At 39.3% G+C, this 72089-nt stretch overlaps 1 long non-coding RNA gene across 1 annotated transcript; it reads left to right on the top strand.

Moving 5' to 3' along the window:
* Window positions 1-17410: 17410 nt before the first annotated feature.
* On the top strand, window positions 17411-43837 carry LOC114561167 (uncharacterized). Its single transcript, XR_003693319.1, has 3 exons — window positions 17411-18168; window positions 42668-42926; window positions 43080-43837. It is a non-coding gene; the product is annotated as an uncharacterized LOC114561167 (long non-coding RNA).
* Window positions 43838-72089: the final 28252 nt, after the last annotated feature.

The following is a 72089-nucleotide window of genomic DNA, read 5'->3' as shown; positions in this document are numbered from 1 at the left end:
GGTTGAGACAATTTTGTATTAATTAATACATGTATATGTAGGCATTGTTACATTTAACTGATGAAGCGTATATAGGACTTCTAGCCGTATAATTTGCAGACCATGCCCCTGTTTAGGCTTTTAAGAAATATGACACAGCAGGCATAGAAAACTAACAATAAAAAAGGCAAACAACCACTACAAACTGTAATTGAAACTGATGAAATTAAATTAACATTAAGCACTTTTGCACAAGTTCAGTTTGACAACAAGTTAAACTGCCAGTAATTAACGGCTTCAGATGATGTGGTTTGCGGTTGCAAAAACCATATGACATGTGGACTTTTATATAGGTTCCCAGGACTGGCTCCATTTAATGTGAAAAGTGTGTCCCAGAGACAGAGACAGAGAAGCTACAGCCCATTATAGTCGTCTTATTAATCCATTACATCACTCAACCCCTGTGGGAAGTCCGCTTTTAAGGTTAATAATTTCAGAAATATGGGCAAAACAGACCCGGATGGAAGGATCCTTGAAACACAACACAAAGAGGAGAGAAAAAGTCCTAGGTTTAGTTTCATCTTTAATAAACTAATAAATTAAGGGCCCCCTCGTTTTATTACTTCAGAAATGGAATTAAAGTATAAATTCCTCCCTTTTACCTTTTGATATGTTCTCTCATTAAGAAGGGGCTGAAATTGCACCTCCTGCAGCTTGTTGCTCTCTGAGCAATTGTTCTTTTACAGTGTTGTGCTTTCAAGGCAAGAGTGTAATCAAAATCCTGAGCATTGCAATTAGATACAATGGCTTTCCCTATCCCTGTGTGGGCATCTGCCGAACAGAGCACAAAGGGAAAAGGCAGAGTGAATATATTGTGTCTGCACTGAAGGAGGGTGAGTAATCTGGTATGTATTGTGAGTGCACACTCCACAGACCATTGGCTGTGAATAGCCTTTGTTTTGTGAACTGGCTTTAAAGTTCTCAAAGTAATTTGCAATAGTGCTTGAATATTAATATATTGCTGGATTTCTAGCCTTCAAAGAAAGAGAAGAGCGCGAGAAAAAAGTACTTTGATTGACACGTGAAGCCAATGAATATCAGATAAGAGACAAAACAATAACACCAGCCTCAATTTAGAAGATTGTATCTATAGGCTTTGGGAAATATCTCACATGGTTTAAATCTAATGCCCACATTCACTGACAGACACCCATTGTATTATCTTACAGTTTATTACATAATACTGTACATTATATTAGGCCTTGTATGCATCCTTTGTATGCTATGTTGTGTATTGATTGGATTTTTTCTTTATGTGGTGCAATACTGATGAATACAGAATGTCTTAGCAAACTGGTAAGTGATAGAAATGAAGCAAAGAAAGATTTCACTGTAGTACTTTCATTGTCAGGAAAGAAATCAAGCTCCAGTAGTTGTTTTGCTTTTTTTTCGTTCCTGACCTTTGACTGCTCCTTATTTCCTGTGGTTGAGGTCTGTTATGAGATGAGACATTTTTGGAAAGGGACACGTAGTTGGACTTGACTTTTCCTTTCCACTTGTCTTACCAAGCGAGAGGGATAATCAAACACACATGTGAACAACGTGGAGAGAGAGAGAGAGGACGGAGGTGGGTGTTGGATTTCAACACAGTAGACCCCACTTAAAGGAGAATATTCAGCAGGCACAAAATATTTGAAACTGACATAATTAACCCAGGGAGCAGACGGGAAACCACAGCAGTTTGTGAGCTAAACAACCTGGGATTTTGTCCGCCACTGTTGGGTCTTGAGATGTTACGTTAGTAACGCAGACAATAGCCTGGTTTTTTTTATATAATTTTAAAGGTTTTACTGCATTTTAAAAGTGTGGGGGAATAGAGTAGTTTTATTAGTTTAAAGAATAAAAGGCACTTTAAAATATTCCACCATAATCACAATATATTAAACAATATTTTACAGTTATGCTTAGGAGGTAATTAAGTTGGGTCATTATTAATGTATTGATTTAAAAATATTTAATTAAAATCAGGTTTATTCATTAATATACATGTTAATGTAGCAAAATGTGTGTGGTTTCTTTCAGTGCTTGTTCTTAACTTTTAGCGTACACACAAATGTGGCTACACATTGAGTTTGAAAGACTTAATGGGCAGGCTACTGATGTCTGATGCATGAAGTCATGCAGAGCGAGGCTAACCGAGTCTATGTTGTGTTACCAATTATTGTCAGAAGAGGACTGATGTAGTAACGAATCGGTCCTATAAAGTCAGGAAGTCACTAATGAACCAATAATGAACATTCAAATTAAGAGAACTAGTGCACACAGGAGACTGACTTTACACAAATCCAGATCAAATTGTTCTGGCTGGCCTGGCTTATACACTGGAAATAATTTGAAATCAATTCAGCAGTATTTAGGCTAATGCCTAAGCTTTCACTGTGATCTCTCTTTCCCTTTTCTTTTTTCTTTTTTTTTTTTTTTTTTACAGTTTTATGTGATCCTTTTATGCACCAAAAAGCTTGAGAAAATAAGCATCTCTTTGAGTGTTAAGAATCGGTCGTGTAGAAGTAGAAGTGTTGTGCCGGTGTTAAGAATTCTGTTTCAACAATGATGGTGAACACAAATATTTTTTATCTTATTCTCACACTGGTATTTCTGCATCTAGAATTGGTGGTGGGGGGGCTAACACTACCTTGGCCAGGGCTCTCTTTGTCAGCTTATTACAGAGAGAGTAAAGTTTGTAGTTTTTTTTCTTCATATTGCGAAAACAGGTCCCACATGCGCAGTGACACACACCATGGTAACAAAGACAGAGAGAGTTGCCCTTTGTTTTCATTTTTGAGTCTTTTACAAGAAGCATGCTTTCAGTCTATTTTTCTCCAATATTCAAGGCCCCAGCATATTATGTGTTAGACGCTGGGAGTGCATCTCATCTTGGAGAAAAACGCCTCTTTTGAATCTCACTTTAGAAGATCCTTTTTTTTATCTGCAGCTTTCTTGTTTCTCAGGCTGCCACACATTTCATTTTCAACAAATGTATGCCAAATGTGAAAAGCACCAATCAAGCATTGCCGTCACTGTGAAGGTAAAATGTGGCACCTATAGAATGTGAGGCTTTTCATGAGCGTGATCCAATGAAGGTAAACACGGAATTGACTGGTTTGTTATAAACCTTTTTGTTAACTGTTGTACAAATTAGTTAATGTGTTTCATTGACCAACAAAGGCATTCAACCACACATTTTAAGATTCAATCTAAGCTAAGCACCTATTCTTATTTTTTTAATCTTTAGATTTTTTTGTGTGCATAAATAATGCATTATCAGCAGGTGACATATGGCCAAGTGGTTGTCTAATATGGAATAATATGCTTTATCAGATGACATTAGATTTTGCAGTCAGTCCTGATTTGCCATCTGCATCCCTGCACAAACACCATGTACAGGATTTCCAAGGTTTGTAATACAAGAGGGATGTGGAACCAATTCCACCAGACAGTGCCAGTTACTGTGAGCAGGGACACACTGAGGTGGTCAGATCAGGCCGATGTGAATCAGAAAGAATTAAGCTACGATGAGGTGAACCGTGATTGAGTGTTGATCTAAAGCAGCTGGGCGCCTTGGACTGAGTCCACACTTAACCAAGAAAGACAGATTGTAGAACAGTCGCAGACACATATACCCATGAACAGGCCACACACACTGGATCACACAAATACACACCTCACTTGCAAGCATACAAGTAATGAAAATATAAACACAGATGCACATACAAACACACACATTCAATTTTGTGCATGCAGACATACACATTTAATTACACACTCAAACAAAAGTATATGACACCCTTGTACACATTCTGAAATGGACACGTGTGCATGTGTACCTGCATGTGTGAAAGTACAATCATTGAGACGCTTCAGATTTGTTGTCGGGGGTCTGACGCTGCGGACAGAATTGGTTGCAGATGCTGTATCTCTTCCATGAATGCTGTGCGGCATGTTGTTTGGCCTCCCACAGAAACCCCTTTTTCCATTCATGCTCTCAGTAACATCACTTCTCTTTAGGATACAGAGCATAATAGGAGGACATCATGCTCCGAAATGTTTTCCACATCCCTGTCGCATCTTCATTCAGGTGTGTGAATGGAGTCGGGGGAGCGACTGAGCACGGGGGCCTTCTGTGCATTTTGTCTTTTGAAGAACTCTCAGTATCTGAAAGGCATCTTGACTCAAAAAAAAGAGGAGCGCATGGAGACAGCTTCTCAGCCCAGCTGAAAAATGTAAAACAACAAGGCAAAGAAATGACAATTACAAACACTGATAAGGTTAATTAAACACTGTGTCTAAGACCAGTGCAATGTCCCGGCTACTGAAGTCCTTTCAGTTAATGAGAAGTACAACATGATTATGGAGAAGGAGTCTTCTGATCACTTGTCAGTGGCAGTGGTATTTACGCACACACTCCAGCGTTGTCATCAGCATTTTATATCCCCGTGGTGGTTGTTAACACTGATGCCAGTATTGAGATTTATGGGAGCCAGGAGTGTCTACGGTTTCCCTTTTAGCTTATCGACATGATCAGATTATTATTAGAGAATGATGCAGTAGTTGTGCAACTGCTGCAGCTTTACACCGCTGGCGCCTCTGCAGAACACAAAAGTCATTGTTTAGGCTTTTATGCGAACTGTAAATTCCCGTGACTTTCTACATCTTAACTGGTTGGACAAATGGAAGATGGTAATCAGCTGTGCCTTTTTTCCTACAGCCCAAAATAGTATTTTGTAGAAATTATTTATAGGGGTCTTATTAATGTCAAGGGTCTGACAAGGATCAGAGGTTATTGAGAGTTGTTAAAACATCATCTGACCAATTACCTTCTAAAAATAATAGAAACAAATTGCCATTCCAAGTAAGTAATGGTAAACAAATAACAAAAGGGGACTAAATCATTTAATACTTGCACATCTCAAAGGGCCACATTATATTGTAGCCAGACAATGTCCTGAACCCATCGCTGGGTCCTGAAAATGTTATATTAACAAATGAGAGCAATTTTTTATGGTTCCATAATGAGCGTATGTTTCAGCAGAGTACTTCAAGCTGAGGAGGGGAAGTCAGCTGTCATCCTTTGTGGACTCTAACTATGGAGGTAAGCAATACAAATGGGCTTTCTCTTATAATGAGATGTTAGCCCAAGTATCACATAGAGCTTTTAATCGTCCGTAACATGCTCTGTGGGAAGATAAAGTGAGATAACAAGCTAAGTGTTGGAGTTCAAAGGAAGTCTTGCCGAGACAATCACACTATGATGTCGGGTGTATATGCGTTGGCCCCTGTAGAATTAATCTGTAATGTTTATGATGTAAACAGGCAGAGACTAAGCTCTTTAAAATATCAGGATGATGGATACATTTTCACTAACTTTCTTTTAGAAATTACATTTTCAGTTCATGTAGCCATAAATATAATTTTTTTGCAGTTAAATACATTTTTTAATGTGTACTCAGTTGTCACTCTTTCAACACCAGCAGCAATTTCCCCTGTGACAAAAAAAAAGACCTGCTCCTTCACTATCTCTACAGAAAAAATCTGCTGTTTTCTCACTCGGAAACACGACACATGGGCTTCATAAACATACAAGTTCGCTTCACTTCAAAATAGGCTGCCAGTCTTGGAACAAAATCAAATATTGATATTCTTCGAGGTATTGTATCAAAGTTAGAAATGCCAGTACCGTGACAACATTTTGAGTACACCTTAAGGGGAGTTCCGCTTCCTACGCTGTTTCCGCCCCATGTATCGACAATAAATTAATGGACTTCTGTAGCACTCAGCACTCAGCCAGTGAGTGGCATCCCATTGATTTCAAGGTGTACTCTTGCCCATATATGGCTTTCTGAATAACCCTTTAAGGTGCAGGAAGAGTGCTCAGACAGTCCACCGCAAGGATGAAGCTCTGTCTGGATAAATATTTCAACACTTGGACTTTGCTTATTGATTGGGGCAGTAATTTCCACACATGCCACCCCGGGGAGACAGGCACTAATGATGCTGGTTCCACCATGTCCAGCCAAGGCTTTCCCACAAAGACATACTCCCAAGTCCCAGGCCTGTGAATTATGGGATAAAACATTAACAGCTTTAGAAAGTGTTGCATATGTTTCTTTTTTCCCAGCCACGAACAAAGTCTGGTGTCTCTCATCAGCGGGCCTCAAAGAGGGTAATGGCATCCTTGGTTTGAAGCCAAACTGAAAGATGTACGAAGAAAAAAAGTTTTCAACACTTTCTGACTTTGAAAATAATTTCACCACACTTCCTGATGTGTAAATTTGTGATTTGTTAGATTCAAAAACTACAACTGTTACAATGATGGTCATTTAAAGCATTAAAGACCACAGCAGGTCTAATAAACATTGTAGTGGAATATATCGCTCTTCCTCTGTCTGCTATGGCCAACTTCAACCATGCACCATCTCACATTGGGTAAATTCCTTCATTTCCTATTGTCTATGAGCCCCTAGCACTGCCAGTGCTGATGCATTTGCCCAGAGCGCTCCAATGGCATGTCACTTTACCTGCCTCTGGCAGAGGAACCACTCTAAATCCCAGTTGTTTGTATGCATGTCTTCGCCTGTGCCCCTCTAAAAGGGAGCTGTATTGGATTTGTGTGTCCCCCAAGGGCTCCATAAAGAGTAAAATATCTCATGAAGACACTAGCCGCATGCTGCGAGGATAGCGGTTTAATATATGATTGCTGTGTCTCACATCCTCTGGGGTGATGAGGTGATGAGAGCTAGTTTCCCACCTGTGGGGCGACAGTAACAATTTGTGCTAACGCTAAGGCAAGTCAGCCCAGCCTCAGCAGCAGGAGAGCAGAGAGGGGGAGCATTGCTGTTACTCAGACGTGCTAATTACCTCTCCGGTAAAGTGTACAGTGACTTCCCCCCCTCTCCCCTTGGCCTGGCGCCTCACGCCATCAACATAATGAGAACATAACTTTTTATTCTGAATACCTAAATATCTCCTTAAGTGATCGATAATGTGCATCATCATAAATCACGTCTGGGATTGCCTGAAATTATTCCAGAAGTCAATACTGTGCGCCGCAGAAGACTTTTGAGAGCAACTAATGGTGAGATATAGCTGCCTTTGGGGAGATATGAGAGATATTCATGCATATGTATAGCGCAAAGTTTCTCACCCTGGAGCAGGAGTTAGACCGGGGTTGGCACTCGAAAGGCACTTCTGGGCCCGCTGTGTGGCATTGGGCCCAGCAGGAAGAGCAGTGTAACTGGTGTCTGGTGGTGAGCTTGGCCGTGAAAATGCACCATTAATTCTTAACGCAATTAAGCCGGCGTCGAGAAGAGAAATTAAGAGAGCTCCTTATTTAGCAGACAGAGAAGTCTTTTTAAAAAGGGCACTAATACTGTGATTACTCAAATTTGAGGGAGATTATTCACAAAGGGGCCACATGGGAAGAAAGGGAACTATGTTCATGCTTAGCTTGCATTTCCGAAAAGTTTGTTAACCCTTGTTTTGTTTTTATCTCACTTTGATAAGTTCCAGATAGTGAAGGTTGAATACACTTTTTTGTTGTTGCTATTATCTCCAGCATCCTGCGTGAATGGGCAAGAGAGTTTTGTGTGGCTAATCAAGTAATAAATAGCCCCTACTCTGTGATGGTTTTTAAAGGCTCCTGGAGCATAGAGCTTCTGCTCTCCAGTGGCTCCACATGCGATCAGCTGCAATCATTACTTGTTCCTTGGAGTTGAACAGGGATTACCCCAAAGCAACTCCTGGGCTGTGGGTTTGAATTATAAAAAGATTCTAAACAGCAACAGCTTGCTGTAGATGTGATTACCCAAATGAGGGTAAATGTTGACACTTTGAAAAGTGTGTGTGTGTGTGTGTGTGTGTGTGTGTGTGTGTGTGTGTGTGTGTGTGTGTGTGTGTGTGTGTGTGTGTGTGTGTGTGTGTGCGTGTGTGTGCGCGTGTGTGTGTGTATGCTCGTACAGTACACTGAGTGTGAGAGATGAAAATCACAAAAATGTGAAATGAAGTGTGATTTTTTTTCAAGGGGGACAAAAAAATCAGTTACACAGAATGATCTCAACCAAAATGAATCTAGACCTTTCAGTAAATTCATTTTTAAAGATTTCCTATGATAATTATAATAGTTTTCCTACTTAATAATAACAATAGAAATTCATTATCATTTGTTGTTTTTTTAATCCTCGAAAATAATCATTTACATTGTGGTAAGAGAATGTGAAACATAGGTTTTAAATAGACCTGCGAGAGTGAAGAGTGACCTTTAAATACTACTATATTTGTGTGACTTTGGCTTGCTATCATGCCATTTGTTACAATTATGAAACAGCACTCTTTCTGACAAATGTTTTTTTTTATTACACATCTTAAATGTTCCCAATTAATCAGCATTTAACTACAGCGCCTATCCTTTCATAAAGCTTAAATGAATGCAGTCTAATCTTTTGGACCTTTTATTGAATTTATATTATTGTTTTGTGAGTACAGTTTACTTTAGGTTGTTTTATTCATGATCGTATTCATATACATTTCATATTTCTGCTGTTCAAATCTGAAAAATCCCCCAAATTGTCAGGACAAGACAGCAGGCTGAGCAATCTCTGCTCCTTAGTATGCACATAGTATTGTGATGGACTTGGGAATACAGCTGTGGAGGCACCTGCAGGTTCATTTGCAAGCTAGCATTCAAAATCTCTAAGGAATCATTTCAAACTCCTGATTGGACACCTGTCAGCTCTTCCTATTCACCAGACATTATTAAATTGTAACTAATGATTGGTAAATTTCAGCCAATCACATGGATTGACAAGAGGACTCCATAAAGAGAGGAATTTGTGTCAGCGCTGCTGCAGAAAAGGCGAAAGCTCAGTAAATTAGTGTCTGCATGGATAATACATTTGATCCTGATTAGTGCATGCAAAATGTCAGCATATTTTTGAAAAATGCTGACAACAAGCAGTTGGCTCTAAAAGCAGTCAAAAGTTTTTGTATGTGCAAGTATTTTGTGGGCATAGGAAAAAATATTTGTGTGTCAGAGAGAGAGACAAAGTGTGTGGGTGTGTGTTGTGCACGGCCTTTGTGAAAGCATGTTCTGTGAGTGTGCACGTCTGAGTGTGTGTGTGTGTGTGTGTGTGTGTGTGTTTTTTCTCCTGTCCCAGAGGGAGGGTGCTGAATAACAGGCCCTTTTTGACAGGCTGGGACGCTGAGAGCTGTCAGCCCCCTCGCCAGGACCGGGATGAGTAGTGAGAGAGAGAGGGAGAGGAAGTGATAGAGAGAGAGAGGAATAGGAAGAGAGAAAGAGGGAGAGAGAGAGACAGGGGATTGGGGGGCTCCATGTGTTTAGACTAATAGGAGGCCAGCGTTCAGCTTCTCCTCCAGCAAGAACAGACAGTTGAAATCTCTGGGCAGTTAGCACAGCGCTGCCTCTCAAAGATTTCCTGTCAGATCATGTCTATAAGAGGGGAAGAAGTTCTCAATAGCAAAGGGAGGAAAAAAGGGATGAAGGAGAAAAAAAAACAGCACCTGGAAAAATTGTCTGCCTTCATGAGAATTGAGCAGCCTGAATGGAGTTCTAAAGTTCGGCTTGACAAGGCGCATGTGCAATCCCTCAATTTTTGACAAATTTAAATCAAAAAAGGCAGATAGAAGCTGAGGATGCCAAAGCAAATAATAACAAGAGCATTAGGATATTTGGGATTAACGAGATACGATGCAACTGTTGGTGTGTTTAACCTTGTGGCCATTGGCACAAGTTGAATGAAATGTAACTGAATGGAATAATTTCCACAGCTCTCACATCTTGATCATGCACAAAATCTGATGGAAATTATAAACAGAATTACTGAAGGCAGAAATGTTGTCAACCAGAGTTAAAGTGATATGTAAAATATGCCGCCACTGTATGCATTTTCATTCCTTTACAGAAGGCCAAGTGATTAACCTAATTTTGTAATATAATATTTCCAACTATTAAGTTCCACGAAATGGTGCATGTCAGTGTATGAAGTTTGAGTGGTAAATGCACATACACAGGTGGTTTGGGTTGGTTAAAATATTATCACAATGTTAGATTATCAGCTAGAGTGATTTCTTTATTATATAAAGTGACATACACAACATGTTTGCAGTTTCAAAATGAAAGACGCTGTTAGTCATCTGGAAGATGTGGCAATGCATTCTAAGAGAGATTTTACTGCTGTCTAAAAATATCAACACAATGAGAGGGTGCTTTTAACTGATGCACACACGGGGAGTAGCAATTGAGGCTGACTGTTTTGTAGGCCAATAAAGTGTCTACCCCCTGCTTATAACCAAGCTTCACTTCTCCACATACAGAGTCTGTTTATTTGCACATATCGAAACAAATATTATCTTCAGTTTGATTATTTTTCCTACTACACTGGTCCCTGCAATAAAACATGTTTACAAAATGCTCTCATTTGGTTGCTTTGAGATGCTGAACACTGACCCTAAGCCCACTATGATGCGCTTTTCTGATTTCTAAATATTTAATTGCATTCTGTTGTGTAAATGATGCAAGACACAAATATCAATTATGGCACACATTGTGTACAACAGTGTTGACGTTCTGTGGTAAGTATCAGTTTTTATCTTTGGATAATTTAGGTATTATGAAGCCAAGAAAGAGTTTAGAAAGCTAACACATCACAGAATAACATTACTTAATGCAAGAGTAAAATGTCAACATTACCATACATTGCTAATTGGATGCTTTATCTCCAGTTTTTAAATCTGTTTTTTTTTTTTATATAATGAATGGTTTGCAAGCAATTGCTGTCCAGAGGCATGATATTAAATGCAAGGGATATTGAATGCAATATCAACAAAAAAAGTTTTTGTAGATGTCAGAATTGGAAAAGGAGTGTGGCGGTGACATCAGGCTGAATGACTTTTAAATAGATGCAGTCTACTTAATTTGTAGTCGTTCAGCCTAGGCTACACAGACAAATGCATTTCATCTAATTAGCTATGCCTTCTACAGAACATGTCACTCGGTATGTGAATAGACAGGAAGACAACGTGTACACTGCATCAGATAGCTTAAACATACGTACTGCTGGCAGGAGACGTGACTTGCAGATCATAAAATACTTAAGATTAATTTGAGCCGAAGTTAATCTGATCTGGAGATTATAGTAAGCCAAAAATAATGGCGTCCGCATCCTGACAGTGTCCTTCACTCCTGACCCATCAGATTTCTTCCTAAAGTATGAGTCATGCAGTTAGACTTCACTGAGCAACAGTATACTTCAGATTATGTAGACTTTGATTTAAAAGGTTTCATCTGACAAGCTGGCTTCTAATTACTTTTTGGAATAATAAAGGTTGACAGTAGAAACAGGATTTTTAATTGGAATTTTGAGCGGATATTAACAGTTATAAAATAGAAAATTAGATTAATAAAATAAAAATAAAGTTTACGTTAGTTCTAACAAATAAGTTGTGTTAGTTTTGTGGAAACTGTGTGGCTTAATGCCTGAAACATACTCTTAATACAGATGGAAACCATCATTCCAGGTTCATCATTATTCCAAGGGGAAGAACTCCTATACAGTATTGGCACATTGTCAAAATAATGTGACTTATAATGACCAGTGACAATCATTTACTTCAATTTTTTTCTCTTTAAAAAAATGCTGCATGATGACTGCAGCAGAAGACGCCATGAAAGATAAACGTCCTAAAACAGAAAACAATTAACACACTGACCCATAACATTGACAGCCTTCCCAGCTTGGCACCGGCATGCTCTGTGGGCTGTCAAATCCTTAGCTTTCTGTTAGGATGTGTAGGAATGCGTTTCTGCTTATTGAATTGTTGAGGGGGGACCCTTGCCTGGGGGTTAATACAACAATTTACTCTGGACTGCCTGTGGATGTGTTGCCATGATTTGTTTGGTGAGCGTTGTCAGCCTGCAGGGTTTGGCGTGCTCTTGCCTCCCTGTTAAGTGGGAAGATGTAGTGAGTTCCAGGGGAGCTCCATCATTTTCCTACCACCGTAACTCTGTTTAATAAGTCAATGGAAATGAAAGATGACTCAATGCATCATGAATTTGTTTCTACACATCACCCATACTCAGTTTTAATTTAAGTCAGGTTTTTTTTTCATGCATGGCCAAATCCAATTTCTGGAGCTTCCTAAATATCCAATGTCAAGTCCACTTAGTCCTAAATAAGCAGAGTAAAGTGCTGCATCAGAGGAGTCATCTTTTTACCCTCCAAAAACGTAATTTTACTTTGTTAAATATATTCTATATTATTGTATACATTGTAATAACTATTAAAATGAACAATTACAATCCTAACAATGCCTATAAAAACTTTAATATTTCAGTGTAAAAACAGTAAATTGACTATGGCCGTAATACAATTAAATATTTCTGTAAATATACTGCATTATGTTTTGCAAGAGAAAAAAAAGCTGTCAGGCTCAGACTGTCATCTTGTGGGAATACAGCGTGTAGTTTGATTTACAGCGTGCTGTTGATACTATCACATTCATTCATGACACGTTTTTGTTCCGTTGCAACCTCCGTCTCTGCACCTCTGCCATTTCTTTATGCCTCAAGTGTCAATGAAACTACGATGGCATGGACTATAATGAGGTCTATATTTAGCTGTTTTCTGTGTACTATCTTGCCTAAAGTTTGAGTGCAAGCTACAATCTGTCAAAACAAAGAAAGTCCTATTTTTCAAATACACCCGCTCAATACAAATTATTCTCTCCTGTAGGATTTTGGGTTTTGGCAGTGTCAGGGAGATCATCAACATTCAGCAGTTTTTGGCCGGCCTATCCCCGTGCAATAATGACCAATCACAGAGCCAGGAGACTTCTATTGCGGATTGTGTTTTACTGAAAAAAATATCAGCAGCTTACATTCAAAATAGACCAAATCAATGCCGCATTTCTTTATTTTGGAATTCAAAATAATGTCTGGATGTCCAAAATCTACTGGAGTTGTATCAAGTGTCCTTATCCTCAGTGACGGCATCAGAAAAAGATCAGGTTGGAGAAACACAATATGCCACTGATCCTAAAAAGCCATGAAGCAACTTTTTGCCAAATAGAGGTGGAATCATCTTCTAGGTGGGTAGCTTCCCCTTCAATTTAAGCTTTCCCTTTCATCAGGATAACCACAGTTTCACCATTGTCCCCTTGAACAGAAGCTGAAAAAGACCTGGGAAAGGAATGTCTGCTGGAAGGTATGATCGTACTGAAACAATGTTATCATCCGGACACAGTTTTGTCGAACATTTGGAGAAAATCATTTTGCTCGATCTCTGACTGTCTGCTGGGCTGTGAGGCAGCTGTTGGGAGACTCACCACCTGGTGAGCAGCTTTGAAGTACACTTTGAGGATTAAATTATTCATTCAGGATGGCGACATGTATCCAGCTTGCCTGAGACTGTGGAAAAGATTTTACCTCCTGCAGCTCAGCTTTACCGGACAGCCTTTCAGCACACCGAGCTTCATGAAAATTCAGAGTTTTCACAAAAGTTCAAATTCTTTGTCGACAAGACTTAGTAATAAAATGGAACACAGTCTCCCATAGTCAAAATGGAGATTATGGTTATTAGCATAATAAAATAATATTGGACATGAAATGTTTTATGATCTGTGTCCTTTTCAGCATGTCTGCAGGATGTCTCAGATTTGAAAATGATTGTGTCCACCAGGAGGCTTTGACTTTAAAAGAAATCCTGCTTCAATGAAAATGAAGCAGGGTATCCAAATCTAAAACATATTCCAACTATTATTTTGCAGCTACAGCACTTTGGAGATAAATCCTTGTGTATTCACAAAGGTTTTAGGCTACAAATAGAAAAAGCAATTTAGATGTATTAATAATGTGGGTGATTGATAGGAAATTAAAATACTGGACTGGGCCTGGACCGTGACAAGGAGACCCCGGAAAAAAAAAAGAATATGTTTGCTTATTTGATGGTCTGACTATTACTGAATGTTAATTTCTTTTTCAGAAATACTTTGTATGTCTGGTTTGCTTCTACTTATCACTATCCACTATCACAGAAAAGGTATAGCTTACTGTTGTCATTCAAAATAACTGTTTGTCCAAACAGTGCATCCCAGGGGACACAGCTTCAACTCAATCAGCAAATGACAAACTATTTTTTACTCTGGCTTGGTTTGATTGCAGAAATCTGAAATATATTTTAATGGTATATTATATTCTATCAGATGGAGGGATATCAGGCAATAAACATCTACAACAAGTGCACGAGCGCAGACCTTTCAGGCATAGGAATAGTATTATATTCAGTGACTTAAAATATTGTATTTTATCCTATGACTTGTTTCTATGAGAGTATGCAAAACTGAAAAGAAATATTAAAATCATATAAATGAATAATATAAAATATAAAAAAATCCACTAAAAATTGGAAGAAAAGTTCTGCTGGTGAAATGCCTTTTTTCTAATACAATAATGAATGCTGCAAACACCTTATTAACTAATTATGACAGCATGGTGCATGCTCCTTTGATGAAGTGAATCAAATAAGGATAAACAGAAGGCACAGAATTGAATGTAAATAAGCCCTAATTGTTTCTCAGTGATGGAGCAGCTCTACATCTAACCAGGAAGAAGAGAGAGTTGTTTGAGGAAGATATGCATAGTTTCACAATTCTGTCCTACACACTATGATGTCTCTGAAAATGAGCAGCCTTCCCTCATTCTGTCAAGATATACAATGTAACCTGTCAGCAGATTTGCCACGGTTGATGTGCTGTACGATTTACATCATGATTTTTTGTGAGGAATTCCTGTGTTGCAGAGACAGTTTCCCTCTGTAATGTTAACTGGTAGACACTACCAGGAAGAATGCAATGAGCATGCAGTGAGATACTGTATGATTTTATCTTTACTGACACAGGGGAGCAAATTATGAGAAGGCCCTCCAGGCCTGCATGCAACAGAGAAGTGAACCCTGTGGTTATGTAATAATTTTCTAGCCTGACTCAATACACCACATTCTTTAACATTATGTGATAATATTACTTGACCAGCAGAACAAAGCATCTCCACCTTGTCGGCCATGGCCGTTTCTGAAACTGGGTTTAGTGCCTGCTGACTTCCTCATGGGATATATTAGGCTGTGTATGGTAACGTCTATTATGTAATTTTCCTTTTTGCCCAACTTCTGATACTGCCTCCTGAAACAAAGACACAAGACTTACTTTGATTAATGTTTGAAGCTAGACTGAGATGGTGTCAACTTGTTCTTCCATATGTCTCGTCACATTAATAATCATACTGTGCATCGCAGATGTAAGACTAAAACAGGCCCAGTGTAACATGATACCTGACAATGTTACTGCTTTTAAAATTGCACTGAGACTGACCAATATTACTGCCATCATATTCACAATGTCCTAGTTCTCTCGTAGATGCTATACTCTCTCAGGTATACGTAGCTTGAGGGGTACTTCCATGTGGCACAGATTTAATCATGTGCCATATTTAGACGTGCTTTAAACTGATTTGAGGGACGAAAAGAAATGATGGAGTCCCAATATCCCAAGATGAAGCACAGCGGCAGTCAGAAAAGCAGATAATCTGGTTGAGTAAGCCACTATCTCTGTGACTCTTGACAGTCCCAGACAGGTCTCCACGTTTAGTAATTGAGGGAGTCATAGTTTGCTGCCAACTTTTTTGTTGATTGGAGATGAATGGGAGGACACTTAAGTCACAAAAGGAGTCATACAGGATCTCCTGGCTGATATTCCTGAATTCAGGGACTATGTCCGTCCTCCAATAACATTTATAGTCTGAGATGAAGGCGTAAGGCACCATATGTTTCAAGATTCCTGTAAAGCTTCCTGGTAAGGGTGGAATAATTCAACTTGTCACATCTGCTCACAGACCAGTCCAGAAGGATTTATCACTAATTCAAGTGGTTTCTAAACTGTTTGAATTACAACCATGGAGGCTGTACTTTCCACCATAATCTTCTTACGTGTTGCCATCTGCACCACAGAAGACTTAATGTTGTTCCAAAAAGAAAGGGGCCAGCAGGACCCATGATCGTTGTTAATGGGAAGTGGGGGCCATTTCCCATTAACAACGATCATGGGCGTTCACCACCGCCCTCAGCCATCCTTAAGTGAATTTAGCCAGGGTCAGAGAGGATGGCTGAGGGCGGTGGTTATCCTGCAGATTGAGATAATGAATTATTCCATGGAAAGTGGATTCTTTTGGATTCTTTGATACAGTACATATAGATACACCAAAAGTAGCATATTTTAAAAAGTCAGTCAGTTATTTTCAGTAGCCTATTTTAGAATGTTTTTTTTTTTCAGGTAAAATAATACCAGCAAACAAACAACTATTACAATTCAAGAGCAAGTGCAAGAATGCATCCAGCAGTATCCCAAAACCCTAAAAGTGGAGTATAGCCTACATGTTGAGTGTTTTCCAGAAGAATTAAGAATATAATAATATTAATGGTAAAACGTGTGCTTGTGTTTTTTGTTTTGTTTAGTTTTTTTACTTGTCTTCACAGTTTACTCTTTGTTCATTTTATTGACAATGGAAACTTTATCAAATTTAAAATATTGCTGGAGGGGTCTGGCTGCAGACCTCCAGTGTCAAACTTATACTGTATACACACTTTTGGAAGAAACCGCTTTGTTGTTGATTTATTCTTAATTAATTTAAAATTAATCAACACTAACACGAAAAACATGAATTTATAAGTTGCATTATAAGTCTACCAGCATTATTATCGCATTAGCCTACATCAAGTGTCAAAATAAACGCCATTCATATATAGTCATAGTCTCTGCTATAGTTTAGCGACATTAGTCCATGTAAAAACGTTGAGCTTAATGGAATATGCATTTCCTAATGGAAAATGTATTTATTGACACAAGTTAATGTCCGATCAGAGGGTTATACAGACTGAAGTAATCTCAGCTATTATGCCCCAAGCCACAGAGTAAACCCGAGACACCGGTTTGTACGTTTTCAACAGATGGTTTATTTACAAATAATGAAAATAAAATGACAAATTGGCACTGCAATCTTCTTTAGAGAAATTCAAAATATCAAAAACAACACCTGCAGAAATGGGTGTAGAACTAGAAACATGGTGATATCACAATACATAAAAACTAGAGGTAATCTTTGAACTTACAGCTGGTTTTGGACACTAACAGGCACATCAAGTTTACATGCTGTCTTAGCTAGCGGTTAGCCGAATTAGCTGTTAGCTAAACTAACGTTAGCTTAACTGTGGAGGCTAACGGCAGACCGCTACAATCAGCTAGCGGTTAGCCAAATTAACCGTTAGCTAAACTAACGTTAGCTTCCCGGTGGAGGCTAACGGCAGACCGCTATAATCACCTAGCGGTCCGCCGAATTAGCTATTAGCTAAACTAACGTTAGCTGGAGGCTAGCGTGGGAACAGATTGAGCCAGACTCATTCAAGACTCGCACAAAAAGTTTGTTATTTCCGGTCCTGACACTGGGGGCAGCCTGAGAGTGGAGCCTGACTCCGAGCGGCACTTCAGATTGATCAACTAGGGAATTAACTAAAGGTGACAGGAAGTTGAAGTGGATCCACCGCGCCTAATTGAGTTAGCGATCAGTTAGCTAAAATTGACATTAGAAAATAGTTAGGTGTACATTTTCATTACATTTACAAGTCGGACTCGAAGTATACACCAACAGAAATGAAGCCACCACCCGAAGAGACAGCTGGAGCCGAGGTGAGCGCAACAAGTGAGGAAAATAAACGGCTATGGCCGCGTATCAGGTGCCAGGTATGCTAACACCTGAGCGGCTAGCATGGACTCGGTGCAGCCTGGCTAGCCCTTCTCCGGCCTCTGCTTCTCTGCTAGGGTCATTGCCACTGACGACGCAAAGTTACCCGGTCAGTTTCTTACAAATTGTGAGTTCGCGATATAACGTTAAGGACGGACTGGTTGGATGTTATTTGAATGGATTAAGTGATTGAAAAGCATTTACACTGAACTTTGAAAAGCCATGCTTCACACACTGAATGCCCAGTTTGGGCAGCTGGCTCTCAGAGACCTTACCTGCAAGTGCACCAGTAATGACAAGAACCATACTCGACGCCTGCAGCTGTTTTAATGGTGAGTAAATCTTTCTTTTATTTTTTTTTATTTTACTTGAATGTTAAAGTTACCCCTGGCAATGTTGTGCTTCTGTTGTGTTGGAGATAAATTAGCTCATCAAACACATCTGCATCTGTCTTGTTTTCCCACATTTTGTCATGATTGTCGTTGCACGTTGTGTTGAATATTTGATTTAATAAGGCAGCAATGCGTTGGATATACTGTACAAGGTACTTGTCTTTTGCTTTATAAATGTGATGTGTTGATGCTTGATTTCATTGTGCATTCAATGTAGTTGGTTCTGGTTTGGTCTTAGTTCCTTGCTCAATGCTCATTCAGCAGCCTATTCCTTCCTTTTTAACCGTCTTGAAGCCTACAGAATCTATAAACCCTTGTGTTTGTGTGGACATTTCATGTCAGCTTTGAGTGTTATATTAACATGGGATCTGATTTGTTGCACCAACCTGCAAAATGCTTTGATTATAAACTTTTGGTGTTTTTTTAACAAAGCACTGCCACCAAAGTTAAGCAGGACATGGTTTTGTTGTTGGTAGATTACTAACTTTTACTGAGTCAATTAATTCTATAAAAGTACCACAGAGTTTGGCGAGACTTTAATTTCACCAGACACTCTGCTGAGTTGAAAATCCTTATTTACTCCATTTTCTGTGCAGTTATCCCTCGGCTGCTCTTATTCTAGTTTGTAAGCTGGCACAGATTAGTTGACTTATTCATTACAGAGGGTGTCTGTTGTCGATTGCAGAGCTTATCCAGTGTGATTAATGTTGGGTTTGTGTTACTACCAAAGCAAACACAGACTGGTCTTTTAAAGGGTCTCCTCCACCAAGGGATGCATTGGAAAGATATACTTACAATATGTCACACACTGTGCGTTGTTTAGAGTTGTTCTGTTAATTTCTGTCTTGAACAGATGAAGCTGCTGAGGTCCCAATTTTTTATTAGGCCTACATGCTTTTGTTACTGCAGCTGCACCATCCCAAGAGAAACTGAATAATTCAAATTTCTTTTTACAGCTATTAGTCATTACAAGAAATTGTCCAAACAAGTAGTTTTGTTAAGATGTCTAAATGTGATAGTCCTGAGAAACATTAACAGGAATCATCTGCATCAGCCTGCATGATTAATGCATAAAGGATGAATTTTACATTGTCCGTCACTCCATATGCACATATAATACAAATGGTTTTTGCTCCATGGAGATTTTTGCCTCTGGTTGGTTCCTTTCTGCCAATACTGGTTTGATTTATTCATTGTTGATACACAATGTTATGCAGGTGAGGTCTGCAGATTCTCTGGTATGTTTAAATTTGTAGTAAAACTGAGATTTACCACTGTTAAAATCCTCTTTTCTCTGACATGGATATATCACTTGTAATTCTCTTCTACATTGTGTGTGTGTGTGTGTGTGTGTGTCTGTCTACATGTACAGTCTCGCTGGGGTGCGTACATTCATGAATACGCACATATGTATGCACATGAAGCCTCAACACTGTTTCAGCTCAGTTTTAGTATTGGACATGGGCAATTCCCCGAGGCAAGGATCCGCTCTCCACCCAAACAATGAGGTGCAGCTTTTGCTCTCTCGGTGAACGAGGGGAAGCAAGCCCGTTCAGGAGGTCAGCTCCGAGCTGTTGACATTGCTCCCTGGTTGCCTGCAGTTCTGGGCAGAGCCTCATTATCACAGGGTCGGCTTGGAAGAGAGTGGGCTTCGTTAGGAAGCAGCTGTCAGTGCTGAGGGGGCGAAGGCAAAGAGCAGAGAAAGTAGAGCCTCCTCTGCGGTCCATTCGCAGTGGTGCTCAAGGGCCAGTTGGCTGCAGTATCATAGTCTGCCTTTGTGTGTGTGTATGTGTGTGTGCGCGTGTGATTTTGGCCTGTGTGTGTTCGTGCAAGCCAGTGCCATGTTAATCCTGCAACAAGTCCTGCAGTAGGAACTTCTTACAAGTCTTTTGGCTAGTATTTTGTTTCTGTCATGGACCCGCTGTACGTTGGAATTTAAGCTGTTTTTTTTCTGGCATGCCATGTCATCTTTTTCAATTTTATGTTGGTCTTTAAAAAAAAAAATTACTATATGTAAATGTTTATAAAATTCATAATTTATATAATGCATATAAATACAAGAGGCCCTAAAGATATATTAAGCATGACAGAAAAACATGCAGCACATGAGTTAGGCGCACTTTGATCTTAAAGGAAAAAGGATTAGGTCAGAATAAACGTACTCTTTTGATTCCAGTGTGGCTTATGTCTGCAGTATTGTGGCATAATTGCTTGACTCGAAACTTTCTCATCTGTGCGGGATTTCAAAACATCTCTTCCAATGAGAAAAAAAAGTTATTGAAAGATGCTACAGAATGCAAGTGGAAAAGAATAACAATAAAAAGACATATCTGAGGCAAGGGCCAAGACAAATAATTACAAATGCAGAAAGACATTTTTCAAGCATTATGGGAAACCAGATGAAATGTATAGTGGAGGTCTGCAGCATGTGTCAGGTTTCATGTCTGTCACCCTCGATCAGTGACCGGAGCTAATGAGATGCTACATGCTGCCTGGGACTCGAGCTGGAAAACTGCTGTTCTGGTGCACATTAGAATCTGGGGAATTCCAAAAATCGAGCATCTGGTGAAAAACAGAGCAACCCTCTGTGGCACAGCGGTCATTAACTTCTGGGATTTACTGAGATACAATACCCTGTTGAGAAAAAGTTTCCACACTGATGAGAACAGTTATTCCAACTTCACCAATTTTCTGCCCAGCGGAAGCAACGCAAGTCAGGAAAAGAAGCTGGCAGTGCTTTTCTATTAGGAAATGTAATGGATATTAAATGATGACATACAGATGTAGTCAGAAAAGTATGTGTGCCACAGTGGAGTGGATTAAGGCACAGATCAGCAAGTTGTAGAAATAGTAGAAGGATTGATATGGTGTTGCTTGAGGAACGTTTAGGCAAGACATACCCACATTCTAGGTTTTAACAGTTTAAGTGGTTATGTCCCACGTAAAAGAATGATTTTAAAAAAAAAAAAAAAAAAAAAAAAACTGCATGCGTAGACAACACATTTCAGATGCTTTGCTTGTATTTTATTCAGATGTCTGTTTAATTTGGTTGTGCATTATACAAAACTTTCCATAAATAAAAAAAACCGAGCCTTTTATTTAACATATTTTGAGGGCATTTACTAGGGGTGTGACGAGACGCTTACTCCACGAGACGAGACACATCACAAGATTGGGTTCACGAGAACGAGACGAGACGAGATTTTAAAATTTTTTTTAAAGAAATCCTCAATGATGAAATATATGAATGGAAAATAGTTTTTTTTATTCAACTGAAAAATCACAAAATGCAAAACAATTTAGGTGCCTTTTGAAATCAACTATTAATGATGAATGTTATTTAACTTTTTTTTTACTATTTTAATGAATCATATGCAGTAAAGGACATGCAAACACTGCAAAATGTTTTGTATAAAATCTACCAACTGGCTTCTGCCCTGTGAAATCTAACTCCTTTCCACAAATCGAACATAAAAAAATAAACAGTATAAATAAAATAAATGTGTAAACAACAGAAAATGTTTAAATGCAAACAGTAAGTGTATCAATAACCAAAGTACTGCTCTCTCAAAACTACCAGTGCAAACAGAAACTATTTTTTTCTATAAGATAAACTACACAGAACATCCTAAGATATGGTCATGTTATTTTTCAAGAATATAAGCATGTCGACTATTTCTGGCAGCAGTTGAGACCTTTGGGCAGTAACTATGTCTCCTGCAGTAGAAAAAAACACACTCACTTGGAACTGAGGTAGCAGGGATGGAAAGGTATGCTTTGGCAAGTGGAGACAGCAAAGGATATTTAGGAGTTGCCGAATCCGACATTTTCCACCACAGAAAATGGCCTCATATCAGCTGCAATGAAAACGCCTATGTCCCTCGTTATTGCCGTGGCTCTTGCACTTACCGGTGGCAGAGATGCAAAGGCTTTTAGAGTTGTTTGGCCTTTTTAATGTTTTCGTTGCGGGTGCTGTAGTTGGTAGAGAGCTGTGATGGTGCTGTAAGTGTTTTTGCATAGTGATCGTGTTAGCCGCGGTATACGGCATTTTTTTCTTACAATATTTACATATTGTGTTCGTCTTGTCTGTCACTCTTTCGCCGTTTATTATTTCCGCAGGAAAACCAAAATGTTGCCACACAAATGATTTAAAAGTGGCAGGGGGATCTTCAATAGTAATTTCACGCTCCATCACGCTGACATCACATCGCCTCACGAGACAACTTTTCACCTCGACGAGAAGTCTCGTCACGTTTTAATCTCGCGAGATCTCGTCACACCCTTAGCATTTACCCTAGAGCGCTAAAAGTACCAAGAATTAATGCACTTTTTTTTCTTTGCATGAGTGGTACCGCTGGGAGTCAGACCCCTACGTCGAGCACTGTATGCAATGTACTCTGCCTCCTGATGTATGCAGAACCACACTGACATGAATAGGGTTGGGTACCGAAACTCTATGCCAATAGGGAACCGGTGCCGACGTAAACGGTAGTAACGAGACCGAATAAGAACGAAAGTTTCGGTGCCTCATTTTGGTGCTCGACTATACGCTACACCTGACAGCATGTAACGTTAGCCTACCTTTAGCTAGCAGCTGGATTAATCACGGTTAAAATGCTGACAGCTAACGTTAAACAATGTAAAGTGTGACTGTATTTCACTGTGGAGGACTTCAACAGCGGGATGTAACAGTCTACACTGCAGCGCAGCAGCTGCCGTTGTCGCAATTCATAGATATACAGTATGTTTATATGGTCGGAATTAAACAACACAGACGGTGCGTTCACTCGCAGCTGCCGTTGTCGGAATTAAACAACACAGACGGTACGTTCACTTGCAGCTGCCATTGTCGGAATTAAACAACACAGATTCACTTAAAACAGGTAGCCTTGTGGTGCATTCACAGTAATTGTAAAATACCCTTTTCCCATCTGGGGTTCAACAGCAATTTACTGGTGAAATAAGTTATTGTTATAGTTATTACATTATTATTAAATCTTTAATTTTGACCATGGCCTTAGCAATAAACAAGTCACTGACTGTTGTTTACTACACTTATTTTTTTCTTCTTTTTTTTTTTAACTTTATTGAAAAGTACCGGTTCAGGCACCGTTTAGGCACCGGCACCATTTTAAAAGTATCGATTTAGCACCGGAATCGGAAAAAAACCAAACGATACCCAACCCTAGACATGAACAATATTATATTTGAGTCATGATTGACAACTGTCATTGGATATACTGCTGAAAGGAAGAATCCGAGATCTCTACTTTCAGAGACTACATCACGGACAATTTATTTATCAATATTTCAAAACAGAAAACCTTACACTTCATAATGTTTTGTATTCATAATACTATTGTGTTATTGTACAAATTAGCAACAGTAATTACACGCAGTAATAGCAGTTACCTTATGTAAATCACTCCTACATTTTTCAACTGAGGAGAAAAACATGCTCCTGACTTTGCTGTCAAGTCTAGTCAGATGCGAAAACCCCCTTCCCTTACTGCATTATACCATTAAATACAGTTTTTTTTAAATTTGTTTCCTGCAGAATTTTGTATAAAAATATTTATGCAATTAATATAAGAAGTCTGCACCTCTTTCCGCGCGTGCCCCCCGGTTCAGCTACCACCACGAGTAGAAACTAATTCTGTGGGAAACACAGAATTTATAATCACTGACATCAGTAATTTAAAAATGTAAAATTAGATTTGAAACAATAAGTCTGTCCACAAATTTTTTTTATCTTTGACTATTTTGGTGATCGATTTATTAATTTTTCCAGCCAAATATTCAGAATTGTTTTTGATCCAATGCTTTTCTTTGTCATATACTGTGGGATATTTAACCACACTGTTTGACGTCACCTTTCACCTCCGGGAAATTGTGATGGCCATTTTTTTAATTTGAACTATCAGTATTTGCTACTTTTGTACTGCAACTGCTGCTTATCAATTTCCCTCTGGATTAGTAAAGTTCTATCTTATCTTAATTTATGAATCTAGGAGGTATTGAGTGGATTAATCGACCATGAAAATAATCGTTAGTTTTAGTCCTAAATAAATACATTTCTTTTTTTTGGGTGAAATAATTAATTTGATTGTCAACTATATATATATATATATATATATATATATATATATATATATATATTTTTTTTTTTTTAATATCAACTGCCGCAATATAAACATCGCGAAATGCACAATGTTTTTTGTGTTAAAAGAAAAAATCTGATACAAATCACATGATACAAGCCTTCCGTGATCGCGCACCCCCCCTCACGCAGTTGCTTGTGGCCAAGGAGGACACGGAGGATTAAAAAACATGATGGCTCTCCAGAAGAGGTAATTATCTTAACTTGAGTTTCTGCGCGTGAAAGTCGCCGGACGACACTAGTTTCTGAACATATCTATACTAAGAAATCCAGAGAGAGTTGTGTGGAACTGAAAGTCTTAATTAGCTTTGTAGCATCTCATTTGGCAATGGCTTGAATGTAACGGACGTTCGTTAATATCAAAAGTTACGCACTAAAGCTTTAAATTCAACAAACAATTTGTTGTATATTAGAACAATACTGAAAGCAGCAGAAATGCAGAACTTAATACACTTTAATATCTGTTTATTTATTGCAAGTAATATTGTTATTGCGATATTCAACAAAGTTATCGCATATTTTCCTTTTTATATCGTGCAGCCCTAATGTCAATGACATTTAGGCTAGACATTTTCTTAAAGTGATTTGTCAAATGTAAACCTATCCTGCTGTGAGAGACAACACAAACCTAAAAGGCAAATGGCGAATACAAAGAGACATTTTCTTAACCTTATTTAAGTAAAGTAAGTTTCTTCTTAAGTTGTTTCCTTTTGACTAACAGTTTTTAAATTGTTGTGATCACACCATTTTACTTGTGTGGTTGTGACTCCGATGCAGGTAGATTACAGTTCACCTAGGCCTAGGAATGGGTATCAAGAACCGGTACTAAATTGGTACCGGTTCCTGACTGGTCAGTACTGAAATATTGATAAGTGCCTAGATAAATGATGCAGCTATCGATATTTATGTAACATTAGTTTATGTAACAATTAGTTTTAAGATCAGGGTTTCGGCCAGTGTATTGCTGGGCTTTGCTGAGCTAAACTTAGTGTGAGCTGTCCTTTCAACCAGAGATAACTAGTTGTTAGACCTGACATTGGAAGCAATTGCTCACAGGAAAACAGGAAACTTGGGTAACAATTTAACTTTTTTCTGCAAAAAAGTAAAACAATAAATACCTGTTTAATCTTCTCACATCTCTTCATGCCTTTATTTTTTGCACTAAATTATGGAGAGAACTATCGTTAAGAGTATCGGTATCAATAAAATCCTAACAATACCCATCCCTACCCAGGGCCCCACCCAGTGATCAAAAATACAGTTCTGGCCTAATTACATTTCTAATCAAGGTAACCCCTCAGTAGATAACTGGCCCAGAAAGCATCATTGTTGGAGTTCTGAAAGACCAGTCGCTCAGTCACTAAACTACTGCTGCCGAATCAATGGGGATCATTAATAGCAATTTCCAGGCACCCTAATGCTACTGATTTCAGTTAACAAACCTTTCACTTTGATCATCATGACCCCAACCTTGCATCACCATTCCTAGGGCTTCTCTTCGTGAGAAGCTTACAATTGGTCTTGAAATGGCAATATAGTGATGGCTGGCCATCAACAACTAAGAGAGAAATGGAATTGTATTTCAGGAAATGAAGTACACAAACAAGTTAACATTAAAAAATTAAATGTAGTGTCTGTGACTACTCCTTTTTTTTTTTTTTTCTTTTAACCTGTTTCTAGAATTCATCTCCTTATCCTACTGCATTTAAAAATGTGTTGCTTGAGCCTTCCCCTTTACATTCCTAAAATGGCTCATTAGTTTCCTATGCACCCGTTGGTTAGCCTTATTGTTCAGCAAACTAATATTATATGATGAGTGGAAGAACACAAAAGGAACTCTCGAGACTAATTAGAAGTCCTCAAACTTAAAAAATCTGTTCAAAGTGTTGTTGTTGCCAACACACAGAGGCAGTGACCCGGGGTCTCATTTAATGTTTCTAAGTATCTATTAATGTTCCTTGGGTTATGTTTAGAGCTAGGGGACGCACAAGAGCAGGAGCTGATGGATGAGAAACATTAGATGCCCGGCAGGCACTGAACTAAAATGCAGTCATGTGTCTATTTTTTTCTTTGGTGTACTTCATTTCATTTCTCTTTGGTAGAATATGTTTCTGTTTAAATAATTTATTGTTCTCTTTCTTCCTGGTTTCTCTCAAAAATCAATCGGGGGCTGTCTTCCCAGAGATGAGCATACCATATTAATGTTAGATCTTTATCGTGCCAGGAGGACCACCAGCACTGCTGCTGAGTCCGCTGATAATTGACATTTTCTCTAGATGAGGGTATTTATCATTGTATCGTTGTCCATGGGAGGCTCCGCAGCTGACCATACCCATACAATTTTCTGAGAAAGAAGCTGGGATTTTGTACTCTGCGTCCAGTATGTCATGCAGTATTCATGTTTCCTCATGAGAGGAAAAAGTTAGTTTCTTAAGGGAAAAAGGAAGGATTTCCATTGCAAAGCAAAGCATTGAGCAGAATAATACAAGGTGAATGTGAGCTTTTGAAAAGGTGATATGCACAAAGTGACCTTTAAATCTCACTCCTTTTTGAATGACTTGGGAAGTGCCATTCAGTACACAGAGCTATGCGACCAATATCCCTCCTCCAGAGGACACTGGATATTGGAAGCATCCACTGCAGCTGACAGTGATAAAAGTATACGTTTAACACTGCCGGAGCAATGTCACTTTAACCATAAGAATTTGCATTTATATTACATAATTGGAAGATTAGGGACTTGAATTACATTATTCTTACCAGATTATTCTGTGCGTCTCAAAAATAATGTGCCTTGTAATCAAAGGTTTGTTTGTATAGCTTAATACTTGCTTTCAGCACTGACTGAAAGCCATAGTTGGCTTTCATTTTAAGTACGCATAATAACTTTGATTTGAGTATGATGAGAGCAAATTGTTAGGACATAAGGCCTCCTTAGACAAATTGGCTTAATAATAGAGTCACCATTGTCATTATTGTACAGACCAAGCAGGGATGGCCCTCAGACAGGACAAAGTGCAGCATTTGAGAAAAGAAGCACTCTAATGTTGTTGCTAATCAAATTCAAGACATATGCCAGCCCTGTCATTAATTTTACTGTTTGGCTGCCATTGTCAATTGCACATTATATTAACACAACCAAATGAAAAGCTAAGGAGTAAGATGTGATATATTACTGAAATAAGTCCTATCGGAGAAATGCATTTTGAATGAGATCACTGTAACTGCATTTGACACACTTCATTTCATCCTCATCTGTCAAGTTTAGCGTCAAATGATGGTAGATGTGCAGGGCTTAATGGCGGGGACTACGCAATTTATAAAGTTAGAATGCTGTCTGATTCCAGGTCACTTCTGTCTTTTCAGGGTGGAACACCGCAGTGTTTCACTCCCTTTGTGGTCACTGCATTGGGAAAGTTAAACAAACTAAAACAATGTCATTAAATTAGGGCTGTCAAAATTAATGCGTTAATTTTTGCGTTAATTTTTTAATATTTAACTCTTTAAAAAAAATTAACGAAATTAACGCAGCTGTGTTTGTTTACTTCATGTGGCGGCTGAGAAATGTAATACGTCTCCATAACACCAGGCGGCGCTACTCTGTATTGTTGCCCAAGTAATGAAAACCGGCAGCTGATTGGACGAACGCGTCACATGGGTTTGTTTTCTCCGGATATTGAGAGCCAGACTGTCATGGCGGCCGTTCAGAATACGATCTCATATTGTACTAAGATAGTTCACTGAAACATGTTTCTGAAAACATTTTAAGCGAGAAATAGGCCGTGCAGTTGCTGAATCTGTCTTCATTTCAGCTCAACAAAGGTCAGTTTAGAAGATTTTCGTCAGATTTTGAGACTAGTCGCCTCACTCCCCTCGCCATTTCCGGGTGAGTCCCGACTGCCCTGCCGCCGACTGAACATAGGCTCGTTGGAGATGAACTGAACATAGGCTCGTTGGAGATGAACTGAACATAGGCTCGTTGGAGATGAACTGAACATAGGCTCGTTGGAGATGAACTGAACATAGGCTCGTTGGAGATGAACTGAACTCTCGGCTCGTTGGAGATGAACTGCGCCTCGCCTGTAAAGTAGACGAGAGCAGGCGACAGCAGCCGGGGACGGTGACAAAAATCTGCCCTCAAGTCAGACCGTTTCTAGCCGTTTCCAGCAGCCTTCAGCAGGACTAAATAAACCAAATTGTTGCTGCTGTTGTTCTGAAAGATATTAAACATTCTGAACTTAGCAGAACCTTTCCTTGTTCATTTTTTTCTTCATATTTGCAAAGTTAAATGATTTAGCATTTAAATATCCATTGTTATAAGCTTCAGTCTCAATTTAAAAAAGCGATTAATTGCGATTAATTACACCAAATTGTGCGATTAATTAGTTAATTTTTTTTAATCAATTGACAGCCCTACATTAAATTGAACTCACTTTAGATAGCGTATTATAACCTCTCTCTCTCTCTGCAATCAAGATTAGGAGTGGGTGATGTGGATAAAAATCTTTTACGTTGTATAATTTTGTATAATTATATACTCTGCATTAAGGGTGCAAGATATATCGACTCAATATCGTGTTACGACCGGATGGCTAGGGGTTATGCGGATTCAACATAACAGGTAGAAGTCAGACTGCAGAAAGTAAATGTGGGAATAATTAGTATTGAGTGCCTCGCGCACATTTTTTCACTCCATATCATCCACCTTACCATGAAGATTAAATCCAGCAGTGTTATTTGTGCTTGTACGGAGTGATAATTGTTCCATTAACATCTTGTAAAATCCAACTCAAATCTTTAATAAAAATTTGTTATTAATGTTTAATCGGCACTGTCTCACCGTCACATTGTCCGCCTCGGAGCACAGGAGGAGGAGATGGCCCGACTGCATGGAATACAGGATAGTATCAAATACCCTACCATTAGATAACTGCAGAACACAGTGTAAATAACTAAATATCTGTCTTTAATACTCTGCATATATCATCAAATGTCAAAGTCTGGATATACAGCCGTTAAGCTCTCGCACAATTGTTACCCTTAATGTCCTCGTTATCAGTCCAACTTTAATACCGTTTGTGACAAAACCTGCAAGAAGAAAAGTGCGTTTGCCTATTAGACTTTCGTCTTCAAATTGTATCTCAGGGTGGGGGATACCACTAGTTGATGCTGTGATTTTGGCAAGGTGTTAACAATCACAAATTGTTGTAAACATATAAATACTGAGGTGAACCCGTGCGTAATGCTGCATGATGGCACTGCTGGCCCTGCAGGAGGACTACGCTAATGGAAGAATTGGGAGAAAAAGGGGCTTCAGGGACCTTGATGACGACTGGCTAATATGCCGATTTAAATTCCCTAAAGATGTGCTCTTGGATCTATGTACTCAATTGGGTCCACTAGAGAAGGCAACGCGCCGAAACCGTGCCATCCCGGTCTAAATACTGGTCCTCGCAACTCTGGGGCAAGCAGCTGTTTCCGGAGGGAAATATCAAACAGCTAAGTGTTTTATATAAATATTATATATAATCTTCAACTTTATCGCTTAGACTTGTTTGGATATAATATATAGTTCTGTTAAATCTAGGTCTGGTATATCGAAGCTGTCCCTGTTTTTTGCTTTTTCCTCGCCAGTCATGACTCGGCATGATTTGGCATAATGAAAGAACAACTGCCAGTGTCATTAACATACTGATCAGCATTCATGAGGTGCTTTTATATTGACTATTTATGGTTAAAAATGGGCTTGTAGAGGGCGGGATAAGAGGCCATTTTTGACTTTTGGGTGTACGTACACTTTTAGTAAGTATCCTACGCACAGTTTTATAAATGAGACCCCTGTTCTGTAGACCTGGTCGTTATTTATTTATTCATGTTGTACCAGTCCAATATGACCGTCCCTTGAAATAACCCTTGTGTTGTAAGAAAACTTGTTGAATTTGTTATGAATCTATTTTGATGCGTTTTGTCGCTGGCGCAGATGAACTAACACTACACTCCTTACCGTAATTAACCTACAATAAACCCTCCATGATTTAAAAGTCAATACTTATCAATACCCACCTACCTCTTCTACAGGCAGAAACATGTAGACACCGATATTTCAGTCTGCTCTGGCTGCGCTGTCCACTCTTGTCCACCGTGCTGTGCAAACACAGCTCTACTCTGCAAATAGCGACTTTTTACAAACAAGCTGAAATGAAAGATGTCAGTTTGTAGTCTGTTTATCTTAGTTTGCAACGAATCTTTAATTTTGGACAAACTGTTGTAAACTTAGCTGCTGTCTAAACGAACCATCCTCCCCGCTGGAGCGGTAAACCTGTAGATATATATCACCAAAACAGATACATGTGGCTACTTAATATGCACGTGAATGACACCTCACCGGGTTTTCAATTTACTAAGTGACAACTGTACATGTAGTAACAGGTAGGCTATGTTATGAAAAATAGAGTATCCATCGCTACTGTAAAGAAAAAAAAATCCTACCTATCCCTTGCTGCCACGGGAAAAAAAAAAAATAAATAAAATAAATTCCCTATCGACCCATTACCTCAACTGACAACCAACCAGAACCAAAAATCTTTTTTTTTTTTTATGCCTTGATATCGCAATATCACATTTTGTCAATATCGTGCAACCCTACTCTTTATGATAGATAATTTTTTGGAAAAAGTATTGGTAAACCGTGTATTGATAGAATTACTTGAAATGCCTAATCCAACATATGAAATACCAGAAAATCAAGGTACTCATATTAAAGCAAAAGTCATATAAAAATCCAGTAATTTCATAAATGCAGTCGTGCTTATTGATTTCCAGAACTGCAGAAGATGACTGTTGCAATTCATACAATGGCCTCATAGTAACGTAGATCTTAAAGGTATAGCAAAATCTTTGATGCATGACAAATTTATTTTACCTCATGGTTAGGGGTACTGAATTCTAAATTATCGAGTATCGAAAAATGCCTTGTCATTACATACTCAATTTCAATACGGTTAACGTTACACGTCGTAGAGACAGGCAGGAAAAACTCTACGTTATACAGAGATGAGCTCACGTAGTAGCAGTAGGAGCAGAAAAATAAATAAAAAGATTTGTGCCGTTTTTGTTTTAGGTTTTTGATCAATCCCCAGCCCTACTCATGGTATATATTGTCATATTGTGCAATTACTGTATAACTGAACTTAAAAATGTAATCCTAAAACATGGCATATAATATTTCAGGAACAAATTCCACTGCAAAAGATTTAGGCTTGAAGATTGCTCTCATTTGTCAAAATCTATCAGAGATTGTCTAAATAAAATCTGAATTACAAACTGAGCTACTCAATAAATTGAGTATATGCGTTGATTGTATATTGGAGATATTTCATTGTGGTCCTAAAGGTATCCTGACTTTTAATACTGCTTACCCTACAATGAGAGCTAACACTAAAACGAGCAAAAATGAAAACTATTTTGGATTCTCCTTAAGTAGCTAACTGTTCTCTTTTTAACAGAGATATGGCTCTTCACTTGGAGTGCTGTGGTACGTGGAACTACTGTGCTTCAACACTGCTATGGGTTCTCTGAACATAGTAATTTGATGTGATGAAAAAAGTCTGATTGAATAATCCATATCACCTTACCCTGCAGCTATGAACATCCTCATGACACTGCATGTGTTTTTCTCTCTCTGACATTCAAAATCAGATTATTGGCCCTTGATATAAGACTTCATTTGCACTGCACTCATTTAACCCTGAATACACAGCTCTGCAGTGAGTCAACAAAGCGAGTGAATTTGTTTGTAGCTGTCTGCTATATCACTCATCAAGGCTCTGCAATTCATGGCAGCAGTAAAACTTTATTATATAGTATTAATGGATTATAATAAAAAGCTAGACCCAGCTATCTGCCTACATACGCTCAACATCTGGCCATCATTGGCCTAATTATTGCAAGTAATGAGATGCTAATTTCAACACTCATACTGCATGCATGAGCGGCCAGATTCATGTGAAACAGAACTTTATGACAAAACTAATAAATAAAACATCTTACTGGTGGTAAACATTAAGCAACTGAGGGAAAGAAAACAAAATGGGGAGGAACATGGGACCCGATGATTAACAGTGCTTTGACATAATCATGCCTGTGGCTGAAGGATGGTTTCTTTTGCCCCATTGTTAACTGGTTTATGAGGAGAGTGATGGGCCATTTCATTACCTCTGCAGTAATTAATGTACAAAATTAAGCAGCCTTTGATCCATTGTAGGAACCAGTGTTGTGAGAGATTTCAGTATTTAACTACTAAATCTGCTCTGAAGTACTGAAACATTCATGCTAAAAAGTTAGCATTGTCAGCATATTATCATAAGGTACAGTAGAATGAGTACCCATATCAGATTTTGGTTAATGCTGCCGTTGTCTGGCTACTGTGTCACACTAATAGGAAAAAGTACAATTGTTAAGTCTGAGAGCTGCGTCTTGGGAAATAAACTAGCTCAGCGCAATGTAAAAATTGGCTCTTGCATCTCTTCCAGTAAGGCCCGAGTTGCCCCAGCCTGCATAAAGAATAGATCTCTGGGGGCAATTCCTCACAGAAAATGAATTAGTTAACCAGAAAATGCTCATATTAATGCTATAGCTTTGCTTGGTTCACCTACCTACCTGTTGATAAGGCACTGGTAGCCACAGATTATTTGTAATGGCTGCCAACTGTAATGACATTTGTATTATAGATATAAAAGAATGAATGGTAATAAAGATTAATGTGATCAAACACAAAGACCAAGACCTTCTTAGACTAATCTCAGATGGCTTAATGAGCAACACCGTCCTGTAAGCATCTGTAGTTGTCTTTATTTGTACAAGGTATAAAGTTTGACATTTGTTTTCCGACACACTTGCCAAATCACTTTTTTTAACTATTCATTTATGTTACCTGAGGGTTTGACTAATACCTGGAACAATCATTCCCATCCCATAATGTTTTTATGCAAACGTTGTTCACTGCTCCAGTAAATAGGACTGCCCTGACTGGAGATATTTATAGTCCGCTCAGCTTGTACCCTTCAGCTCAGTCAGCTACGAGTCAGGAGGCTAACGCTATGCTAGCGAGATTCAAAGTCAATAACATTGTGTACAGTTGGCAATCAGTAAATATAATTTGACAGTATGTTTAACAAGACAAGCTAGCTATCAGCCATGTCATTGTCCCCAAAACAATTTAAAGATTTTCATGATTTTCACAAATTCTTCTTTTTTTATTTATTTAACCTTTATTTAACCAGGTAGGCCGTCGAGAACAGGTTCTCATTTGCAACGGCGACCTGGCCAAGAAAAGCATAAGCATGCAGGACAACCTACAGTTTCACATTCAATACAATATAAGAAAACAGAATACAATAGGCTACATAAAGTGCAGATTGAGTAGGCATTACAAAGCCGGCGCAAAGTGAGGTGTAAGTAAGTCGATGGATATGCAAAAGTGATATGGTAATAACACAATATACATGAATAGACAGTCTATCACTGCTGAGATGTTGTAAAGAGTCAAAAAACAGTTAGTGCAAATTATCCGCCATGTGTAACGTTATTGTCGGTTACAGCCTGAAGTAGCAACCTGAACAGTGAAAGGGATGTGAGATAACGTTATTCGCTGTGAAACAAAGTAAGTTCCGAGGGGCAGTGTAACTTACGTAGGCTGTATATAAAAGTACTTACTTCTTGCAGCTTGTGTGTTAGCGCCATACTGTGGTGTTCACAGGACAAGGCACTGAAGGACTACACAATGTTGGAAATAACATATTCACATTTTCTTTTTCTTTTTGTAGGATTCTCGTAGGGTACAGATTTGATCATTGGCAAATTATCAAAGATGTTTTATCAATATTAATAAAGTTATGAATATGGTTATTAATAACTTTATCAAATCGACAAACCATCAAAAACGGGGCACCACCCTGCAAGTCAGGGACCAATAATCAAACTGTGGAACAGTCTCATTTCTGTGAATATCCTTTAAAAGGAAATAAAGGAAGGGGTGAATCCAAGCAACGGACCTGATTGACCAGCAATTATTACAACAAGTACACAAATAATCACAAGCAACTGCTAATTAAGCATAATAAGATTTATTAACGTCACAATTATTGGTGGCTAATCAATAATCCTTCACTAATAAACTCATATACCTTTTTACAATATCACAACCAAAAACAAAGCAAAACAAAGCAGCATGTGTCATGGACACGTCTGTGGGTGTGTGTGTGTGAGAGAGGAGGGGCATGTTGACATGTATTTCTAACACAAAACAACTCAAAAAATGGCTACTCCTGTGAGCTGCACAAAACTATTTGGCCTCAAGAGGGCGGTAGTGGTGCTGCGTGCACGAGGAGGGGCTGAAGAAGCCGGGGGTTGCTAGGCAACGCGCACGCTTAGTCGGTATGGTAGCTAGTTCCTATGTTAGCTCTGTCCGAACGTAAGCAGATTCAACGTGTGAAGCTAGCCTGCAGCGTTAGCTCGGGAGCTACGCGGCTAGCCTGTGGGGGTGTGTGTGTGTCTGTGTGTGTGTTAGAGAGAGAAGAAAGAGAAGAAGAATAAAGAAAAAAAAAAAACTCTGATCTTTAGTTATCGATAATGACCCAGTTCCCCTCAGCCCCTCAGGTCTGGGCTAACGTGTGGTTTAGGACAGACTGAGACTTTGTTTTGCTGAGGAGAACGTCACTATAACTAATTCAGTGACTAACAGCTGATTTTCGCGATTCTATCGCAGACAGTAACTAAACTCCTGAAAGGAGTGATTTAAGCAGGTAGCGATTACGGTTATACCCAGCTACTTAACACAACATAAATCAACGAGTATAGTGATCAATTTATACATTCACAGCACAGATTAATAATCACATATGGACCAGTACATGATTAAATCAGATCAAATTAATGGCAACAATGGTAGCGAACCCTTTGCTCATTAATAACAAAACAAAACGCACTAGTTCTAATATCTGCCCAGAACTGTGTAAGCCTCTTACTGTGTGCGTTGTTTGTCAGTTAAAACTCTTGCCAGAGTTTAACGATCCGTTTAATCCCCGAAGCAGAGGGGACAAGACGTAATCCAGGTCGACCAAACAAGAAACAGGGGCGCCGTCCTTTTCTTGAATCCAGGCTGATTAAACCCGCTGCAGATGAGGGAATACTTGCCAGTATTTCCTCGGATCCCCTTTATATCAGACCGATATAAAGTTGTCCCAGCTCAAATCTCGACCAGCGAGGTGATGCTGGCTAACTAATCCGGACCAGTGCCTCCTTTCAGCAACCGGGGGTTACCGTGAAAAGCAAAGAAACACAAACGCGACAGCTTTTATCCTTCCTCCGCCTCCCTAGTGGCGGGGGTGGTGCATTCAAGGACCCGACGACCAATGGGAAAACTGCAAGCTGGTCACAGGTGTGAAGCAGTTCTTTGTCTCACCACCAGTCTGCCTTGCCGTCCTCGTGTTTGAATGCACTTTCTCCATCTTGTGAAGTGGCGGCTTGTAGGAGTTTGGTGAAACTGGCTTTGGGATTCACATGTAGGCCAAGATCCTTTGTCTTGCCTCCCCTGTGTCTCACCAGTCAACTCAATCTGAGCCAAATCACTGTTTAACCAGCTTCTTGGTCCCCAACATTTTAATGTAGCGCATTAAAGTGGCTATATGTATCAGTTTGTGTTGATTCTAGCGGCCGCTTTGGACAAAAGCGGTTAGGGTTGTGCCGATGGACGATATCATCGTCCATTGTGATGGCTGGCTGACATCACGATGGAGAGCCACCATCGTGATGCCACGCCCCCCACCCTGTCAAACATACTAATCCTAGTCGCGGCCGCTGGACGGGAAATTGACAAGTGCGTCGGTCTTAAACCAGCAAAGACGCACGCTTCGGGCTTTGCGCTGCGCATGGTGCAAGTTAGTGCCCCTTAAGTGGAAGCTACTTTTTCCCCCCTTACGTGCAACCTATTTGTGAATCATCGAACCATCCCTTTGAGCAGACTGGATTGTCTGTAGTGATACATTCTCTCTCTCTCCCTTTCAGTTGTAGCTCGCTCTACCTTCTAGTAACGTTGGACACAGCGGTCTCGAGCGAGAGAGAAAAAAGCGTTAACGTGGAACGCTGTCACACTTCCTTCTCCCCTCATTGGACCAAGTTTGTGGACACTACTCTGTGCGTGCATCAATAAGGAAGTCTGAGGTCCTGTAGGTACGGGACGATGTTATGCAGGATTTATGAATGTACGTTAGCAACAGTAGGCTAATTCACGAGGGTGCTATTTTATGTGTGAGCTAATATTGTGCATCTGTTCATGTGCGCTGCAAGAGTTATGTTTCTGTTTATTGAATGCGTTATTCAGTGCAAACATAACTGAGAATGTAGTTTAATCTCAGTAATGATGGTATATTAGGTTATTACTGTCGCTCTGTTGAAGGCAAACGTCCCACTGTACTGTCGTTACGCAGATCACGGACATCGGATTGATTTTACTGCACCGTACTTAAGTGAAAGTAGGTCAAGTTGTAAAACCTACCAGCAGGGCACCATTTACAGAGGACATTTAAATGTATGTCTGATCGTTTCTATGTTAACTGTTGGCCCATAGTAGTAGAAAAAAATATTTATGTAAAGAGATTTGAGCTTTTTTAACTAGATTTAAGTTTATGGTGCTTTATTGCCCACTGTTTAGTACTGAGTTAGCGTTACCGGGAGGTCATATAATTGCGATGAATAGAAAATCATTAATTTACAATAAGAGACTACGTCTAGCGTTTCAGGTATTGGCATACGGTAACTTAGCCTACTCTGGATGTATCGTAAGCTAAAGCGGGTATCGCTGTCGCTGTGTAACGAGCCAAAGCATTAAGAGTTTCTTGTAGCAACCAATGTAATAATAATAACTTAAATTAATGTAACACATTTCACAAAACCCAAGGATGCTTTATACAAGTACAGGGGGACAAAAAAGAAAATAGTCGGCCAACACAAACAAAAATAAATGTAGACGTAGCCTAATTTAATTTAGGCTACTGATGTACAACCACCTCTTGCATTGTTAAATTTCAGTTTGCTAATCATATCAAGTTACAAAGTGTACAGCAATTATACAGAACCCAGCAAACATTTTTCCAACAACAAACATTATTCTCCCCCCTATCACCCCACCCACCCTCTGAATACAAACCTAGAAATCACATACTGTATATGCCACATATGTAATACAGCATACAAAAATGAAATAAGAAGAAAAAGTAATAATACAAATAATGAAATATAAAATATGAAAAAATAATTAAATGGAATAAATAGAATATAAATTAATAATAAAATTAAAATTAAGGTAAAGAGTGCTTCTTCATTATTAACATTATGCCTTAAGAAGTACATAAAAGGTCTCCAAATATCATCAAAAATGTCTAAGAATATAAGTTATCTTTTCCATTGACACGTTTGACACCATTCCTTTGATCCACATCCCGAGTCTTGGCCCATCCGCTTTTTTCCAAGTAAGAGCAATTGTACGTTTTGCTTGTAAAATACACATGTCTATCAATCTAAACTCCTTACTTTGTAAGTGTATGTTGGTAGGATATATACCCAGAATGAAGAGTTTAGGATCTAGTGGTAGTTTTTTTGTTAACATTAGGTCTATCATATTAATAATATCTTGCCAAAAGGGTTGTTTCCGTGCAGTCCCATATACAATGGTAGAGTGTGCCTCTTGCCTCATTGCACTTGATGCAAGTATCAGGAATGCTATCGTCAAACTTATGTAATTTAACTGGGGTTATGTATACTCGCATCAACCATTTATACTGTAAAAGTTTCAGGCTGCTGTTGACTGTTTGTTTCTGAGCCTTCTTACACGCCTCATTCCAGACTTCTAATGATACTTCATCATCTATGTCTGCCTTCCATTGTCTTAGCTTGGGGTCGGAGGATTCGTTGGACCCAGACACAAATAAGTCATACAAATATGAAATTAAACCTTTATCATAACAGTTTCCTATAACTGCAGACTCTAATGAGGAAATTACAGGTATATCTAATGAATAGTTTTGAGACAAGGCTATGAAGCTTCTAATTTGAAGATATTTGAAGAAGTGACTCTTTGGGATGTCGTATTTGGTTGATATTTCTGCAAAGGACATAAGTACTCCATCTTCTCTGTACATATCCTGCACTTTCCTTAACCCCTTTTCAGCCCGTACCCGAAAACCTGGATCACGTTTTCCGGGTTTAAAATTGACATTGCCCCAAATAGGACTAAAGCATGACCAGGAAGGGTTGATATTCAAGTATTTGCAACTGTCAAACCAAACATTAATCATATTTAGTACAATAGGATTATCTTTATGTGTCCTCAGGTATTTGCGATCTGCTGAGTACAAATACAAGTGCAATGGCAGGCTCGGCGTAACGGCACAGGATTCTAGATCCACCCAAGCTGGAGGACTGTCGGCCAAAAAATAAAACATGATAGATCTTAGTTGAGTAGCCCAATAATACCATTGGATCATTGGGCATTTAAGGCCTCCTCTGTCATATGGTAGATATAATAAAGATAGACGCTGTCTAGGACGTTTATTTTGCCAAATAAAGTTGGTAAACAATTTCTTAATTCTAGTAAACCAAGACGAGGGAGGGGGCAGGGGGATATTCTGGAATAGATAGAGAAATTTAGGAAGTATGTTCGTTTTAAGGATATTTATCCTGCCAATCATTGAGACAGGTAGAGATGTCCACCTCTATATTGATGCGGTAGTGGTTTCCATAGTCGGGTCATAATTAATCTGAGCGATCTTGTTCACCTCAGGAACAATTTTTATACCCAAATATGTAAAATTGTCCGTTGGTTTGAAGGTAGAGGCATAAACATTGCTATTTTCTCTCTCTGATTCGTTAAGTAGCATTATGGATGATTTTGAATACTTGATTTTATATCCAGATATTTTCCCAAATGCTTCAGTAAGGTCTAAGAGTGCAGGGATAGAACTGGTTAGATTTTTCAGGATTAAAATTATATCATCGGCAAAAAGTGCTATTTTATGATGTAAATGACCTTCTTGAACTCCATATATGCCAGCGTGTCCCCTCACCGCTATAGCAAGTGGTTCTATTGCAAGAATAAATAGTAATGGTACCTCTTGCATTGTTGAACCAAAATCTGTGACCCATCAGAATGTGTGCTCTGTAGCGCCGAAAATTTCAATACTATCGAATAGCAATACTTCTAGAATCACAATAAATAAAAATCGCAATACAAATGGAATCAGCTCCCATGTAACATGAAATAATCGAATCGGGAAAAAAGCATATTGTCCCAGCCATATCAACGCTAACTTTTTAAAGTGGTTGCTGGCTTGGCAACCGGGCATTAGCTTTTGGTTGCCGAAATTGACAATATGGTTTTAAACTGCCTATATTTGGAGCAATTCATTTCTTATGTAACGAACGTTATACCACACATTTTAATAATCAAACGATGAGATAATGGCTTGCAATATAATGCAATATAATTCCCCATCCCTCCCAAATAGGGGTGCAACAGATCACAAAACTCACGGATTGGATCATGGTTTTGAGTCACGGACCGGATACATTTTCGGATCAGCACAAAAAAGGGGGGAATTTAAATGATTATTAAAAATGAAATAACAACTATTAACAATAATTACTTATAATTACTTATTTCACCAGTACATTGCTGTTAAAAGACAAAAAACGATGAGAAAAGGGTATTTTACAATAACTTTGAATGCACCACGAGGTTTACCAGTTTACCAGTAAACGCAACATTTAGTCCCGTCTGTGTTGTTTTTCCGAAAACAGCGGTGACCACCAGCGCAGCAGTGCTAGTTTGTGTCTGTTAGCTCATAACTTTAGCAGCAGACGGTTGTACGTCCCGCTGTTGGAATCCTCTACAGTGAAATACAGTCACACTTTTACACCGTTTAGCTGTCAGCATTTTAACCGTGTTGAATCCAGTTACTACTGTAGCTAACGGTAGGCTAACGTTACCTGCTGCCAAGTGTAATGTGTTATTAGTGTTTACTAGTGTGACATGCAGTGATGCTTCTGTTGCCTTTAACGTCTGTTTCGGAGCATCAGAGAGCAGCGCAGACATTAAGGTGGCACCGAAATCAGTGTTGCTATTCCGTCCGGTACATACCGGACACCGGTGCCATATTAGCACCGGATTGTAACATCCGCTGCTCTTTGCTCTTTACTCTTTACTTATTTATTTTTTTAATTTTTATTTCTATCCATATTTTTAATTTAATACATACTTTGTACATATACTTATACTTATATTGTTTATACCTATTTATATTGTTTAGTATTCCATTTAGAGACTGTGTGATGTGCACCAACAACACCAAAACAAATTCCTTGTATGTGTTAAAAAACGTACTTGGCAATAAAACCCTTTCTGATTCTGATAACGTGAACAGAAAGTTGCGTTGTTTGTTTTTTAACAGCAAACGCGCGTGTAGAAATAGGTCAGCTGAAATGTTGTGTTGCGCACAAACGTAGTGTTTAAACTTTATGGAGACAACCAAATGAAATATTTACTTTTTAAATAACATTTCACAGTTTTGTAAGTTTTGATTTGTTTTTATATTTAAAAAAAAACACACACATTGAATAGGTGGTTGCCAAAATGGGCAACCAGAGGCTACAAAATGGTTGCCAATTCAATCTGTTGCCAAGGGCAACTGTTACTTTTGAGCCCTAGTACAGTTCATGCATACTCCCTTCTGCTTCAGGTGTGGAAAACCAACTGTACCAAAACAAGGAAGTTTACTTTTTTTTGCGTGAATACAAGGAGTTTTTAACCGGTTATGAAAAAGACGGGAGCGCAGCCTGCCGCTGACAGACCCAGATCCAGCGGGAGGCTGAGAGATCTGCGCCCGACAGCAGTGGCTCCTCCGGCCTTAAATTTGCTGCGTGGCCCGTTTATGGGATAGTCCGGTACAGTAAAAGTCTTCTCCTTCTCCTCCTCTTCCGCTTCCTCTTAATTCTACATTTTACATTGACTGAGCTGAAACCAAAACTATCTGCATGGCTTGAAACCATTGGCGATGCAAGAGAAAACATTTTTTTTTTTTTTTTTTTGTAAATTCAACCCTTTTCCCTTCGTATGTATGAAAACAGAATTTACTCTGTTTGCAAAATGTGACATTATTTTCAACAAGTCACTATTTCACATGAGCAGCTGTAAAGCATTAAAAGAAAAATCAAAGCAGTCTTTGAGTCATGAATTATTTCCCTCAGTTACTGAAGTCTTTGGCACTTGGTCTCCAACTCTGTCGAGAGAAGGGATTTGAATTGATGTGACTAATGTAAAACAAGGCCAACTGTCAGATGTAAGCCAGTCACTGCTAGTGCACTTTTGCACCCTCCATTTCCAAGGCATAATGATGCATGGCCATCACACTTAAGCCCAGTCTAGTGCCTACATATGGAAAAGGTGTCAGTTGCAGCGGAGGAAATTATGCAGTCCACTAGTTCCCTGTCTAGCGTGGCATCTTGACTGCAAGCCGCTTTCCCTGAAGAAGAGATGACATGTTTATGAGTTATTCCCCTGATGGGGCCTACACCTAGGAATAGACTTGTCCTTTACCTCTCACTGGCCCACTGAGAGACATCTATTGTGAATAGATGAATAAAAAGGTTTATGAAATGTTCTCTTCACCAAACCGACTATTTAAGAACCTAGCTGCATAATAGTTATGCAGAAAGTATAATTTGACACTGAAGAACTGTGATCACCCCAGTCATAATTCATATCATGGAATTAACCTTGACCATTTGAACCCTTCCTGTTGTATGAGTTGTAGAGTAATGGCAGACGGATGCAATATATTAGAAATTATTTTAGAAGCAGATGTGCAGTATCAATGTTAAGTGTTTTGAAAGCTTCCAGACATGGAGTGTGAAAAGAACAGACCCCTAGGGCTGTAACCAACTATTGCACTTTATAAAGCTCCCTTTTTCAACATGATCCGGTTGCATTCCTAAGTAGCTACCAGTTGAACACTTGAAAACTTAAGAACTCTGCTCACAAAGTAGATATTAGGCGGATGTAATCATGTGGAAATACTGAGCAATGAACGTGGGCTAACAATGTGTTATCCATAAACTGACATAAAGCATCTTGGAATGAAAGCCTTTTGTATATTCTACAGTATCACATGAATAACCATGGCTTTTGAAAAGAAGAGGAAAATAACCTGTAATAATTTGTCCCTCCAGTTGCGTGGAGAGATACTGCTGTGGTGTTCATCTATTTGTCACTGTCAGCCTCCAGACTGAGGATATGAGAAGGCGGCAGAAAGAATGGGGGTGGTGGTGAGAGGAAAGAGAGTGTGAAGAAAACGCTGAAGTATGTGATTAAGAATAATGAGTAAAAAATTGCATAAAGCCTTCTCCCAAATCACATATCAACTCCACGCCTGGCATTATCCCTGAAGCATCTCATCAGTCCTGGACCGAGTCCCCATCGTTCTGCGATGTAAGTACACACACACACACACACACACACACACACACACACACACACACACACACACACACACACACACACACACACACACACACACAGCAGTCCATTAGCAACTAACACATGAGCCAACATCTCTCTCTTTCTCTTCCTCTCTCACTGTAGCTATCTTTCTCTCAGTGGATCTACATTGTGTTGGATAGTAAAAAGCAATGGCAGGAAAAAGACCTGTCAAGGTTCATATCAATACGGTGACCTTCCGTCCCTTGCTGCTGTTCCACCACTCCAGCAAACACAGCCAGGCCTGCCCGTTATCTCCAAACTACTGTTTGGAGAGGCATCTCTATCAGAACAGTGGGAAAACATCCAATGAATATCAATTGGAAGACTTTGATTTTTATTTGTTCTGCATTTGCTCTGTCTTGCTATGGTACACAGACATGACAGCAGGGTCCACTGTATAAACTCTCAAACCACTTGATTCTTGTTGGACTTTGGTGGAGAAATTCAATCTGTAAATGTTAAACATACAAGTCATTTCTCATTTTGCCTCCCTCTTTCACCTTTGTTACACAATATATTAGATCTGACACTGAAGGTTGAAAAAGATTTTTTGGAGGGAATAGTTTAACATATGTTAAGCAAGCTTTAGTCTGTTCAAAATGCAAAACACCACATGAACCTGCTGTAACTTGATAGTAAATTGGCTTATCAAGTTCTGTTTGCCTACGTACACATCCAGCAGACAAAAGGCAACATGGGCATCCCATTGACAGTAAATCTTTTTTTCTCACCACCTGTCCAATGTTCACTGCTGTTTTTATCTCTGCATAGTTTTCAATTTCTGAGAAAAATATCCTGTTATTTTTATATTTGGGCTTTTTTTTTTAACCAGTTACTCATTTTATTTGTACAGTACAGGCCAAAAGTTTGGACACACCTTCTCATTCAATGTGTTTCCTTTATTTTCAACAAAAAAGTGTGAAATAACTGAAAACATGTCTTATATTCTAGTTTCTTCAAAGTAGCCACCCTTTGCTCTGATTACTGCTTTGCACACTCTTGGCATTCTCTTGATGAGCTTCAAGAGGTAGTCACCTGAAATGGTTTTCCAACAGTCTTGAAGGAGTTCCCAGAGATGCTTAGCACTTGTTGGTCCTTTTGCTTTCACTCTGCGGTCCAGCTCACCCCAAACCATCTCGATTGGGTTTAGGTCCGGTGACTGTGGAGGCCAGGTCATCTGGCGCAGCACTCCATCACTCTCCTTCTTGGTCAAATAGCCCTTACACAGCCTGGAGGTGTGTTTGGGGTCATTGTCCTGTTGAAAAATAAATGATGGTCCAACTAAACGCAAACCGGATGGGATGGCAGGATGCTGTGGTAGCCATGCTGGTTCAGTATGCCTTCAATTTTGAATAAATCCCCAACACTGTCACCAGCAAAGCACCCTCACACCATCACACCTCCTACTCCATGCTTCACGGTGGGAACCAGGCATGTAGAATCCATCCGTTCACCTTTTCTGCGTTGCACAAAGACACAGATCTCAAATTTGGACTCCTCAGACCAAAGCACAGATTTCCACTGGTCTAATGTCCATTCCTTGTGTTTCTTGGCCCAAACAAATCTCTTCTGCTTGTTGCCTCTCCTTAGCAGTGGTTTCCTAGCAGCTATTTAACCATGAAGGCCTGATTTCCTCTTAACAGTTGTAAGAGATGTGTCTGCTGCTAGAACTCTGTGTGGCATTCATCTGGTCTCTAATCTGAGCTGCTGTTAACTTACGATTTCTGAGGCTGGTGACTCTGAACTTATCCTCAGCAGCAGAGGTGACTCTTGGACTTCCTTTCCTGGGGCGGTCCTCATGTAAGCCGGTTTGGTTGTAGCGCTTGATGGTTTTTGCGACTGCACTTGGGAACACATTCAAAGTTTTCGCAATTTTCCGGACTGACTGACCTTCATTTGTTAAAGTAATGATGGCCACTCGTTTCTCTTTACTTCGCTGATTGGTTCTTGCCATAATATGAATTCTAACAGTTGTCCAATAGGGCTGTCGGCTGTGTATCAACCTGATTTCTGCACAACACAACTGATGGTCCCAACCCCATTAATAAGGGAAAAAAATCCACTAATTAACCCTGACAAGGCACACCTGTGAAGTGAAAACCATTTCAGGTGACTACCTCATGAAGCTCATTGAGAGAACACCAAGGGTTTGCAGCACTATCAAAAAAGCAAAGGGTGGCTACTTTGAGGAATCTAAAATATAAGACATGCTTTCAGTTATTTCACACTTTTTTGTTAAGTACATAATTCCATATGTGTTCATTCATAGTTTTGATGCCTTAAGTGAGAATCTACAATGTAATTAGTCATGAAAATAAAGGAAACGCATTGAATGAGAAGGTGTGTCCAAACTTGACTGACCTTCAGTCAAGTTTAATAGACAAACTTGACTATTAATTTGTGTCAAAGGAAGTCCTTCCTTCCTTTGACACACTGAGCTGCTCTCTCCTCTCCCTTTCTATTACTATTACTATTTGTTTGTATCCCGTCCCAGAAATGCTTGTTACTAATCCTAGCTTCTGGGGAGTTTACTCCCCGGAGTCCTTATGTTTTTTCCCCCAGCGTATTTCCTTGGAGAACGTTGGCACCAAGATCCTGGTTCCAGCTGTCGCCGTGGTCCTGCTGCACTCCCTCACGAGCTCAGCGGTGCCCTGCAATGTCATGCTGCTTCCTGCTGAACCCTGCAGCTTCCCGCTACATCCAGTCACTGTTCCATTATTAATGTGACTACTATTGCCACTGTTCATCACACCCCCAACCGGCCCGTCAGACACCGCCTACCAAGAGCCTGGGTCTGTCCAAGGTTTCTTCCCAAGAGGGAGTTTTTCCTCGCCACTGTCGCACTGCTTGCTCTTGAGGGAATTACTGTAATTGTTAGAATTGTTGAGGCTTTGTAAATTATAGTGTGGTCTAGACCTACTCTATCTGTAAAGTGTCTCGAGATAACCTATGTTATGATTTGATACTATAAATAAAAATAAAAAATTTAATTGAATTGAAACTTTTGGCCTGTACTGTATATCTGCTATTTAATGCAGAAAGGGTAGCATACAACTGGCTTGTGGGAGTTTGAGGAGTGGAAGCAACTCCTCATGCTATTTATTGTAGGTATAGCTGAAAGGATAAGTCAATTAGTCTATTGACATAAAATGATTTTTAATTTAGAGTTTTTGGACTGATAAAACAAGAAGTTACAATATGTCACATGGGAAATTATTTTATATTCTTCACTACTTTTTGACATTTTATTGACAAAATGACCATATCCAGTTAATCAAAAGATAATCAACAGATTAATCGATAATAATTGTAAATCGCAGCCCTAATTATCTGTATAGCACATGAAAGGTACCTTAATCACATCACATCACTGTATGATGACACTAGGGCTGCACCATTTGGAGAAAAAGTAATATTGCGATTTACAATGCTGTGATTACGACTGCAATATAATGGTATCATGAGTTTACTTGATAATCAAGGGAAATGCAGAAAATAAGCTACTACAATTTTGAAATGTGTATTTTTTAACTTGAACATACAAAGTTAAACGAGCATAAGAAGAAATACATAAACAAAAATGTGCAATACTTTTTTAAATAACTTAATATTTTAGAAAATTAAATAACTATATATATATATATATATATATATATATATATATATATATATATATATATATATATATATATATATATAATATAAAATACAAATTCTTATTAAATTAATAAATTGTGTATGCCCTTATTAACAATGACATTCAAGATTAGTGTAATATAATAACTAGTGATTAAGTTACAAACTATACTTTGTACAACCTCTTCTTAAAGTCTGCATGCTCTGAACCCCTCTACACGTCTGATACTCACATGACCATGCACGACACACGCTACTACCTAAACAGACTGACTGGTCACTGGTCATCTTTTGTGGACATTGTTACGAGGGGCACGCTTAAAACATCCATGGTGAAGTATAATTCAGAGTGCAGATTCATTGTAGATTCAACACCGAACCATAATTCGGGCATTAGTCAGAGCGAGAATGGCAGGCGAGTGAGTGAGGTCAGTATTTGAGTGGTGAAGTCGCTGAGCGGTGTTGCACTTAGCGTAGCGGCTGTGTGAGGGAAAAGTGACCGTGAAAAAACAGCAAAGACAATGTAAAGTGACTTAACAGAGAACACCAAGCTTCTTAAAGGTCCCATGGCATCAAAATTTCAGTTTATGAGGTTTTTTTAATATTAATATGAGTTCCTCCAGCCTGCCTATGGTCCCCCAGTGGCTAGAAATGGTGATGGGTGTAAACCGAGCCCTGGGTATCCTGCTCTGCCTTTGAGAAAATGAAAGCTCAGATGGGCCGATCTGGAGGAGCAAGGTTACTTCCCCTTTCTCTGCTTTGCCCGCCCAGAGAATTTGTGGAGATGTGGAGTACACACAGAGTGGCATCCACACAGCACCCCTTTTTTGTTTACTCAAAAAGCACAAATTTTGTATTTATTTATTTTTTCTTGATTCACTGTACTAAACATTCAGTAGAAACCGTTAATCTTGCTACTAGCAGAGACCCAGAAATGTGTCCTCCTACTTTCAAAAGCAATTTAAATGCTAACAGTTTGAATGTACAGTAACTACTTAAAAATAGAAATGGAGCAAACTCGTGAGATATACGTTAAAGTGATTGTCCCATTTTGAACGCTGAGATCTGAAAATCCTTCACTGCAAGTCAATATGTAGTAAATGAAATGCAATCATTTTGTAGATGAGGGGACAAACTGCAGTTTCATTTAAATGTGACTGACTGACGGACTTGATGAATGAAGCCTTAATGGCGTTTTTCCATTACATGGTACTTGCTTGACTCGCTTTGACTCAACTCACCTTTTTTGGTTTTCCATTGCGAAAAAAAGTCCCTGGTACCTGCTAACAGGTACTTTTTTTTTTTTTTAAACAAAAGTTGACGTGAACACCTGCAGACTACTGATTGGTCGGAGAGAATCGTCACTAATCACTGCGTCATCATTGGTAGTGACAGACGGGGGTGTCCTGAACAAACTATTTTTAAATAGTTTAGCCAGCTGTGTGTGTTTTTTTTTTTTTTTTTTTTTGGGCTGCGGCAACATGCCGAGAGTCAAAATCAACACACTTTCGACATTCTGTGTGTGTGTGTCGCGTTAGGTAATGGCAGTTTCCTGCGGCGTCGCTATGACGACCAGCCACACTCACCTCAGGCATGAGGCGGCGCTAAATCTGAAAATCTGAAAATCTGCGGGGCACCGCGGCCAAGTAGAGTAGAGCCGAGCAGGTACCATGTAATGGAAAAACGCCATAAGTGAGTTGTGTGCTTGAACGAAAATCTTTGTTTTACAGTATATTGTGTCATTGAATTTGAAAATCTACGGCTCATGACAAATAGAGATGTACCCATACAAGTATCGGTATCGGCTCCGATACTGCCTAAAACGCTGGTATCGGGAGGTACTGGAGTTTATGCACCGATCCGATACCACGTGATAAAGCCCTAAAGAAAATCTACATTAAAGTAGTTTATTTATGTTCTTTTTCCGTTATAACTGACTGTCAAACTGGAGAATAAAAGAAAGTTCTGTGGCATTCATTGTTTCTGTTTGTTCATGTTTCACAAATAGTTTAACCTGAGCCAGACAGACAACAGAGATGGGAAACCATATCACATCCATACAGGGATAGTAGTATACAGCTGTTAAAACATAATAAAATATATGACACACTGGTATCGGATCAGTACTCAGTATCGGCCGATACGCAAGTTCAGGTATCGGAATCGGTATCGGGAAGCAAAAAAGTGGTATCGGGCCATCTCTAATGACAAACAAACTTGTCATGAGATTTCTGCCCTGTTATTTCAATGAATATTACGTGATAATACATTAATATGATTCCAAACACCTGCTGTCAGTGAACAATTACACCAGGTGGGGGATGAAAGCCATCTGTTAATAGATGGGTCATATTGACTGCCTCTTGATAAAGGAGCGAGCTATTTGCTCCCTATGACACAGATGAAGGTGCCTTATGAAGAGCCTCATGGCACAAAAAGGCCCTGATATTTTAATTAAACTGCTGTCACTCTGCCCCTTCAGCGCCAGTCAACTTCTTGTCACTCTGTCATACATACATAAGGTTCAATAAGTGAGTGAAGGGATACAAGGAAGTTTTAAAATGATGTGGGGAGTTGGCAGTAGATGAGTGCCAACATGCTCTGTGAATTAAAGTCATGTCTGAAAGTCATTATTGGGATACTGACACTTTGGGCAATGGATAATAAAAGGTCTGGGTTAGGGTATGGTATGCCCTGCTGAGAACATTTTCCCACTGGTTAATAAACTTGTGACAACATCAATGTTACTGATTACACAGGACATTTTACAATAAAATATATTCTTTGATGATGCTCAATATTTGTAGTGCGCTTACCGATCTCTGGCCTCTCCGGTCGAGCTCTCACTGCGGAGCCGGGGTTCTGTGGCGCAGCTGCACTGCGTTCCTGCTCGAGTTTACACATGGCCTCTTCAACACTACATGGTTCCCCATTAGCATTGTTTTTAAATCTGAAATATTGCCAAATAGGCGCTTTTGTTTTGCGCTTTGACACAAAATCCTTCGCCATCGTCTTCTCTGTAAACTCTCACTCCTGCTTCTCTGTGCTGCGACTGTACTGCTGTACGGAACAGACACTCTGTTTATTGTTGTGTCCGCTGTCAGACTAAATACTGATAACATGTATTTTACAAATTAGTTTTTTTTTTATTTGATCAGTGTGGGCACTGATACGCAAAAATGAACTAAATGGGTATTATTTCTATAAAAACAATGTGACGTAATATGATGTGTGTATGTGCGCTGTATGCTCGACCACTACAGTATGTAACACCAGAAACACCACAATATTTCCTGTATGTTGATAAAATTTCTGCCGCCACGGTATCAGAAACAGGGCAGACGCACAACAGAGTCTCCGCTATGTACATCGCGCACCGCCACTCCTTCAACTGTTTATGAAAAGTCATAAAGTCGTAAATACACAACTCTGCAGAGCCGTGTGCTCTACTGAACTCAAGCAACCTGTCATCCGCTCTCTCTCCCCTTTTAGGGTGAGCAACTTTAGGATTTATTTTAGCAGTGGGGGAAACTGAATATCAGGACGATGAGCTGACAGAACTGACAAGTTGAATGTTGTCAGAACGGACCCACCGCAGTGACGTTTTTGGTGGAGCTGTTTAATAGTCGACATGGAAGAAAGTGAACGTTTTGACAATAAACTACATTAACACAGCACAGTATATGGAGTTCAACTGGACGGGCCCAATAACCTCTGAATAGTTCTACTTGTTGTTAAATTGCAATGTGAGCGGCAGCCAACGGGGTGCATGATGTTGGCAGGATAATTTAAAAGGCAACTGCGACTACATTGTGCGTCTGCTCTATTTCTGATACCGTGGTGGCAGAAATTTTTCCATGGCGGGCCGCCACTACAAAATCAACATAGAGGAAACACTGCGTCATCACTCGCGAAGTCATGGCAACCAAATAAACAGGGCGAGTACTACTTGTCACTCAATCTTAGGCAAAGTGACAAACGGCGACGAACTTGCAACATGAAATCCGCACTCACGCGGGTCCCGTGAAATATGACAGCTACAGTTTATTGGAAAATAGCATCTTGGACACTGAATTTGATGAATTTACTGTTTATCAGACCCCAGATGAGACAAGAAGCTAAGGTTAGCGAACACCGCTGCTGCTGAAAAAAATTCTATAGGAAACATGTCCTGCACACATTTCTGTTATGAAATTTTCCCGTTTTATATCCATCCATCTCTCCTGTGCCAAACCAATCACCTGGGGAGAACATTACATTTTGAGTGTGAGATGACAACATAATATCTGTCAACTTCATCCTCTCTTTCACTTGCTGTCAGTGAACACTGCATCCCCTCAACAGCTCTTTTAAAGGCCCTTCACCTTCTTTCAGTGGGATTTTCACACCCTAGGAAATGACAGAAATGTTCTTGTTTGTATACTCTGCTGGCCATTGTGGTTCTCTACCCTTGGCATACAACACTACTACTACTAGCCAATGCCTATAAATGTTGGTCAACCCAAATAGTTTTGTAGCACCTTTTTCTATCAACAGTTCTCTCTCCTACAGGTATGTGAAAATACTACTCAAGAAGAGAAAGAAATTGTCTTGAGAAAGAATGACCATGGACTTGCTTGTTTTCCAGTGGTTCGGTCTGACAGAGCTGATGTCCTTCTATTTTTTAATCAGTACAGCTGTCTACACAGGCCCTGTAACAGATGTCCACTATTTCACTTGCACTAAACACGTGAAACTAGGGGTGGGAATCACAGGGTACTTCACAATACGATACATGGCTCACAATACCGATAATATCACGATATTTGACAGCACGTACTCTAAAGGCCGTTTTATGGTTGTGTGTAGAATCGACGGCGTACCCCCGCAGACCCCTCTGCGTCTACGCCGGACCCTACGCCCTAGCCTGACTTGCACCTCTCGAAAAATTGAACTACACGTCGGAGGGGCGCACGCCGCTCGGCCGTGGCTTGGTAGCGTTGCATTTCCCCCGACTCATTTCCTGGTTCTCCTTCTCCATAAACAACATGAAATCAAGGAGAGGGTTAACTTTTCCTGCTAAAGATTTCCCACCGGGGTCAGAAAACACAGGGGAGACACTTTGTTTCTCTCACTATGACTCTAGAGTCGCTACTCGCTCCAAAGCTAATCGCCGTCACTCTCTCACTTCTCCCTCGCTCTATCACCCACTCCCCACACACACACACACACACACATGGTACCTCGACGCACACACCAGCGCACAAGTGTAAACTTCAGGACACTTACTTAGGCTACGGCGAAAGCTCTGTGTGGAGCCTCCGCAGAATTGTAAAACAGGCTTTAGGTCTACTATGTTAAATTTACTAACTGTTCCCGGCACCCGGTTTAGGACCCGTGGTGACCCAAGCCTTCGAGTCGGTAGCACCGAGACTTTGGAATGCTCTGCCTCCTCCAATACGATCTACTGTTTCTGTTGACTCTTTTAAAAATCTGTTAAAGACCTACTTTTTAAACGCCGTTTGGTTGACCTTTATTTACTTTATTTTAGTTTTTTATGTATTACTTTCTTTGAGTTGTGCACTGTGTTTTAATATATCATACTGTATGTTTTATGTAAAGCACTTTGTGATTTTTATCTGAATGCGCTATATAAATACATTTTACTTACTTACAATACAGCAATTATGCGATAATTGCTAGACGATCCTATACTGTCTAGTTTTTCAGTCTTTAATTTGAAATTACAGAACTATAGAGTAATTATGGATATATAATTAAAATATTGATATTTGGCGCCAGCATATCAATTATTGTATTGCACAACAACGGACAACAATATATCTGCCTATTGATATTTTGTCCCACCCCTATGTAAAACGATGTGACTCTAATGTTGATGCCTCAAGTCTATTTTCTTCTGTTTTACACTACAATGACTGTATAGTGATTGTGTATTTGGCTCTGAGCGCTGCCTACACAGGTGACCTACAGTCAACCCTGTGCTTGAATGCATCCTGTGTAGACACAGAGGACTGAAGCTGCTACCGCACCTCTGCTAATGGGCTGCTTTCGCTGTGTAGACATTGCTATGTTAGATATTTGTGGGTGGTTAGAGAATTGTTTTAAAAAGGACAAAGACATTTTCCTTCTAAAAAAGGGAATTGTGACACATTCCTATAGTTGTGTCATGGCTTATTAGTATAAGATTATTCACAGAATGCCTTTATTAATTCAGAATCTTATCTAATTTCACTTGCTTGTTGCACAGAATACATGTTAAACATTACCGGCAGGATCTATGGTGACCGTATAATGGTCTGCCAACAGTAAGCCCATAATTATAAATCTAATCAGATAAATTTGATATTTGAAAAACATTATTGATCCCCATGAAGAAACGGGGACTTTCTAGCAGGAAGTGTAATGAGACACAGAACAAGATTCCTACAAAACATTGTAGGAATCTACCAAACATTTAAACATGTTGAGATAATTGCACAATTAGATGAGTTGTCCATTGAAAAGCAGTAGAACTGGCATAGTCGGTAAGGTTTGTGTAACTTTATGTAATTATGTCGGTTTTATTCCATTCCAAACGAGATATGGGATGAGACAATTCCGTTTATATCAATATGGCTTGGTGTTGTGTTGCGTAATCCATTTCTTCCGTAAAGTCGCGCTAGTGAGTCTTTCTCACACACTCCACGTAACCCCATTACAACGGGCCAGTAAATAGTCAATAGTAACTGAAGGAGCATTCTCAGAGATAGGCCTGTTTTATTTAAATATAGGCTATTTATTTTAGATAATTTTTTCATTTACATGTTTTGCAGCTGTATTTTTTTTTTTTTCCTGTCTTTACAGTTTATTTGATTCCAGTCTGTTTTAACAAAACTGCTTGGGAAATCTCACATGTGGCACATGTGTGAGTTAATTATACTTTCTGGGGAACTATCGTGTCTAATGGGCAGATCCTCTGAAACCAGTGTCAAAACTGCATTATTTTTATTTAACAGCACCGGCGTGTCAACTTAAACAATGAGAATGAGTCCTTTTTTTCTTCGTTGTTGACTTGGATTTGTGTCACTCTGGTCATTCTTGGTAATTAACACTATAAATGCAATAATGAAGGCTTTCTCGCAATGGCCGATGGCTTCTGTGGGTCCAGCTAAGTTTAAAAAAATAAATAAATAAATAAAAAAATAGAAATAAGGTGTAGAAAAAGACACAGAGGGACATTTTTAACACAATTAAATAATTTATCATCAAAGTAGCCATTGTAATGTTGTGACCTTCAGCAGACCAATAACCATAAGGGACTTACTTCAGGACATCGTCTGGGTTCCAAAGCCCATCCTTTTCAACAGTTTGTTGAATTTATAGTTGTAGTTGACACTGACAGTTGTTGGAAGTTATAAATTATACTACAATTCTTGCAAAGGTAAAGTAGAAAGTGTAAGTTTAGCATGTTGATATTGACATACTAACCCATGTTAATAATAATAATAATAATAATAATAATAACAACCATATGTCATTACAGTGCAAAAACCAAAACAAATAAATGAAATGTAAACATGAGGCAACTTGGTCACTTGACCATCGATCATGAATGAGAGATATGTGGCGTCCTTAATCCTCTCATGGCTCTTCTGTTTGAGTTAATCTGCAAAAGTGCCAATGAATTGCACACATGCTGTGTCGTTACTGTATGTAGGATACACTTTTACGCTGTTCTTTTTCAACATTTTAATGTGACCCTTTAATATGGTTGAGAGAAAATCCCGCACACTGACCTTTACGCAAGGAATAATTTATTTAGAAAAATACGTTTCGGTCCCAGACCTTCATCAGGTAAATTTTCTCTCAACAATTTTTGATCTGTTACCTTTGATCATATCCTACGCACCTGCCCGACCAAAGAGGTGTGCAAAAGATTTTTCTCAAGTTGCACCCTTTAATATGGGGAATGGTAGTTCCTGCTTAGCTATGAAATAGGCTGTGTTGAATTTCTTGCTACTTTAAAGTATCTATCCACTACACACAGCACTTAAAGAAAACTTACTTTTAAATTATGACTGGTGTTAATCCAAACAAGTTCATTTAGCCTACTATTTAAATTTGTAAGTGATTTTTTTTCTTATACGACAGGCTTAAAGTTTTTTTTGTCATACCTTGACAGTTTTGACTGCTGAATTAATCAGAGCACAATCTGAGCACACAAAACGAAATTGCCTCCTAAATTACCGTATAACCGGTTGACCGTATACCGTATAACCGGACACTAGGACTGGGCGGTATATCGATATTTTACCTTATATATATTTTTAAACAATATATGGGATTAGACAATACCGTTTATATTGATATAGTTTAATGTTGCGTTATATGACCCATTTCTTCTGTAAAGGCTCCGTGCCTGTGTTTGTATCTCTCCTTTTACTCTCCGCGCAGCCCCGGCGTAGGTCGCGTTTGGCCGAACAGCCAGTCCATCTGATTGGCTGTTGAGCTTGAAAGCGGTAGTGAGGAAAGTAAACAAACGACGGACAGCGCTCCTTTCATTTTTATAGCTCCTCTGATCAACCCAATACACATTGGAGCTGTCAAAACTGGTCAAAAATGACGTTCAAATGTTCGTCCACATTATGTCCATAAGATGTCAAACGTACAATGAGATATACATGTGAAGGTTTATTTTAAAAATGACATGTCTTTTAAAAGATCTTTACAGTATACCTACCTACACATTACAAAATAAACTAATGTTAATAAACTAATACCCTATACCATGAAATTTAATATAAAGACTGTAATAGACCTCCCTCTCTCTGCACCCTCTGCACCGCTAAACAGTTAGCCCCCTAGCAAGCAAGCTAGCTTACTATCCAGCAATCCGGCCTCTAAATTAGTAAAATGTAACAACTTAATGTTTCATTCACACACTCTTGTAACATCCTAAAAAAAGCACATTGCTATCGCCACAAGTGACAACTTTGTTTGGCTAATTTTCTGTAACCAGTGTACGACGAAGGCATGTTGGGGTGGGTGGAATTAGCAAAACTAGCGCTGGCTAAAGAGCCAGCAGGTTGCCGTTCGGGCTCGGTCCCTCCACTCCCACTGTAAGGAGAATTATTTTCCGAGAGAACTGCATAGCAGCGTTTGTATTTGGTTTTCCTTTTTGAATGAATGAATAGATTACCGCCGCATGCATCAGAGAGCAGTGCAGGCATTTAGGTGGCACCAAGATAAGGCACCGAAATCCACATTGCTATTCCGTCTAGTAGGCACGCGCGCGGACGGAGCAAACTACGTCGTCTCTGGAGTTTTGTTGAAGTCGCAGAGAGTCACGGCAATGCTGATTTAAAGTGGTTTCAAGTGTGGTTACAGTTTTTCAAAACTTCACGCAGACCCCTTTCACTGTGATATGATATTAATGGCGAGCCAAAAGCAGTTGCGGTGCTGTTGACTTCCTGTGAGACAAGCAGGCGCAACAGTGGTTTCGGTGCCCTGGGGACTGACTGACAGGCTGAGGTTGTAAGGCAAGGCAACTTTATTTCTACAGCACCTTTCAGCAACAAGGCAATTCAAAGTGCTTTACATGAAACATTAAAGAGCAGTTAAAAACGGTCATGATGAAAATAAAACAGGCTAACAAAGAATATATACAAATACAAGAATAAAAGTTGAATAATTATTCAATTTAATAGGTTGTAGGGACAGGTTTGGGAGGAGAGAGGGAGGGATTTTATTTAAAGGTCCCATGGCATGAACATTTCACTTTATGAGGTTTTTTAACATTAATATGAGTTCCCCCAGCCTGCCTATGGTCCCCCAGTGGCTAGAAATGGGGATAGGTGTAAACCGAGCCCTGGGTATCCTGCTCTGCCTTTGAGAAAAGGAAAGCTCAGATGAGCCGTTTTGGTATCTGCTTGTTATGAGGTCATAACAAGCAAGGTTACCTCCCCTTTCTCTGCTTTGCCCGCCCAAAGAATTTGGCCAACCCATGAGAGAGAGACATCATGGCTTTCAAACGAGAAAAGTGGCAGTTGGTCAAGGCCACACCCCCACCCTCCACCTTGCCCCTCCCACTCTCCTCCTCAATAGCTACAGACACAGAAATGGCACATCCTAAGGAAAGCTCATTGTGGGACTGGCTCTAGAGGCTGTAATTCTGCACCAAAGCTGAATTTCGGGAAAGAGACTTCAGATACAGTATTAGGGGACCACTAAGGCCTATATTAAAGCATTCAAAGAGCACCATGTCATGGGACCTTTAATTTCTGTCAGTGTAAAATATTCTAAATAAATAACATAATGTTCTAAGTACATAGGATAAATAAGTTTAGGATTATTTTTACAACTGAAATAATTATTTTTTTTTAACCGAGGGAAAGGACCGAAAAAAGTACCATTGGGTACCGGGAACTGAATTTCAGGTATCGGTAATGATGTTGGTTCAGATGCGAAAGGTACCCTGACAGTAACAATCAGCTTCATTATCAAAGAACGTCTTTGCAGCATACACTTCAGTCCATTGCACGCTGTCTCTCTCTTGTCTATGAGCCTCTCTCTCTCTCTCTCTCTCTCTCCCTCCCTCTCTTTCAGTCTCTTTTTCTCTCTGTTATTCAGTCTGTTACAGTTGGAGCTTTCTCAGAGATTGGCCTTTTTTAATTTAACATAGGGTATTTATTTTAGATAATTTTTCATTTACATGTGTTGCAGCTGTATATTTTCAAACCGGGAAGGAACCCTGTCTTTGCATTTTATCTTGATGAGTCTGTTTTAATTAAATTAAATGAACAATGACGGCAAAACCGCATCAGCCCTCTATTTTAACCGAATATTTTCTGTCTAGCTCAGCTAAAAACCCCGGTTCTCAGCACGTTGCTGTGTTGTTCACTACCAAGCCTGTTTGTAACCGGTAGGCTACCAACAATGTGATATTTACCTGTTCTCACACACATTGGCCAACTCTGGCAAACTCACTCCCTCGTTTTTCAACATAAAATAATAATAAAAAAATTGCTGTGAAATTTGCAGGTGGCACATGTCTCAAAACATGGTTGCCAAATGCAGTCTGGAGCCCTGTGATGTCTGCATTCTTGACACAAAAAAATGTTTGTAAGAAATATATTTCTCTAAAAAAAACACAGTTTGGTATTCATGTATCAGGTATTCATTGGTTCAATTTAAGATTTTTGATTGCCATTATTATTATTAAAAATGGGAATCGATATCATCAATTTCATAAAGACAGCAACAATATGATAACCCATTTAATATGAGAATACGCTGGCTTCAAAAAATTCAGGAATGTGTAATGTTTCATCTCACCTTTTCCTTTCACCTTGACAGGAATTCCAGTACATCTATTGACTTGTCTCAGAGCTTGACAGGTCTAGCTGGTAAAAGACATTTTCTAAGACGTATAGGCTGAATATGTTTGCAGCCAGCTCAGAGACTGTTTTAATCCACCAAAAGCTGTCAAAATGGAAAGTAATATATCCTTGCTCATCGTTTTCAAGCGGTTTATTCTCTGGTTCATACTTATGAACTTTATAACAGTTGCATCTCCTCTCAAAATGAAGCAATATTTACCTTTAGGAATATAAATCAAAATTAACAACACAAAATGCTGTGAAATGAGATTAACAGAAAGCTTTGAAAATAAAATCTGAATATCATAAAATAAACTGCAAAAGAATAGAGATGTTTTTATAGTACTGGATGATGCAAATATAGATGTATGTTCACACCCTCATGTTGTATTGCATATATGTAAGGTATATTCTGTAGCTTTGTAATGGTTTTTATCAATGGGGAGTACAGAGCTACAGCACTGAATCATTAGCACCATGCATAACATGACAGTGATTGGAAAAACACTGGGACCTGTGAGTTTTGCATATGATTCTGCTTCAACCAATGCTCCTGAGTTGCACATTTCATGCTTTTGTGTCTCTGTCGGTGTGTGTGTATTTAAATATGTATGTGCATGAAGTAGCAAGGAATACATCTCAGCGTCTGAGACACTCTGGGTCCCACGAAGTGTCAAGGCGCTCACTACAGCTGGCATAATTGAGTGGAAAGATTTCATTTTTCCTGTAACATGGAGCAAGACAAGCTACTCAAACACCTTGTGGAGTCAAATGTCGCATGGACAAGTTTAGTTTACATTTTATCATGGGCCCCCCAATGAAAAACACACACACACACACGGAGTCCTTTCTGGTGCTTGGCTTCAATTGATTTTTACATCTTTGGAGAAATTGCCACAGTTCTCCACTATCTCCACTTCCTCAATGATTTTAATTTTATTTAGAGCCATAACATTTTGTACAAGATATAAGTACTCGAACTGTGAGGTAAGAAAGTCATGAGCCCATGGGAAGTCACAAAGCAGTGTTTCCATTCACTTATTTTAATGCGCATTTTGTAAAGCATTGCAAAGATGAAAACTTCGATAAAACTTCCTCAATTGCGCAAAAAGGTTTTAAAGGTACACTGTGTAGGAATTTCTCCCATCTAGCGGTGAAATTGTATTTTGCATTCAAACGAATAGTGCTCTCTAGCGCCTCGCTTGGTTTGGCATAAGTATGATCCTCCATTATGAACTAAAGTGCAGTGCAGGCTTTCAAATTTGCCGGGGCAGTGACAAGCGCCTCTCATTGATCTTCTCCGTTTCTGCTGGTTTCAGTCACATGACGCTGGCTCTGAACGAAAACGCGTTGTGGATTAGCTAGACAGATACGCTAGTGCTTTATGTCCTCAGCGCTTCTAGTTTTTCAAAATGGCGGAACGACATGGAAGCCTCCTTGGACTTGCCTGTCCAATGGAAATACAGATAAGAAATTCTTCGCTTACGAGGATAAGTCAAATCATTGGCAGAGGTAATTTTACACCAATTAGGACATATTTATGAATGAAGACATTGATTTTAGCTAATGAAATACTTAAAACACTACACAGTGTACCTTTTTAAAGCTTGCCTTTGTCGAAAAGGAGTTGATGCGCTAAATGAGATATGGAAACGCTTTTGCCAATTAAGTTCTGATGTAGCAAACTTTTAACTCACATTAGTGATCAGTAGAGCTGGGCAATATATTGATATCGTGATATGAGACTAGATATCGTCTTAGATTTTGGATATCGTAATATCGTGAATGACATAAGTGTTGTCTTTTACTGGTTTTAAAGGCTGCATTACAGTAAAGTGATGTACTTTTCTGAACTTACCAGACTGTTCTAGCTGTTCTATTATTTGCTTTTTTCCCACTTACATTATGAATTAATTACATTATATTGACATTACGGATGATTATTCATCTAAAATCAAAGTGTGAAGATATTTTGTTAAAGCCCCAATTGTCTACCCTAGAATATCGCTGCAATATTGATATCAAGGTATTTGGTCAAGAATATCGTGATATCTGATTTTCTCCATATCGCCCAGCCCTAGTGATCAGCGGATTCTGCTGTCTTTCCAATTATTTCCACAAATAATAAAGAACTTGCTCAATTGGACCAAGTTCAAAAGACCTCTCTCCATTTCTCTGTTAGATGGCCATAGCAACTTCTTTTGTTTCCAGTTAGCAACCTCTACTTCCTCTACTCTGTACGCTTAACAATTGAATTAGGGCTGTCAACGAATATTCTAAATTTGAATATATATTTGAATCGTTTTTAAAAAACGAATTTCGAAGGTGAAAATTAATATTCGAATAAAAAAAAAAAATGTGGAAAAAAAAATGCTCGCGGTAGCAGAGGCTGTCTGGCTGTCTGCTTTGCTAGCGTGCCTGAAAGCCGTTACATACTGGACGCAGCCCAGCTGGCGCATACAAATGTGACATCATGAGATCGGCGTGACTATTTATACCTGCGCTGGTGCTTGCGACACTAGCTGCAGTCTTCTCCTGAACAGCGGTGGCGCTAATGAGCAAAGGCTACCGACGTTGCTCTTTCTACGGACTAGAAGAAGAAGAAAGAGGTAAACAACGGCAGAACTGGCAGCAGCATTGCTGTTAATGCTTCGATTTGATTCACTGACCTACTTCGTCGGATCAAGCCTTTCATTCACCATAAAAGAACTCATCTTAACCCGGTAAGTTTATCAGAGAGACTTGCAGTCACTCTGAGAGTCCTGACATCCGGTTGTCGGCGAACTCATTCAGGCTCCTGTTTCCGCTTTGTCGCACGCCGCTGAAAAAAAAGAGCCGTGCGCGACCTTGGCTCGCGCGCCATAAATCGGACGCGCCGGCCGGATATTACATCATTTTGACGTCACGATGTTGTGCGCCACCTTGGATGCATGCGCAACCAGATGTTCGAATAGTTCGAATATTCTGTGTTTTTTTTTAGAGGGAATATTCGAACGTCATTTTTGAGCAATTTTGACAGCCCTAAATTGAATGAGCACAGCTATAGTGACATTGTGACCCAACATGTAGGAGCAAGGAACAATAAGAAAGTTGACAGCAGGTATTGTCAGCCCCCCTGGGGAGAAACCATTGTGAGGTGTCCCGCTATCAGAAGCTGCTGGCGAGGGAGATAGACTGTGAGGAGACATGAAAAATCTAACAACTCACAGTTGAAGAATTTTTCTGATATCCTTTTTGTTTTGAACTTCAATTTTGTCCTTTTGTAACATAACATTCTGAAAATAGCAAATGCAACTTTTAAGTATTCAAGGTTATTTTGGAAACTAATGTTTTTACATTATTTGTGAGATAGCTACTAACATATTATTTATACTGTTATATTTTTGCTGTGTGTGTGTGTGTGTGTGTGTGTTGTGGGACACAAACAGTTTAATCATGCCTGCAAACCCTAATGCAGTGTTTCAGAGCAGCAGCCCAGCACACTAAGGCCTGTCTGGGGAGCCTTGACTCCCAACTGCGTCTCACATGAGCAGTCCAGTAAAATTAGTTGATGATTGATCCCACTCTAGTGGAAGTGGAATGTTTTTTTTCTTTTTCTTACTCCTAAATAGATATTGTATTCAAATAGAACAACCACCATTGACTTTGTAATCCCTGTGCAACTGTAGCTGACGAGCAAGAAAAGTCAAGTGTTGTATTTGTCTGTGTGCCACGCTTATCTCCTCTGGTCCCCACAGGCCTGGCTTGTCAATGTCTGTAGCTTCAAGCTACGCTTAGCTGTCTCTGATATTAAAGAGCACTATCTCTGAGGTGGCCATTTGGGGAGACAGGTTTCTTTTCATTTCAACAAAGACACTTTTGGCCATATTATTGTGAGCATTTTTACCATGTCAAGCTGAATGCACCTTCACCAGAATATAACATTTGTAGTATTTTATCTCTCTTGATATGGATTTCAATCTGCCCTTTATGTAGCTTTATTAAAATATCCTTAAAATAGCAGTTTTGGAATATATTACGTTTGCAATATTTTACAGGCAAGTTAACTAAATTATCTCAATTTTGGCTGCAGTGATGTATGTAATTTTTTACACTTGGAAGAATTTTGGTTAATTGAACTGATGTCTTTATTACTAATTCTTTTATTCTTAATATTTAAACAATTAAAATACATTAAAATGTACAAGTAAAATCTTGGTCAAAACAATGAATAAACACATTCTATAATAATTCTGATTATATTTAGTGCCAGGTTGTAAAATATTTTAATGAAGGGTTCTTATCATTTTGATGAAATGCAAGTTTGTTTCAGTCTTTTGAAATCCTGCATAAAAAATCAGCTGCCCTGCATGCAGCAATTAAGCAGTAATTACAAAAGCATCTAGTTTTATCTCTACTTGTGTGAGTCCAGTGGTCTGTTATGTACTTATTAAAGTGAATTATCTCTGATAATCATTCTAATCGGGGTTCAGCTCATGTTAGCAGGCTTCCTGCTGGGTGCTAATGTCTAATTACAGTGAAGCATGTCTTGATGGGAAGGGTGCCCCGCAGCCCTCCAGCTCTGTGCTCTGCTATGTATCTCTATCCCTGTCTAATCACACACTGGACTGTCTTGCCAATCACTGATGATAAGCAGTTGATCAAAGAAACCAGAAAGAACCTGATCAAAAAGACTGAGAGATGTGAGGAGGGAGTACATTCCTGTGAGATCATATTTTCCCCCTCAAGCTGACCTTGATACCCTGAAGATGAGTCATCCATACACTTTTATAGCTCTCTGTGTGTGTGTGTGTGTGTGTGTGTGTGTGTGTGTGTGTGTGTGTGTGTGTGTGTGTGTAAATCCTATCATGTGTCTCCATGTTTGTCCATCTATGTACGTGCACACGTATGGGATGGAGAAAGGCCAAGCGTGGGTGTGTTAGGCCGGGACATGTGCGTGGGTGGACCCTCTTCACAAGCAATCAATAAACTATGCAGCCATGTTTAAAAAAAAAAAAAAAAAAAAAAAAAAAAAAAGAGACATGCAATTTGTTTGTTAAATAGTCTGATTTAGTTTAACAGCTGCTGACTGAAATAAAATGCAACTCCAGAAAAAAAAAGAAACTTCATGAAGTAATGAGCATTGCTAAAAATGCATTTTCTGTTATATTTTAGGCAATCCATCATTGCCAAGAAAGGTGGTGTGCATATAGTCTGCATATTAAAGAAGACTACAAAAAGAAAAATATGAATCTTCATATAAAGGACAGAGATTTGTATTTCACCTACTGTTGTCTTTCAAGAAAATAAATTGAGTGGAAATCCACTTCCAAGGTTGGTCATTAACAATGGTAGGTAGAGTGATTTCATGGCAGCAGATTGGAAAATTGCCCTTAGTAGCAACTCCATTTACATAGAGAAATGCTGATGGTTCACAATAACAAATGTGACATAGTCGACAGAGAGCGCTCTGCCCGTTGTCTTTCTCTGACACTTGATCGTAGTGCATGTACAATTATGCATAATGCACTAATGGCGGTTTCTCATAAATGTCAGAGAAGCCGTTGGTAAAGTGTTTCCTTTGCAGACAACTTGATGCTAGGTCTACCACCGGCACGTTTTGATTTTGCTGACGCCAGTACTCTTGACAACAAAATAGCATTGTATCAGCTGAACGTCTGCCTCGGCCATCCTTGCAAAGTTATTGAAAAAAAAAAGTTTAAAATTGCTTATTGAGAATGGAGCGTCCCACGTTTTCTGTGCTTATTTGACTGAAAAAGAATATCCCCATAGTGAGAAAATGAACACAGCTCAATATCTTGAAGTTAATGCAATTACTAAATATGTTTTTTATTTAGTGGAGGTTAAAAATCCTTTTTTGACTTACTTATGGGTTGATGTTTCTAAAACTGTGGGAAGCGAAGTAGACTACTAAAGTCTATATGCATAGACTATAAAGTATTTATGGAGATATATATTTCATGCGGACTGGTCCATAACGATTACAGCAGGACACATTAATGGGGAGAAGCAACCATTACAACAACAAGCTGATGAAAAATTGATTATATTTTCTTGCTTAACTCTGTTAACTATGTCAGAAGGTAATTAGCGACAACAGTTACAGTTTAAATTGTACTGTAATTGTTCAAAAATCACGGCAGTAATAGAAACATGAGCTCTCCTGTAGGGATAACATACACAATTTTCCTCTGCAATACAATTAAAACTTTATAAAGTCTGTAACTCAGAATGTTCATTACTTATAACTTTTTTTTGAAAGAGGCATTTAAAATGTGTCAGTAAATATGTCTAAGATCCTTAATGTACTCTAATTTCAAACCAAGTGGGAATGGAGGTATTTAAAACATTGCATTTGTTCAGTGACTCATCTTCTTCAGGGCAAAAGGAACAAAAGCTCTTACAAAGTTCCTTACAATGGTATTTAAAATTAGAGAATTTTATATACTCAGTGAAATAATCTTGGTATCATTTTTCATTCTCAAGGGGTAAAGTAGCAATTTAATGTGGATATCTGAGATTTAGATTTGTATTTCTTAGTCTTGTCTTTTTTGTATTTATTTGTCACGTTATTAGTTTTATTCTTACAAACTTAACTTCACTCATGTATTCTGTGTATCAGTATATCTGCCTAGTGTTGGTCAGATTGAAACTGTGACATCCATCCTCACTAGCGAGTTTTGCTCTGCTGAATCTGGAACTTTGGAGGCGACATTGATCTAATAGAAGACTAAAGTCGCATAGCTCCTAAAATAAAGTCAAAGGTTCAAGTTACTCTTAACTTTGAGTAAATAAAGTCCAGCTCTGGTTGCAACTTTGCCAATGTTCTTTGTACCCAATCAGAGGGAGAGAAAAAATAAAAAGCAAAAGAAGAAAAAATGTTTTGGTAAAGGAATGTATGTGGCAGTCCAAGTGTTTTAATCATTGCCAGAGGAATTTACTTGCCTCCTGAAGTCCGCTGTCACACAAAGAGCACACTGATTGGCACTGCCACAAAATCACTGAATTAGAAAAAGTAGTCCCACACACTGTGGTCCTTAGAAGAAAATGTTATTTATTTATTCTGGGCCTCCCCTCGAGTCCATCTCCAAAATCACACAGCACAACTCTTCGGGTATGATGTTTCTCAATAGTTTTCACTCCACTGTTCACAGGTCAAATGAATTTTGCTGAAGATTTATTCTTTCACAGCTAATCACTTGTTACTTGGATCGAATGAGTACTGTAAGTCACACTTGCTTGCACTAAACAGAAAAAGTTAAAATCATCGCCTGGCGTGAGGGTATTCGCTCCAAAGTGATTGTATTTCAGAGACTACCCCACCCCCCATCCCCTCCCCAAATGTATAAGCACGTCATTGCTTTTTAATTTAAGATTAACTTCACTTTTTTCTGTCACTTATAAAGACAAGGTTCAGTGTATGCTCCCTTTGTCTGCTGGCTGTCTTTTCCCCTTGCTCTCTCCCTAATATGTTTTGCTCGTTCAGTGCCATCAGTTACATGTCTGCCAAGCATCACACGTCTTCAACTTGCTCCCAATGACATCCCACTGTTCTGACCATTGATTGGCAGGTCAAGCAGCGAGCGCAAGCAGGAAATCAATAGCAGAGGACCTCTAGACAGTACAGGGGGAGTCTTCAAGGAACTGGCCCGCTGGACACTGCCAATCACAAACCACAAAATGTAAGGCCAGCCAGCCATGAACAAAAGCTATCTCCAGGCAGAAACACCAGCTTGGAACGTAGATGGATTTATGTTGAGGTAGAAGTTTCTACGATAGTCTGAGAGAAGGAAAAAAGGACAGGCAAAGTTTTCTGGAAATATATTTGCATTACTTATGCTCATTCATATGCTAAAACTCAAGTGGGATCTAGGACCGTTGGGATTTGGCATTACAAAATGTAGACTCTTTATCGTAACATGCAGTTGCACCAGGTCTGACAGTCTAAGCATGACAGAGCAAGCTTATTAGCATCTAGTCAGCCATTTCCAACCAGTGGAAGACACAGAAGATACAAGCGGAGTATACACAACTATATATTCACCCTCTAGCCTCCTTAAAATATGGCCTGAGGGACCCTTGAGGCTTATTGGAGTTGTGCTTTGTCCTCCTTGGTGATGCTTTTCCCATTTTTCTCAGACACACTTTTAGATGCTGTTGGCGCGTCACCAAAACAAACACTCAACTGACACCGGTGACAATAAATCCTGAGCAGATTCGAAAATAAAACCTGAAATGGGAAGAATGTAAATTTAGCAGTGACACTCAGGTCTACCGCCTCGTCAGAAACAGTATTGTAGCTTAGGCTCTTGGACAACCCAAAGGAATGTTTTTTCTTTTTCCCCAGACAGCACACACTTCTCTTGGAGACATATCTTCATAACCGTGCACTATTTAAGCCAAGATCACTTTTTGCTTCTTCGTCTTGTCCTTCAGGTGCTGAGTGTTAGTTATGTTCCACTACCATTGTAGTTTTATCCCACACTCCTGCCTCACAATCAATGACCTTTGAACCTGGTCATTTATCTCACTGGTCAAAATATATTGAGATGATTCATTGGGCACAGTGCTCAAGGGTGTGAACTTGATGAATCAATAAAACAAAGAACATCATATATATACAGTTTCTGCAAACGTAAAGGCAGATGTTTACAACAAACAAGATGTTTGTCAATTTTTGTAGATGCAGTTTAGATTTTTACACTTTTTTTAAGTCAAGCTTTTCTTTTCCATTTCTGTAGTTTCCAATCTGATATGGTCTTAGGAGGAGCTGCATAACTCACCAAAAAGAATGTTCTTTTCACTAGGGATCTTAATAATTACCAGTTTAAAGTTAAACGTATCGTTAATATTATTAAAACATAAATGAGAAAAAAGTAATTTAACGCCTTTCACATTGTGAAAGCAAAATATGCTGTACAATCTATTCCTTAACTGCTAGTTAACTTGCTAGTACAAAACTTTGCACTCACAAGTTGTGCTTTAAACTCTTTCTCAGCTTAATTCGTAGCACTCTGCTGGACGGTACTCACAGCGGAGAGCTACTTGATACCAGACACTATATAGATGAGGACTGGCGTGTAGAAAGTATGTCCCAGCGTCCTGGTTGGGTGAACTGGGACTCCGTTGCCTGCTTGTCGGTTAACGGTTAAGATCGGGGGACGGCTATAATGGTCAGAAGAAAAAAATCTTAATTAGCATAAGAAGCAAATTATAGCAAATGTATTTCCCAGTAAAGCACCAGACAATTAAATATGATCTCACTGCAGACATGGAATAATTGTATGTTTATACATAATTTTTTAGTTTGCAGGACTGAGAGGTGTTTTTGTTGTCGGAGGCTCACTCCTTCAGAATAAGAATAGAAATGCTATGACCTTGCTTCTGGCCCCTGGCAGTCGGTGCAACAGTTGAACAGGTTTCAACTACAGTCACCTTGTGTCCCCGCCATGCACCTGCCTTTCACAGTGCAGCTGAAAAAAATAAAAACCCCTCCGTTTCCATGGTAACCTCTGGAATTAAAAATGCATCAGAACTTCCCAGCGCGAAAAGGAGAATGACAGCAGGCAATGGCATGTTCTCCGGATGCCTGACTGAATTGTTCCACATTACGCCAATGTAGGAAACAACCTCTCCCTCACATACGTGCACCTATGCACTAACAATCCCATACACATATCGTCACCCTTACCTCACCTCTTGTGTGCACAGAACAATGTAACTGCTTTCAGTATAAATTCCACTGTGGCTGACAATGGCTTCTCCCCAGCCTCTGCCCCATCTTTTTACGATCTCTTGTGTCTACAGTACATTCCTAATGCTCTGAGCTCTTGCCTTCACACCACATTTCAAATGTGGATGTTTGTGAAATGGACCGGAATGAAATGGGGGGGGGAAGGAGCCGGTGTCTTATTTCCACCTCTCAACATCTCCTCCTCTCACTTCAGTTTCATTTACCTCTCTCACTATCTCCCTGGAGATTAATGATAAAATGTCAAGCAGTTGAAATGGTGTCTTCCCTTTGACTTAAATTACTGTCCAACACAGGGTGATAATAACAACCACTGAAATGGGTAAATTATACCAAGGACCAGTGGCAGATCTAGAACATTTTACATGGGGTGGCAAGGGGAAGACACGGGTACATGGGAGCCCCCATATGTAAACACACTGCTATGCCCCGCAACACCCTGCTACGCCCTGAACTACTACAACTATTATTTATAGTCATAGCAAGACTGCAACTAGTATCGCAACTAGTATCGCGAGCACCATGCGCAAATATAAATAGTTACGGCGCTCCTATGACGTCATACTGGCGCGTGACATGTCGGGAACGGCGAGTATACCGGGCGTCTTAGGGGGGTAGCTGGGGGGGAAAGGCCCTACAGTGGGGGGGTTCGGCTGCCCCCCACCCCCCCTGTAGATCTGCCCCTGCCAAGGACTGAGACAAAGTGGCCTGGCTTAGCCGTAGAAGCTTTTGCGCAGGCCAGTAAAAGGCTTTAAGTGGAGAAGCTGCAACCCTCAATTTCTTGGTCACCTGTTCTGGGAAACCGGAGTGTCGGTCAAACTTGATTTTGGCTGCGGATTCCTTATGCAGCATTATAATCTGGAGGAATTCTGTAATACTTTGATTATCTCTAAAGGGCAATGCACCTGGGGAGCATATGAAATATGTCAAAACAGCTGCACTTTCTGATTTCTCGTGGCATCATGACGTGTGTCATTGCAAGTTGTTGCATGTCACTGCGTCAAGATATGCTACCCTCCTATTTCCCAGCATCAACGCTCCAAAATAATAGTAATTTTATCACGTTGGCTCCCTAGATGCACACATCCTGGTTATAATGCAGCGACTATTTTTCTGTCTGCATGCCGTGTTGAGTGTGTGCTACAGGCATCTAATGACACATGGGTACGTGACACAGATGGTGTGTATTGCCCTTATGAATTGTCATACTGTGACATCACCAGTGGCTGCACACAACTCCTGCCTGTTACAGTTACACGATGGAAGGTACCATGGTGATTAGCTTTCCATATAACTGAAAAATATTCCTGCCATAAAGTATAGGTCTTTGAGGATAGTTTTATTGGCATTTAAAATTCACCTGTAGTTTTTGATTACAACTTTTAGGTGTGATGGAAGAGTGCAACCAAAAAAATCGTATTTATGTTTTGTGTGTTTGTGTTGCTGAACGCAGTAGCAGTAGTCTAATTAGAAACATTAGCTATGGCATCTACGTTTATGAATTTAGCTTTGAATAATAGCAATAGCTGTTCTAGCTCTAAAGGTGAGCTTTTGAGCTTTTCTGTAAGAGCATTTGACCCTCCCAGAACCATTTCATAAACTGTTTAGTGAGCCCAAACTCCCAAACATAGATAACATATCATATTACAACAAATTGTGAACTCTGTATTCCTCTGTTATAAAAAATGATCATGAGCGGTTGACTTTCTTTTGCTTCTTCTGCTACTTCTCTGGACACTGTCATGTGAAACAATTAAGGCATGTGTCATGAATTCCAGGTGCAGGATTTATTTGTTATGCATATGAGTATCTGTGACACAGCTTGAAATAATACGTTGCACAAAACCAGAAAACCGTATAATCAAGCTTAGAAGATTACAAATACTTTTTTTCTGTCCACATGTTTCTGGTATAAAAGATAATTGAGTTGTTACCACTGTTCAAAATGAATCAAAATAAGTACATTAATAAAATGCATACTGTAGCAATTATCCTCTGAGAATGAATCATAACAATCTCTGTTGGTAACAGATTTCACACATTGTAAAAACATTACACAGACCTGATTTGCTTAATTTACCTTTAATTGGGGTTTTTAATCCTGGGTGAAAGTGACAGCTGTGTAATCAAAACCATCTCATGCACAGAAATACTACAGTATGTTGTAAATGCAGCTTCTTTAAAAGCTGCTTTATATTACATTACGTTGTGAATGAGTGCAGATGTAGAAAACTGGAAGAAAAAGGACAGTTGTAAACACTGTACATCCTCTTTTTAGTTGTAAGGCAGCATTTCAAACATAAACAATGACATTGATTTTCTCGTTTTTGTAAGGCAAAGTTCATGCATAGAACATCTTCAAACATTCAGCAATGACAGTTGACATAATGCACAACCACCACTGTTACCCAGTACACATTTTAATGCCACAAGAACTGGAAATCCGTGAGCACATAGTAAATCTCTGAACAATGTTCTAGATGCCAAACAATGAAACAGTGTCTGTGCTCACGGCTCAGGGTTAGACGATCACCAGACAAAAAACAGTCATTCTTCATCTCCTTTTAGAAGAGGCAACATCATCGGTTCCCAAACTCCATGCTGACAAGCCAGGGACTTCTCACAGAACCGGTGTGCTGACAGGACAATGTTTGGTGCTCTGGCCTTGAGATTTCTCTTTTCTTTCTTTTCATATCAGCCTGGGAGCCACATGTCATGGGTCAAGCAGAAGAAAATACTTAACTGCTTGTTATTCCTCTTTGCTGGCACTGGAAAATGATCTGGTGAGAGACAGATGAGCCTGTCTCCCTGAATGGAAAGGCAGACGGCTTACAAAGCGCTGCTGCCTTTGCCTGTACCTGTGTGTGTTTATGGCCGCTCTTCGCCTTGGGGAGACTGCTTGAAAATATTAAGTGACCAGTTTAAAGTTACAGCTCGGGGACAAACATTCCCAGGAGTCAGACAGAATAGTGAAGAACTAACATTTCTCTTATTGTCCCCACCTCCCTGAAAGGGTTTGATCACTTTATCAACAAAACTAACAAAGTGACCGTGAAACAGAAGTTTGAGGTATCCAAATCATAAAAATAAAATGCTACCCACAATATCAGACCCACAATAAGCATGGCGAAAAAATTCCTAAGGGATTAGTGTGTGTTGGCAAATAGTTTCTGCGTCTTAATTGGCCATGTTTATTAATAAGTAAGTCAAAAAGCATTGATTTTGACAGTGGAGGGTGAGCTTCTTGCTGTGCGATAGCTAAACCTCATGCTGTTTCCTGTGAGCAAGACTCTTGCTGTGTAGCAGTGATTGCAACATATCCTTCTGATTACTGTCAGTGAATGTTATTAGGTGTTTTCTGATTGGGCTTGCATCGGCTGCAGGGTTCACTCTACAGGCTTCATGGGAATATGCAAAGTGCTCTGGCAAGTAAACCTCCATCTTAAGTACAATGCCGCCGCTACTGCTTTGCTTTTGCGGGCATAATTTGACACAGATGCTGGTTCTGTCACAAAGACAGTGGAAAACACATTAGCGATGGAAAAGCCAGCATGTCCCTTCATCCAAAGACAAAGCTGCTTGAAGATTGTGGTGTAACCACCAAAGGATGCCTCTTGATTTCTCTCAATACCATTGCCTCGTTTTCCCCAGATCTGAAAAAACCTTTGTCGTTTCTTTGAGTATTGAATCACTAGACTGAAAGCATATGTTGCTGGACACTTTCTAATAATAATGTGGCTTTTGGAGAATCATAATCATGATTTGTTTTGGAAGATGACGCCTTGGTGTTGATCCCCTTGTCAAGCTCCAGGAGGTTCCCCTACCATAAAAAGTCACGTCTAAGAAAACAAAATCCAGCCTCCCTTTTCTCTTTTCCACATCTATGAGCAATCAAGTACAACCAAATGCTCTTAACATTTGCAGCTTTTATCTTACTATATCTTTAGCAATAAGGCAAGTCAAGAAGTGAGGATATTCAGTATCCTTCTAGTGTGCCTCCATTGTTGTTCTACCTCCACAGGCAATTCTCAGAGGATTACAAACACACTGTAGTATACATGAAGCCCTCAGCAGATATTTTCCTTTTTTGAAGATGAGTCAACCATACACTTTTACAGTTCTGTGTGTGTGTGTGTGTGTGTGTGTGTGTGTGTGTGTGTGTGTGTGTGTGTGTGTGTGTGTGTGTGTGTGTGTGTGTGTGTGTGTGTGTGTGGCCTGTAACAATTATTACATAATTGTATCTCAATTCTTTAAAATAATAAAGAAGAATAGTTTTTTGTTGAACCGCAATTAGGGCCCTATTTTAACGATCTAAGCGCACAGTGTTAGGCACCTGGTGCAGGTGTGTTTAGGGCGTGTATGAAT

This window comes from Perca flavescens, chromosome 9, assembly GCF_004354835.1.
Source record: "Perca flavescens isolate YP-PL-M2 chromosome 9, PFLA_1.0, whole genome shotgun sequence".
NCBI classification, from domain to species: domain Eukaryota; kingdom Metazoa; phylum Chordata; class Actinopteri; order Perciformes; family Percidae; genus Perca; species Perca flavescens.
The sequence above is the reverse complement of the archived record's forward strand: the minus strand, read 5'-3'. Positions and strand labels throughout refer to the sequence as shown.